The sequence below is a fragment of the Molossus molossus genome, unplaced genomic scaffold (assembly GCF_014108415.1).
Source record: "Molossus molossus isolate mMolMol1 unplaced genomic scaffold, mMolMol1.p scaffold_m16_p_19, whole genome shotgun sequence".
NCBI classification, from domain to species: Eukaryota; Metazoa; Chordata; class Mammalia; order Chiroptera; family Molossidae; genus Molossus; species Molossus molossus.
The window spans coordinates 42,151,516-42,202,068 of NW_023425354.1; the positions used below are offsets into that span (position 1 = coordinate 42,151,516).

Consider the following 50,553-nt stretch of genomic DNA (forward strand, 5'->3'; position numbering starts at 1 on the left):
AAGTGAATAATCTTCATTGTTTGAATATAGCTCATTTCTAAGTGATCCAGTCACCTCCCCTTCAGGGGAAAAGGAAAAGGGACATGGCCACAGGGAACCCAAACCCTTGAGACTGGGCTTTTAAAAGCATGTCATATGTTTCTGTAATGCAAGGACCTTCCTAAATGGGTTTTACTCTGACCAATATTAAAATGGACCTACAGCCCTGGCCGGTTTGGCTTAGCGGTTAGAGCGTCGGCCTGCGGTCCTGAGAGACCCGGGTTCGGTTCCCGCTAAGGGCACGTACCTCGGTTGCAGTTTGTCCCCGGCCCTGGTTGGTCGTGAGGGTGGCAGCCACTCGATGTGTTCCTTTCACATCGATGTTTCTCTCTCTCTCTCTCTGTTCCTCTCTCTCCCTCCCACTCTACCTGAACAAAAAATGGAAAAAATGTCCTCTGGTGAGGATAAAAAAAATAAAAAATAAAAAATAAATAAAATGGACCTACACATGCCCTGGCTGGGTAGCTCAGTTGGTTAGAGTTACCTCGATATGCCAAGGTTGCGGGTTTGAACTCCAGTCAGGGTAATTATGAGAATCAACCAATGAATGAATAAGTGAAACAACAAATCAATGTTTCTCTCTCTCTCTCTCTCTCTCTCTCTCTCTCTCTCTCTCTCTCTCAAATCAATCAATAAACCCTGGATGGTTCGGCTCAGTGGTTAGTTTCGACCGCAGACCAAAGAATCACTGGTTCGATTTTGGTCAAGGGCAGTTCGGTCCCGGCCCTGGTCGGGGTCATGCAGGAGGCAGCCAGTTGATGTGTCTCTCTCACATCAATGTTTCTCTCTCTCTCTTCCTCCCATTCTATCTGAAGATAAATGGAAAAATATCCTTGTGTGAGCCCGGCCGGTATGGCTCAGTGGTTGAGCATCGACCCATGTACCAAGAGGTCGCCGGTTTGATTCCTGGTCAGGGCACATGCCCAGGTTGTGGGCCAAATCCCCAGTGGGGGGCAGGAGGCGGTCAGTCAATGTTCTCTCTCATCAATGTTTCTGTCTCTCCCTCTCTCTCTAAAATCAATAAAGAAAAAAAAATTAAAATTTCCTTGTGTGAGAATTAGAAAAAAAAATCAATAGGAAAATATCCTCAAGTGAGGGTTAAAAAATAACAAGAAATAATATAATAATAAAATAAAATCAATCAATAAAATAAACCTACACTCTTTGAGCATACAGGACCAGGGATGTAGAACAGGGAGTGGAAGGGAGCAGCTGGGAGGTAACCAGCCAGGTCCCTATTCCCCAGCACTCAACGCGGCTGAGGAAAATATTGATTTAGCAAATATGTATTGTCTGCTGCGAGCCAGGTTCTGTGCTGGGCTCTGGAGAGGTAATGATGAGCAAAGCAGATGTGGCTCCTGTCCTGCTGGAGCTGATTTTATAGTCTGAGATGAAATGAAATCATCACAGAAACATGTAATTACACTCTGAGAGGAGTGCATGAAGGTGAATGATGTCATTAGAAACAGGACTTGGGGCTTCAAGAAAGGGACATTTAAACTGGAACCAAGAGGTAAGTAACAGCTAGGGGAAGGAGATGGCAGAGGAAGTTTCTTAGAATGGGGAAGGGCTTGCCATCTGAGCTGAAAGGAAAGCCTTCCAGGAGCACAGAGATCTAGACAGACTGAAGAAAGGTCATCACTGCTGGGTAGGCCATCCTCTGGAATGCAGATTGTGATCAAAAAGAAAACATCGGAAAGCTTTTTATGCAAGGGAGTTCCGTGATCAAGTTTACCTTGTGAGAAGATCCTCGCGGTTGCTCTGTAATGAGCAGATTGAGGAAAGTGACTATAACCAGGAAGGTTGTTGTAGTGGTCCAAGGAGACACGATGGCTACTTGGGTGGTGGTGGTGAAGGTCTACAAATGTGCAATAGGGAATATTTGGGAGGGGGAGCTGACAGGACTTAGTGATGAACTGGCTGTGGGGGGAGAGGGATCACTGTAAGTAGGCTGTCAACTTGCACATTTAGCAGAATAATCAAAGCTAATGTTTACTGAGTGCCAGGTATAGTTGTGACCAATTAGGGACATTCAGTTGAGGTGGCAAGAGGGGCTGTAATCCAAATCACACTGTGTCTGCATGTTTCAAGCTGTAAGCCTGGCAAGGGCTGGTCCACACAGAGGAAGGGGGTGCCTTTATCTTTTTCTTTTTCTTTTTATTGTTGAAAGGGTGCCTTTCTCTACTGGTTACTCACAAAAAGTTGCAATCTGATCACCAAGCTCTCTGTGTCTGGTGACCCTGACCAGAACAATTACTTTTAGAAAGCCACCAGAGGCCCCTGTAGGGGTTATGGATATGGTTTTTGTCCTCTGTTACTCCTAAAATGCAAATTTACAAGGGCAGAGTCTATTCCACAGGAGCTATTATACTTAGAACTACTGTAATCTGATCAAAATGTCTAGTCACTGAAGCACCCAGATAGCCAACAAAATATGGAGTCAAGCCCTGGCTGGTTTGGCTCAGCGGTTAGAGTGTCGGCCTGCGGTCCAGAGAGACCTGGGTTTGGTTCCCCACTAAAGGCATGTACCACGGTTGCAGTTTGTCCCCAGCCCTGATTGGTGGTGCAGGTGGCAGCCACTCGATGTGTCCCTTTCATGTCGATGTTTCTCTCTCTCTCTCTTCCTCTCTCCCCCTCCCGCTCTGTCTGAATAAAGAATGGAAAAAAAGGCCTCTGGTGACAAAAAAAAAAAAAAATGGAGTCAAACCTCCCTTTGGTGATAATGGATGAGTAGCTCCTTTTGGTGGCAGTAGGTATCATTGAGTCGTATGTTTTCTCAAATAACTATAAAATGAGGAATGAGATTAAGATTGGTATCACCCCATTATTGGTAATCTTTGGACAATGTGGCAACACCAGCCAAGGCAGCCAAGACATTGTTAGAACCCCCAGCTACAAAGGGCTCATGGGAACCCATAGTCAAGCCTAGGAGGGCAAGAAAGCATTGAGTGTGCATAGCAACCTGCACAAAACACATAGCAACCATAGGATGCTCAATCCTGCATTACACAAAACACTAGGCTAGCCCAGATGTAGCTAAGTGTTATACCCTTATATACTACCAAATTCATTTTCACTCTCAGAATATATACTTTCCCAGCATCAAGAAAAAAGGAGGAACCCGTCTGTGATCACACCTCAGTGCTCCACTTTCCTAGTTTCCTGCTGGTACTCAGAACCTTAGAGAAGCCCATGTACCCCACCAGCTTGAAATAAGGCTTAGAAACTCCATGATGTTTTAAAGGGAACAGAGGGAGGCTTTGAACTAGTCAACCTCCACATGTCGAATCAATCACCCCTCCCCACTCCCAGAAAGCTAAAATGTCCATCATCTTCACTTGAAGTGGGAAGACAGAAAAGGTCTGCCCAAGCTTGTTTACCTTTGAACATTCAGTCAGTATTTTAATGCCCACTTTGCTAGAATTCAACACAGGTCTAAAATTTAAGTAAATCAGGCCAACCAGACATACTGGAGGCACCCCCTTGACCAAAAGCAAACCTGGCAGCTCATTTATTTCTGCTTGCTTTCATTCGGTATCCCTAGGATTCTCAAACACTACTTTCTTTTTGAATTTCACTTAAAAAAAGATTTTTGCTCTGGCCAGTTTGGCTCAGCAGTTAGAGCACCAGCCCATGGACCAGAGGGTTGTGGGTTCAATTCCCAGTCACGGGCATGTTACCTGGGTTGCAGGTTTGATCCCCAGCCCTGGTCGGGGTTGTACTGGAAGCAACCAATCCGATGTGTCTGTTGTGTCTCTCTCTCCCCCTTCCACTCTATCTAAAAATTAATGGAGAAGTATCCTTGGGGATTAACAAAAAAAAAACAAAAAAATTGATTTTTAGAAAGAGAAAGGAAGGGAACTGGAGAGATAAATGTGAGAGTGCAATACTGATCGATCACCTGCCTCCTGCACACCCTCCACTGGGGAATTGAGCCTGTAACCTGGGCATGTGCCCTGACCAGGAATCAAACTGGCAAGCTTTAGGTGCATGGGACAATGTCCAATTCACTGAGCCACACTGTCCAGGGTTGAACCTCACTTCTTGATGACTAGTTCTTCTATGTCCCCCACCTTATTTCCCTATTTCTTTTTCTTCAGGAGATGCATGGCAGCAGAGCTCCAAACTCTTACCCTCCTCCTGCCAAATTTAGAACTATTTTGACGTTTTCTACTATGGAGGGGGCCTCTTCCCTCTTCGTATCTATAAGAGGAACAGAACCTAATCTGAAGATCGGGGTCACAAAATATAGGAGCTAGTATGAGCACTCCAGGCTATGTAAAGGAACCCAACACTCAACATGTTTTTTAAAACAAGATTTCGGCAGTTTATTTTTTGACAAAGTTGAAACATTCTTAAATCACTTTGCAGTTAAGCTTGTGTATGCCAAAGTTGACTCCCTTTAGAATAGGTTCCTTTATTTAACTCTGGGTCAACACTCTGCTGTCTATAACAGTAACTAGATGTGTTCTGGGTCAAAGGTGTAACACAGAATAAGTAACTGGCGAAGACTGTCCTTTTCATTTTAAAACTTCAGCACCCATACAACACAAAACTATAGAGTATTATGTCAATTTTAGGTTTATATATTCACACACTGTGTATGTGTCTATAATTATCTACCCTGAAAATATACTACTTAAATAAAAAAGGAGATATCTGGATATCTACACGAACATTCTAAAAACCTATTGTATAACATCCATACTTCTCATTTGCTTTACAAAGCCCCCTACCACATAATTTTTTTTACACCCACATATAACCATTTCTAGACAAGTTTGATGTTCTCTATCAATGTCACTCCAGATTTCCAATCATTATATAATCATTCTTCTTATAGTTCCCTCAAGTCAGTATTTCATTACTTCTGGAGACCCTTTAAAACATCACCAGTGATTAACCCCAGCGTTAATGAGTATTCACAGAGTGTGCACAATTGTTTCTCATTACATGATTGTAGGCTGAGTGCACATACCTCTTATTCCCTAAGCATACAGATTTAGCTCTTTTGTGAAAAATATTTAAACATTACTTTCTTCAAAAGATCACCAAGCCAAATATTTGGCCATATTTTTATTTACTACATATACTATAAACATATACAATACATGCTACAAAAAAAACATTTTTTCAAAATTTAACTGTCAAGAAAGTGTATAGTGTTATAATACAGTGGCACATGTTCATATTTTATTTCAAATTGGTTTGCTTATCATCCATTTCAAACCATTAATAGTGAAATGTTACTTAAGGATAATTAAAAATTACCTATTTGCATTATTAACAAACAATTCCAAGAAATTAATAAGAATTAACCATGTCAAATATTAGTATCCAAAAATTGGGCTTTTGCAGAAATGATTATATAAAATATAGCAGCCAATTTCAGTTTACTTTGTTCTGTGACAATGTACATATGTACTTGAATATGATTCTAGCATTTGTTTCTGAAAGATACTTTTAAGAAGTCCTTTGATTTCTTAAGGTCCAACAACTACCAGATCCAGCCAAATCCAACCCAACAATTCATATAATGGCTTTGGACAACCCATCATTGAGAAATTCTTATGATTTGGGTAGAGTTGCATGTTCCACTAATATTACATAAGATGAAGAGAGACATTACAAGCCAATATCATAATGTCAAAGGCAGAAGAAAATATGAACATTTAAATCAGTTGTGACAAGGTTTTTCTACAAATATTTTAGATGTCATACTTTCAGAAAAACAAGACTTAATGTGTATTTATTTGAACTTTATAGAATCTATACTTTAACTGAAATTTTAACAGAGTAGTCAGATGAAATTGAGTCTAGTATTGCAAATTTGTTCATTCAACATTGAGCACCCACTATGTGCATAGCACTGTGCTAACATTTAAAATGTTGAGTATTAATGTCTTTATCAAGCATCACCTTAGTGTGAGGTAAAAATACATTGAATTAGCGTCAACTCATTAGATTACTTGTGGTAATGTATGTAATCCTGTGCCAGTTGGCTTCCCTGTGCCATATAATGGGCTTCTGCACACCTCTCATTCACTCACACAAACATCTTGCACACCAACACTGCCAGGCATTGTGCTAGTCACTGGGATACCATGATTTGGTGTATGCCAAAGAATGCAATTACCCATGCAAAAGAATTAGAAATATATGTTTTCTTTTCTAAAACAAGGACCTAAGCAAAATATAAAATGTTTCTGTTGGCCATACCATACCATAGACCAGTTAGTGCCTTTCTTGACTGGAAATTAGCTTTGAAGTTTCATATTGTTGATCATTTTTGGTCTCAGAAGTTTATTCTTTGGAGCACCTGACCCCATATAAACCATTCCATACTTAAAAAAAAAAATTGTAAACTAAACTTTAACATAAAGAAAAAGAACCAAAAATGAAGGCAGTTTATAATGTAATGTACTTCATGCACTATTCTGGCAATGTGAAACAAATAATATGTAAGTAATTCATGATTGGTTCAGACGTTTTTCAAAGTGCTAACCCTATCCCCAAACTCATGTAATTTTAACTGGACTTTTATACAAGTTGCACATAAAGCAAAGGGCAGAATTTGGCCCCACAACCTTCTATGGAATATTCTAAGTGATTGGTCCTTCCACTCCAAGTAGAAGCTAAGAATTCCAAAGAATCCCCTAATAGGATACTGGCACGCAGGAGAAATGTCCCTCCTGGATCCCATTAGTCAGGAGTCTGTTTAGCCGCAGTAGCAGTGTGAACCTACTAAGACCCCTTGAGGGAAGGCAGAGAGCTGGGAGTTTGGCTGTCCATTCAATGAATCCAATACTGGCTTAAAGCTATGCACTGAATAAAGTGCTCTGCACATCCTGTTTGTCATCTGGAATGAAAATAAACACTTTTTTGGAGAACTAACCTATCTGTGAAAAAGAATGACAAGGGTTCAAAGAATCCCAAGAAAAGGTACGAAGCATTGACTAGGAAGGAAGACAAATGCCTCTAGTAGTGTCCTCAGAAACCTCAGGATTTGAACTGTCAGAATGAGTCATACATGGTCATGTTCTATAAATGAAAAAGCAATTCCACTGGGTACTATTCACATGGTACATGATTACTTCATGGGGGTAAAAGGGAACAGTCTATTGCCATTTGATAGGATGGTTTCAGAATGAAAACAAAGCCATTGGATAAATCAGGGTAGGTAGTGTGCAAAACTTCTCTCCTGTCCATCAGTTTTCCACAGGTTGACTTGCATTGCCTGAGAGAAAGGAGGCAAGATACCTACCCGTCTGATACATCAGGCATGGCAGCTACCACCTAAAATTTCCAATTCAGAAGTTAACACACAAGCCCTCCAGTTTTGTACCCTGAACGTGGTAAACGGGACTAGGGATGTAGTAGTTCAGTCTAAAAATGATCACAGGTAACAGAACACTTATATAAACTAGACTGTTTTGACATCTGTAAAAAAAATTGTATAGATGGCAATTGAAAAGAAAAAAAGATTGTTCCCATCTGTCAGCAAAACTGTTTGTTGAGCTATACTCAGCTGAAGTCCTCATCAGGATTCTGTTGATCCAGCAGACGAACATGTGTGAATGGGAAGTGACCTCGTTTGCCATTACACTCCCCTTCCCACTGACCACTGACATTAATCTTCGTAACCTTTACCAGCTCACCGACCTGCAGAAGGAGAATAAGGAGAGTACTTTATTCCCAGTTATGAATGAAAGCTGAAACACTCTAATCTCTGATTAGGCATACCTTGCCCACATGATTGCTCTAGGGCTGACATTACAGAAATGGCTATTTGCTACCTCCCAAGCCCCAGCCACGAGACTGATTACTTGTGGTTAATGCAGGCAGAAAGAAGTGATGTTAGCAGTGCAGAAAAACACAGAATACAGAAAACAGAAAGAATCCTAAAAAATACTTTTTGGAAATCTCAAGTGTCCTTTTTTTGTTGTTGTTAATCCTCACATGAGGATATTTTTCTATAGATTTTTAGAGAGAATGGAAAGGGTGGGAGAGAGGGAGGTAGAAAGAAAGAGAGAAAGACAGAGAAACATCCATGCTAGAGAAACATCTATTGGTTGCCTCCCACACGACCCCTACCAGGGCCAGGAAACGAACCTGCAAACCAGGGACATGCCCTTGACCGGGAACCAAACTCGAGACCCTTTGGCTGATACTCTAACCTCTGTGCCAAACCGGCCAGGGCTCAAGTGTCTTTGATGAGCAAGCCCAACTAGAGTGACCTACTATTCCTTTTCTTTATACCCACTACCGTTAGCTTCCTGCCTGCTCTATAAGCTCTGGCCTAGGAAAAGAAATCCATGTGTTCCTCCCTCTCCCCCAGCATACAGCAGCAGCAAAATCTCGCAACCCATTCTCATACACATAGCCTGGCCTGGTTCCAGAAAATGAAGGTTCTCACCACCTCTCTACCAAGGCAAGGAGGCTTTCCCTTTAGGCAGGCATAGGCTAAAATTCAAAATCCCATCATCTCCTTGCAAAGCCCCCACCTTCTTCAGCAACTCACCCCCATCCCACCGTGTACTGATAGACTTTGTTGCTTCCTCAATGACACTTGGCACCTATTCATTAATGAGGGGACATCATGATTACTCTGGTTATAAAAAGCTTCCTGTTGCAACATCAAATATAAAGTTTTGACAATCTAGGATATATATCTATTCTGCTATGAAACTAAGACAGGGTCAAAAAGAGAAAAAAGAAAAACAAACAAAAAAGATAATAAAATAGCCCTGGCCAGTTTGGCTCAGTGGGAACATCAGCCCACTTACCAAAGAGTCTTAGGATCAATTCCTGGTCAAGGACAAATACCTGGGTTGCAGGTTTGATCCCCAGCCCTGGTTAGGTCATGTGGGAGGAAGCCAATTGATGTATCTCTCTCATATCAATGTTTCTCTCTCTCTCTCCCTCCCTCCCTTTCACTCTAAAAAATCAGTTGAAAAATATCCTCGGGTGAGAATTAACAACAACAAAAAAGATTAAAAAAATAAAGAAAAAGAAAAAATAATAATAATATAAAAGACAAGGTCAGGCCTGGCTGGTGTGGCTCGGTGGATTGAGTAATGTCCCATGAACTGAGAGGTCCCAGTTTGATTCCCAGTCAGGGTATGTGCTCAGGTCATGGGCCAAATCCCCAGTTGGAGGGCATGCAGGAGGCATCCAGTCAATGTTCTTTTGTCATTGATGTTTCTCTCTCTCTCTTCCTCTCCCTTCCTCTCTCTCTAAGTATCAATAAAAGAAAAAAAAAAAGGTTAAAAAAAAAAAACTTCTGACTATCTTTTAATGATCAATATCTGAGTTCTGAGATACAAGTGGTTTCTAACCATAATTGTTCATTTGGTTTTAATAAGTTAGTAACTAGTACTTATTGAACTTTCATAAAGAACTGTAGAGAGTATTTTATATAAATTATTTTCTAGTCCAGCTGGTGTGGCTCAGTGACTAAGCATCAACCCATGCACCAGAGGTCACCAGTTCGATTCCCGGCCAGGACACGTGCCCAGGTTGTGGGCTCAATCCCCAGTAGGGGGGCATGCAGGAGGTGGCCAATCAATGTTCTCTCTCATAGATTTTTCTTTCTTTCTTTCTTTCTTTTTTTTCGTATGTGCCCCTAGCGGAAACCGAACCCGGGACACTCTGGTCCGCAGGGCAATGCTCCAACTGCTGAGCCAAACTGACCAGGGCTCTCTCATCGATTTTTCTCTCCCTCCCCCTCTCCCTTCCTCTCTCTCTAAATCAATAAAGGAAAAAATAATAATAATAAAATAATAATAAATTATTTTCTAATCATCATAATAACCCTGTAAGACAGGAACTGTTTTCATTTCACATGTGAAAAAACTGACATTTAGAAAAATTACACAACATACACCTGAGATCACACAGCCAGTGGCAGGGCTGGGATTTGAGCTCAGAAATATCTGGCGCCAAAGCCAATTTATATTCTTTTTACCATACCAGGAACTTTCAAATTATGCTACCAGGGCCCTAGGGGTTCCCTAAGAAAGGCTGTAGGGCCCTGGCCAGTTTTGCTCAGCAGTTAGAGCGTCAGCCCTCGGACCAGAGAGTACAGGGTTCGGTTCCAGCTAAGGGCATATACCTCAGTTTTGCCTATAACGCAGTTTGTCCCCATTCCTGGTTGGGGTTGTGTAGGTGGCAACCAGTTGATGTCTCTCTCTCTCACATCGATGTTTCTCTCTCTTTCCCCCTCTCTCCCTCCCACTCTATCTGAAGATAAATGCAAAAATGTCCTCGGGTGAGGATAAAAAAACAATGTCTGTAGGTAAACTACTGGCCAACTTAGGTCTAGGTCCAAGGCCTTCTCTAGAACCAGCTTGATATCACTTACAGAGGAAACAGCTTGCCCACTAGCCTGTCTGTAATTTTCCAAAGAACTATCTGAAAACCACAGAGGCCTAAAGTGATTGTGGGGGTCACAGGATGCTGAGTAAAGGAAACAGAAACCAGAGAATATAAGAGAGACAAGGAATAAGATAAAAGGCAAGAGTCCGGCTGGTGTGGCTCAGTGGTTGAGTGTTAACCCATGCACCAAGAGGTCACCGGTTCGATTCCCGGTCAGGGCACATGCCCAGGTGTGGGCCCAATCCCCAGTGGGGGACATGCAGGAGGTGGCCAATTGATGTTCTCTCTCTCTCTCCTTCTCCCTTCCTCTGTCTCTAAAATCAATAAAGAAAAAAAGAGATAAAAGGCAAGAAAAAGCAGCTCAGTCTGTCGATATTGTAGAGATTAAGGCTGATGGTGTAAGGGGAAGAAGGGGAACAATGATAATATACTGCATGCCCATCCTTGCAAACAGATCTGATCCCAACAGGCTGCCAGCACCAGGGTTCTGTTTATTCCCAGCAATCTTCCAATTCAAAGTTCCTGACACCTGTAAAACTTTTCATACAGTCTTTGGGGTGAGGAAGACCAGGACATCAAGTAAAAATTTCCTTACTAGTAAAATCAGTCTGGAAGATTTCTTCCTTTATCCCCAATTCTAGTTCTCAGACTTTATCTCATTTGTTCCCTTACTTTTAAACTCTTGCAGTGTTGCAAGAAGGTAGGCACAGCATCAGCTCCATAACATTTGACTGTTTCTTAGTGAATTTTCCTTGTCCTGACCTATTGAACTCCTCACCCTCCACACATACACACAGCATGTTACTAAAACTAATGCCCCTATGCTGCCAGCCCCTTGCTATGTTAAGGTCAATTATATCAAGTGCAGCACTTCTTTCCCCCATTTTTATTATTTATTTGTACTTTCAAAATACTCATGTCATACTAGATACTATTCTGGTAGCTGGACCCAGAATAATTAATATAAATTCCCCACTTAAAAAAAAAATATTTGAGATGTGTATGCTCATGCAAAACTCTAAATGGCCATTTATGTTAGGTTCACTTCCAGATGGGAACAAAGTGGCCAATTTTTTTTTTTAAGAAGCTGGTTTGATGACACCCCAGCTACTATCCCTAACAGGTGTCATATCTGAATTCACCATTTTATTTACTTATTAAAAAATTTTTTTTCTTCACTGATATTAAAGAGAGAGAAAGGGAGAGGGAGAGAAAGCTAGAAACATTGATGAGAGACAACATCGACTGGCCACCTCCTGTGTGCCCCCACTGGGAATTGAACCAGTGACCTCTTGGTGCATGGGTCGATGCTCAACCACTGAGCCACACCAGCCAGGCTGAATCCACTATTTTATTGATATTCTCACACACACACACACACACACACACACACACACACGGGACATTCTGGAGTGCTGGAAACGTTCTATACTTTCATCTCATTATCACATAGGTGTACATGCTTGTATACTGTGAGAGCTGTATACTTATGTTAGTACATTTTACCAACTGATTTCAAATCTAAATAAAAAGGTGTCCAAAAAAGAATGTCTGGCCTTGGCTGATTTGGCTCGACGGTTAGAGTGTTGGCCTGCGGTCCAGAGAGACCCGGGTTCGGTTCCCACTAAGGGAACTTGCAGTTTTGTCCCCAACCCTGGTTGGGTCGTGTGGGTGGCGGCCACTCGATGTGTCCCTTTCACATCTATGTTTCTCTCTCTCTCTCTCTCTGTTCCTCTCTCTCCCTCCCACTCTACCTGAACAAAAAATGGAAAAATGTCCTCGGGTGAGGATAAAAAAAAAAAAAAAAATTAAATTAAATTCTAAAAAAAAGAATGTCTGTTATATTTTATCCAGCTTTTCTAGGTGTTTTGCAGAAGATGGGTCTTCAGGCTATATCCTTAAGCCCACCATTCTACTTGATACCAAAATCTAGGTTTTATTTATTTATTTATTTTTTATCCTCACCTGAGGACACTTTTTGATATTTTGTTTAGATAGAGTGGGAAGGAGAGAGAGAGAGAGAGAAACATCGATGTGAAAGGGACACATCAAGTGGTTGCCACCGGGGACAAACTGCGACCGAGGCATGTGCCCTTAGCGGGAACCAAACCCGGGTCTCTCCAGACTGCAGGCCAACTCTCCAACCGCTGAGCCAACCGGCCAGGGCGATAGCAAAATCTAGGTTTTAACACCTCTCTCTTCTCTCAGTGTTACATTGTTTTTATTTTTAAGAATGAAAACTATGTCCTGGCCTGTTTGGCTCAGCAGTTGGAGCGTCGGCCTGAGGACCAGAGAGTCCCAGGTTCAGTTCCCGCTAGGGGCACTACCAAAAAAAAAAACAACAAGCTATGCCCTGGATGGTGTTTCTCAGTGGTTAGAGCATTGGCCCTCGGACCTAAGGGTTGCGGGTTCAATTCCTGATCAAGGGCACATATAGGGGCTGCAGGTTTGATTCCTGGCCTCAGTCGGAGCACTTGTAGGAGGCAACTAATCAATGTGCCTCTCTGACATCAATGTTTCTCTGTCTCTCTCTCTCTCCTGCATTTCCACTCTCTCTCTCTAAAAAAAAAACAAAAACCAATGGAAAAAATATCCTCAGGTAAGGATTAACAACAACAACAACAAAAGAATTCAAAATGGCATCTCAAATCACATCCCACAGAGCTCTAAGAAAAGGCAGGTTGAAATGTGGACCAGCCCAGCCCCTTGCTGTCAGTACCACAGAACCACACCAGCTTCTCCATAAGCAGGGCAAAATCTGCTGACATGTGCTCAGACCTTTCTTCTTTCAGAGTTCAAAGAGAGAAATAGTAGGGGTTCCAAGAGGCAAGGTATTTCCAGGGAGGAGGAATTATGTGCAAATTAGACCTTTGGACAACATTAGAGTCATCTCTAATGTACATAGGCTCAGGAAAACCATGCCATACTCTGAAATCCAAAATCTTTTAGGCTCTTGGCAGAGAAGCCCAAACATCAGGGAGTGAAAGGCTTTGCCATGACTAAAACTATTTTAATTTTTAAAAAATTCCTTACCTGAGGATACCTTTCTATTTATCATCAGATAGAGTGGGAGGGAGGGAGGGAGAGAAACATCGATGTTGACAGAGCCACACTGACTGGCTGCCTTTCGCACAATCCGACCAGGGCTGGGGACAAACTGCAACTGAAGTACATGCCCTTGACTGGAATCGAACCCGCGACTCATTGGTCCGCAGGCCAATGATCTAACTACTGAGCCAAACCAGCAAGGGTCAATTCTAATTTTTAAATGGATAAAAGAAAAAAGTCTTAAACAGTCAATGGGCTAATTAACCTGCCCAAAGTAGCCTCGAAGTACAAACAGTTTGAGGAAGAACTTATTATTTTTTTTTATTGATTTTATTTTTTATCCTCATCTGAGGACATTTTTCCATTCTTTGCTCAGATAGAGTGGGAGGGAGGGAGAGAGAGAGGGGGAGAGAGAGAGAGAGAGAGAGAAACATCGACGTGAAAGGGACACACTGAGTGGCCGCCACCCGCACAATCCAACCAGGGCCGGGGACAAACTGCAACCGAGATACGTGCCCTTAGCAGGAACCGAACCCGGGTCTCTCTGGACCGCAGGCCAACGCTCTAACAGCTGAGCCAAACCCGCCAGGGAGAGGAAAACCTTATTAAAATTAAGTAACCCTTTGTACCCTGAAACATTCAAAGCACATGGGAACTCCTGGAGTCAAAAAACAGACAAGTCCCAAAGGCAAAATGACTATCCTTAGAGATCACATGAGTCCCAAGTGCTTCAACAGTTTGGAAAAAAGGATGGTTGTCAGCCCTGGGGGATTATTAGGTGGAGGGAGTGTAGAAGGGGACAGGGCAGTCTACAAAAAATGGTGCTAGCCCTGGCCGATTTGGTTCAGCAATTACAGCATTGGCCCACAGATCAAAAGTCTTGGGTTTGATTCTGGTCCAGGGCATGTACCTCAGTTGCAGTTTGGTCCCCAGCCCCATCAGGGCCCTGCGGGAGGCAGCCAATCAATGTGTCTCTCTCACATTGATGTTTCCTTCTCTCTTTCCCTCCCTCCCTCCCACTGTATCTAGAAATCAATGGAAAAATATCCTTGATTTTTTCCATTGAGGATTAAAAAAATTAAATAAAAAAAAAATACAGTAAACTTAAAAAAAGCGCTAAACTTTTTTTTGCCTCTGTAACTTGTTTCCTGAGGCCATTTATTCTATAGCTCACTTCCTCTACCACTCTGACTTTCTAAATAAACTTTCTCTTATAGTTTGAAAATAAAAGAAAGAAAATGGTGCTATACTAAGTGCAGTTCTTTCACCAAGTCAGAAACATGACATGTTTCTGAATCCATGCTCCTCCTCCTGTTAGGCAACAACTCAACTGAAGCAGAATTCCCCAAGGCCAGACAAGGGAGGATGAGGGGGATGCATAAGAGTTTAAAGCTTGGTGTACTATATCAAAGACAAAGAAAGCAAAACTGAATACTTGCCCCAGATATGTTACAAACTTAAGATACAAAGTATGTACACACTAACCAGTACATGCAGTAATAACCTTAGTTCTAACACTACTGGTTTCAAAATTCAAGTTATAGATGGAAAAACAAACCTTAATCAGCATATCAACGAACAAGAAAGACTCACAAAGGATTTGAAGCCCTGCATGGCAGCTAACCTTTCCATTTAAGAGGCAGACCTCACCAACACCTTGTAAAGGAGAGACAGTGATGACTCCTTCACCACTGAGGTACTGCTTCAGTGTCCAGCCAGTTAATCCCTCAGCCTCCTCATGCTATACTACATCCTTAGGAGCGTGATCTATAAAGAGGACTGAATGTGGTAACTTGTTTCTTCACTCCCAGGGACCCTGATGAATACTGGTTTCTTCCCTAGCTCTGGGTAGTTCCCAAGGTAAATCACCATCTGGAACACATAGTCAAATCTACATTTGGTCAGGATAAAAGATTATCCAGTTTATCGTCACCAATGAGTTCCAGTGACAAGAAGAAAGAAACTGGAACCCAAATGGCATTCATTTTTTGTATTCCTTAAACAGGAGTCACCAGGGAACTGTGTGACCTTCGCTGGTGTAACCTAAGGTAAGTGCCTTTCTAGTTTCTGTCTCTGCCATCTAACAGGAAAGCCATCAACAGTTGCCAGCAATCCAGGCTTGCTTCAAGATTCCACACACATTCATATAAATAAAGCCAGGGGAAAGCAAGTACAGAGATGGAATACAGAAGCCTTCTCTTCAAACATTTTCTTTCTTTTTTTTTGGTACGTGCCCCTAGCGAGAACCAAACCCGGGACTCCCTGGTCCGCAGGCCAACACTCCAACCACTGAGCCAAACCGGCCAGGGCTTCAAACATTTTCAAACACACCAAGTACATATTTGGTAAATGTTTCAAGATTTGTTGAAGGAGAAAAAAAAGTTCATAAAACTACAACAATCTAGGATAGGTATCAGCAAACTATGGCCTATGAGCCAAATCCAGCTTACTGCCCGTTTGTTTTTTTTTAATCCTCACCGGAGAATACTTTTTCCATTTTTATCTTCAGGTGGGGGGTGGGGGGTGGAGAGAAACAGCGATGTGAGAGACAAATCGATTGGTTGCCTCCCGCGACCCCTACGAGGGCCAGGAACGAACCCGCTACCATGGTGCATGCCCTTGATCATAATCGAACCCAAGACTCTTTGGTCTGTGGACTGACCTAACCGCTGAGTCAATCTGTCCAGGGCATACTGCCTGTTTTTGTAACTAGTTTTACTGGAACATAGCAAGCTCATTTGTTGTTTTGTCTATGGCTGCTTTCTTGCTACAATGGCAGACATGAGTTGTTACAGAGACCATATGGACATTTATGAAAAAGTTTGCAGACCCCTGATCTAAGAAATAGGTAATGTTTAGGGCCCATCTACAGTCTTTCAGGTCAATGGAAACAAGTGAGGACAATTCAGCCTTAATGATTCACTTGCCTCAGAGATGAACTGAAATGGTCATGGATGGTACTGGTTGAAAGTTGCAGGTCTTTGCCCTGCTGCTGTTGCTCAGTGGATTGAGCATTATCTCATGGACTGAGAGGTTCTGGTTGATTCTCAGTCAGGGCACATGCCCAGGCTGCAGGCTCAATCTCTAGTAGGGGTTGTGCAGGAGGCAGCCAATTGATGTTTCTATCTCACATCGATGTTTCTCTCTCCTTTCTCTCTTAAAAAAAAAAAAAATCACTAAAAACAGACCCGGCCAGTTTTTCTCAGTGGTTAGAGCAACTGCCTGCAGACCGAAGAGTCACAGGTTTGATTCCTGGTCAAGGGCACATACCTCAGCTGCGGGTTCAATCCCTGGCTCTGGTTGGGGTCGTGCGGGAGGCAACTATTCGATGTGTCTCTCTCACATTAATGCTTCTCTTCCTCTCCCTCTCCCTCCCACTCTATCTGAAAAAAAAATAAAAATTAAAAAATAGCCTTGACCAGTTTGGTTCAGCAGTTGGAGCATTGGCCTGTGGACCAGAGTCCTGGGTTTGGTTCCCACTAAGGGCACATACCAAAAAAAAAAAAGTTGCAGGTCTTTGAGATTTAACTGTTAGGCTGCCAAGTGAAAAGAAAAGGCAGCCCACCAAATCCTTCAAGATAGGTCTTACCCTGGTTTTAGTCCATGTCAGAAAAGGTCTTCTCTAGCTCAACAACTGATAACACTTAAAACCAAGTTCCCTATCCCCTTGGTGAGAAGTAGAGAGGTGACCACACATAATCAGTACATTTTAGCTAAACATAAATATTTTTTTTCTTCTTATTGATTTTAGAAAGAGAGAGGAAGGGAGAGGGAGAGATAGAAACGTCAATGAGAGAGAATATCAACTGGCTGCCTCCAGCATGCCCCCTAATGGGGATTTGGCCCACAACTTGGGCATGTGCCCTGACTGGGAGTCGAACTGGTGATATCTCAGTGCATAAGTCAATGCTCAACCACTGAATTATACCAGCTGGGCAAACATAAATAATTTCCTAAAAACTAACTCAATGAACTAGACCTGAGGTTCTCAAACTACGCTGTGGCAGAGGCACTGCAGCAAACTCAGAGGGGTGGCACAAAACACTTTAAATTTTTTATGGAACCATAGCAATACTTGACATCTGTTATGCCATGGGAACTACTAGTACAAGGCAGTTGACAATTCTGACATTAGAATAATGTCTTGCCCTGGCTGGTTTGGCTCAACGGTTAGAGTGTTGGCCAAAGAGAGACCCGGGTTCGGTTCCCACTTAGGGTGCGTACCTCAGTTGCAGTTTGTCCCCAGCCCTGGTTGGTCGTGCAGGTGGCAGCCACTCGATGTGTCCCTTTCACGTCGATGTTTCTCTCTCTCTCTTCCTCTCTCTCCCTCCCACTCTATCTGAACAAAAAATGGAAAAACAAAACAATGTCTTTGCAAAGCTGGGTTTTGGCAGTTGCTGTGATAAAAAACAAGTTCCTCATGAAAATAACTGAGAAACAGGAAATGAGGGTAGTAGTATTCAATATAATCCCAAGGTTTTAGAACTTGAACTGTTCAGTATATAATAGGTGTACACATCTCATTAGTTAAGTAATTGCCGCTATTTAAAATTAAAATTAAAATGTTTTCTTTTGCCCTGACCGGTTTGGCTCAGTGGTTGGAGCATTGGCCTACAGACTGAATGAAGGGTTGAGAGTTTGATTCTAATCAAGGGCACATGCCTGGATTGCAGGTTCAATCTCCACCCCTGGTCAGGGTTGTGTGGGAGGCAACCAACTGATGCATCTCTCTCACATCAATGTTTCTCTCCCCCTCCCTCCCTTTCACTCTATCTAAAATCAATGGGGGGCCCTGGCCAGTTTGGCTCAGCAGTTAGAGCGTTGGCCTGCGGTCCGGAGAGACCCGGGTTCGGTTCCCGCTAAGGGCACGTACTTCGGTTGCAGTTTGTCCCCGGCCCTGGTTGGTCGTGCGGGTGGCAGCCACTCGATGTGTCCCTTCACGTTGATGTTTCTCTCTCTCTCTCCCTTCCTCTCTCTCCCTCCCAGTCTATCTGTACAAAAAATGGAAAAATATCCTCGGGTGAGGATAAAAAATAAATAAATAAAATCAATGGGGGAAAAATATCCTTGGGTCAGGATTACCAAACAAAAAACTAATTAATAATTTTAAAAATATAAATTATCTTTCAATTATGTTTTTCAAATGGGTACTAATCATTAGGATATAAATATTTAAGTTGTTTGAACCTACCTACTTAATAAATGGAACTGTTAGATAGTTCTTTTGGTTTGGGGCACTGTGAAATAGTGCTGAGATACAATGGGTGTATGAACCAAGAAAGATTGAAACCTCTGGACTATACTGTTGTGGTTGATAGCGAGTTCCCCAAAAGTGGAGATATTAAAATAGATGTTTAAAAATCACCTGAGAAGATACTAGAGAGCCTGCCTTCAATGTCTGAGAAGCTGGATTAGTTGCTTCCAAAATCTCTTCCCATTAAGATTCTATGATTTTCCCTGGCCAGTTTGGCTTAGCAGATGAGCGTCGGCTTTTGGACCAGAGAGTCCTGTGTTCAATTCCCGCTAGGGGCACGTACCACACACACAAAAAAAGATTCTATGATTTGAAATGAAGATGTCCAAACAGGATGGAAGGATGAGGGACAGTAGACACCTGTCTCAATGAATAATACAGAAATCTAGACCTACAATACCAGAAAAGGACAAAATGGATATAACAAGGACATGCCACTCATGTTCTTATACCTTACCATCTCATTTTTTTCCATTAACAAAGGGAAAATTGGGGTTTTCACTAATACTTTCCATAGGTCAAAAGGTTTTAACAACTTAGGTTTCACTGAGTTCCATGTGGGAAGATGTGGAGTTGATATACTCACTGTTACATATAATCAGAGACCCAAAGCACTTACAACTTCCCTATCTGTGCCCTGAAGAACAGGTCCAAGCCTAAGAACACCAGAGAAGCTCCTTGGTTACTCTGAAGTGTTATCAAAGGCAAAATGCCAGGCTGATTCAGAGAATGGAAGTTACATACTTAGTGCATTTAAAGATATTGTGATTGTTTTGGACAGTCTAACTAGAGGCATAAAGGAAACTTTAGCACCTGCAATTTACAAGGTAAGATTCATTACTATTTCAGCTTCCAAGAAGCTATGAAACAAAAATCTAAGGTTAAATTCTTAACTCAAATCTAAGATGAAAAAATGAAGGTGCTTCTACACTACTTTGCTGTTATTTCCAGCATTTCTTCTTCAAAACACTCAGCATATCTGCATTTGTTTAAAATCTATCTTAATCAGGAGCTCTAGGATGGAACAGAATCTGTCTGGTTCAGTTACATTCCTCCAAAACTATAATATGCAGTGGAATACACTTACTTTGGTTGTTAACTAGAATTAACCTCTTCTTTCCAGACTCTTCATCCCTACTAGAGAAATCCAGTGGGTGGGAAAAGAGGAAGTATCTAATAATTTATATTCTAGTGAGGAACTCTGGTCACAGCAAATATACCATGCAGGAAACATCCATCTGTAAGGTAAGAGGAAAAGACTATACTTTCAGAGATCATTTCTATAGTTTATAAGGTAAGGGAAGGTGGTTCCTGAGCACTGTTTTTTTTTTAGTTTATTGTTTTATAATACAGAAATCCTTTCTTAAAAAAAAAATCTCAGAGAGACCCTAATATATAACACAGTTAAAAACTTAAACCCTGGCTGGTTTGGCACACGGTTAGAGTGACTGCCTGCAGACCAATGAGTCGAGGGTTCGATTCCGGTCAAGGGCATGTACGTCGGTTGCAGTTTGTCCCCGGCCCTGGACCGGTCATGCGGGAGGCAACCAGTCAATTTGGCTCTATCATATCGATGTTTCTCTCTGTCTCTCCGTCTCTCCCTCCCTCCCTCCCTCCCACTCTATCTGAGGATAAATAGAAAAATATCTTCGGTGAGGAATAAAAAAAACAACAACATCAACAACAAACAGAGTTACTTTGGTTAAGAGAGGGAACTCAGAGCCTTGCATCCTCAGCTTCCCCTTCCCCCCAGGTAACTCCTGGGAACTCTTAGGACAGTGAGAAGCAGTCTGAAGACTGTTGGTCTAATAAATTATTTCTAAGGTCCCGCCCAGTTCTAAAATACATTGATTCTATTATATATCAACTATAATTTTATTTTTTTATTTTTTATTCCTCACCTGAGGATATTTTTCCATCTATTATCAGACAGAGTGGAAGGGAGGGAGAGAGAGACAAAGAGAAACATTGATGTGATAGAGCCACATCAACTGGTTGCCTCCCGCGCGACCTGACCAGGGCTGGGGACGAACCTCAACCGAGGTACGTGCTGGGGATGAACTGCAACCGAGGTAGGTGCCCGGAATTAAACCTGCGACTCACTGGTCCGTGGGTTAGCAACGCTCTAACCATTGAGCAAAACCAGCCAGGGCTCAACTATAATATTTTTTTAAGCAGTAGGGAGCAAGGAAGGAAGCGAGGGAAAAACATCAGTGAGAGAGAGACACATCGAGTGGTTGCCGCCCACAGAACCCCAGTCAGGGCCGGGGAACAAACTGCAACCGAGGTATATGACCTTAGCGGGAACCGAACCCAGGACTCTCTGGTCCGCAGGCCGACGTTCCAACCGCTGAGCCAAACCAGCCAGGGCTCAATTGTAATTTTTTTAAGAAAAAAAAGAAACCCTCCAGATACATACATACATACATAAAATGTAATAATTCTAATTAATCAATTTCAAGTTAAGGATAAAACTCCACTAAAATGCACCTAGCTGGTCTACAAATCTAGATTTATAATGGGTCGAATATAGCAGTAAATGTTTTTTGTTGTTGCCATTTTTTTTTAAACTAGAATTTGAAAGTCAGAAAGCCAGAGTTGCCCTGGTCAGTGTGGCATAGTGGTTAGTTAGAGTATCAGCCTGAGCACCATAAGGGTCTTGGGTTTGACTCCTGATCAAGGGCATGTAACCGAGTTGCTGGTTCAAACTCTGGCCTAGTCCAGGTATTTGCAGGAGGCAACCAATTAATGTGTCTCTCTTTCCCCTCCTCCCTTCCATTATCAATGGAAAAAAATACCCTCAGGTGAGGATTAACAAAAAGAAAAAGACTGACAAACCTCAGAATAGGGGGGTGTGGGGAAGTGGATGAGATGAACCAAAGAACTTACATGCATGTATGCATGACCAATGGACATAAACAATAATACTGGGGCTGGGGGGGGGGGGGGAATAGAGGGAAAAAAAGAGAAACATCTGTAACAAAAATAAATTTATTTAAAAATTGGAGGGGAAAAAAAGAAAAAGGAAAAAAAAGAAAGCCAGTCTCTTGATCTTATCTTCGAGCCTCATCTCAATAGGAACAAGGCTCCTATGAAAAACCACAAATGGGGCCTTGGCTTGGTGGTTAGAGCATAGGCCTGCAAACCAAAGAGGCCCAGGTTTGATTCCGGCCAGGGGCACGTACCTTGGTTGTGGTTCGTCCCTGGTTGGGGTTGTGTGGGAGGCAACCAATCAATGTGTCTCTCTAATATAGATGTTTCTCTCTGTCTCTCTTCCTTCCTCTCTCCCTCCCTACTGCTCTATCTGAAGGTAAATGGAAAAATATCCTCGGGTGAGGGTTAAAAAAAAGACAAGAAAAATCACAAATGGGAAAAGAGAACTGTGCCTCCCTGTATAGAGAGTACAACTGAAGATATTGTCAATGAACTCATGTAAAACCCTCACTGAGGAGGGCAGTAGCACTGTTATAAAACAAAAATCAATCACAGACTGAATTTAGGTATGGTAGAAAAGTCACAAAGGTAGACATGGGTTCATTGTATATCCACTTCCAAATAATTTGAACAATCCATTCAATTTATCTAAACATCAGTACTTTTCATATAATGAATAAGGATATCTAAGGTCCTTTCCAGCTATAGAATTCTATGCTGGTTAATTAATACCATGTTTTTAATCACATAAGGTGTTTGTTTGTTTTTTAATCTTCACCCGAGGACATTTTTCCATTTTTTGTTCAGATAGAGTGGGAGGGAGAGAGAGGAAAAGAGAGAGAAAGATCCACGTGAAAGGTACACATCGAGTGGCCGCCACCCGCACGACCCAACCAGGGCCGGGGACAAACTGCAACTGAGATATGTGCCCTTAGTGGGAACCGAACCACAGACCGACACTCCAACTGCTGAGCCAAACCTGCCAGGGCCACATAAGGTATTTTTTTATTATTATTTTCTTTACTGATTTTTTTTTTTTTAAAGAGAAAGGCGAAGAGAGAGGGAGAGATAGAAACATTGATGAGAGAGAACATCAACTGGCCATCTCCTGCATGCCCCCCACTGGGGATATGGCCCACAACCTGGGCATGTGCCCTGACTGGGAATCGAACCGAAGATCTGTTGGCACATGGGTCGATGCTCAACCACTGAGCCACACTGGCTGGGCACACATAAGGTGTTTCAAAGCTACTACTTGAGCCCTGGCCGGTTTGGCTCAGCAGTGAGAGCATCTGCCCATGGACCGGAGAGTCTCGGGTTCAGTTCCTGCTAGAGGCATGTACCTTGGTTGCAGTTTGTCCCCACCTCGGTTAGTTGGGGTAATGTGGGTGGCAACCAGTCGATGTGTCTCTCTCACTTGAAGTTTCTCTCTCTCTTCCTCCCTCCCTCCTTCCTGCTCTGTCTGAAGATAAATGCAAAAATGTCCTCAGGTGAGGATAAAAATAAGTAAATAAATAAAGCTACGACTTGGGGTATTTGTTCTACCTTAAGAGAAAGAGGCCATCTACAGCAATCAACATATGTGGCTCAACACCAATATTCAGCCCTGGCCGGTATGGATCTGTGGTTAGAGTGTCAGCTTGAGCACCATAGGGTTGTGGGTTTGATCCTGGCCTCAGTCGGGGATGTGCAGAAGGCAACTAACTGATGTGTCTCTCTCACATGGATGCTTCTCCCCCCCCCCCTTCCTCCCTCTCTCTCTTCCACACTCTCTGAAAATCAATGGAAAAAATATCCTCAGGTGAGGATTAACAACAACAAAAAAATCCAATATCCAACCAAAAAAAGAAAACTAGTTTTCTACTTAAAATTTTATTTCACAATATTTATGTAACACAGCAGGGAGAACAGCTCAACCATTCTTGAACACTAAAGCCTCTAATGAAGGCAGGTATCATTAAAAATCAATTCTCTTTCAGAAAGAAAATGCAGCCCTAACCAGTGTGGTTCAGTTGGTTGATTAGTGTCCTGTACACCAAAAGATCACCAGTTCAATTCCTGGTCAGGGCATATGCCCAGGTTGTGGGGTTTGGTCCCCAGACAGGGTACACACAGAAGGCAGCCGATCAATATTTCTTTCTCTCTAAAAAAATCAATAAAAACCTAATGGAAGGAAAATTAATGTGGTATCTATTCTCTCCTGCTGTTAGCTGGCTTGTTCCATGAATGCTATTTTCACACTGCAGCCCAGTGCTTACAAGGTCTACAATAACTGTCAAGAGTCACATCTGTCATATGTATAGCATCATGCTGGATGTTGTCATCATCAGAACTTAAATAAAAAATGAGGCTAGAAACTTGTGTTTTTTTTTTAATTTTGGTAGGTGCCCCTAGCCGGAACCGAACTCAGGACTCTCTGGTCCGCAGGCTGACGCTCCAACTGCTGAGCCACACCGGCCAGGGCAAAAACTTGTTTTCTTTATCCTTCAAACTCTAAGTGGGAAAAAGTGGTGTGGCCTAGACAACATACACTTCATTTCTGCTCAAAATAGGGACATGATATATATATATATATATATATATATATGTATATGTGTATATATATATATATTTATATTTTAAATCCTCACCCGAGGATATTTTTCCATTGGTTTTTAGACTGAGTGGAAGGGAGGGGGAAAAGGAGGGAGAGAGAAACACTAATGTGGAAGAAACACGTCAGCCTAGCTGGTGTGGCTCAGTAGACTAAGCATCACCCCATGGACTGAGAGGTCCCGGAATGATTCCCAGTCAGGGCATGCCCTGGTCGTGGGTTCGATCCCCAATAGGGGGCATGCAGGAGGCAGCCTACTGATGTTTCTCTTTCATTCACATCCATGTTTCTCCCTCTCTCTCTAAAAAAGATAATCAATAAAAACATATTTTTTAAATTTTTAAAAATTTTTTATCCTCACCCAAGGACATTTTTGCATTTATCTTCAGATAGAGCAGGAGGGAGGGGGGGGGAGAGAGAGAGAAGCATCGATATGAGAAAGACACATCAAGTAGTTGCCACCCACATGACCCCAACCAGGGCCGAGGACAAACTGCAACCAAGGTACATGCCCTTAGTGGAAACCGAACTCGGGACTCTAGTCTGTGGGCCAACGCTCTAATCACTGAGCAACCAGCCAGAGCAAAAAACAATATTTTTTAAAAGCCCTGGCCGGTTTGGCTCAGCAGTAGAGCATTGGCCCGCGGAACAAGTCACGGGTTCATTCTGATCAGGGTCATGTACCTCGGTTGTGGTTTAGTCCCCAGGCCTGGTCAGGGTTGTGCGGGAAGCAGCCAACCGATGCTCTTTCTCTCTCTCTCTTTCACTCGATCTGACAATAAAAATGAAAAAAGTATCCTTGGGTGAGGATTAAAAAAATAAAAAAGTAGTTCGGCTGGTGTGGCTCAGTGGTTGAGCGTCAGCCCATGCAACAAGAGGTCCCCGGTTCAATTCCCGGTCAGGAGATATGCCCAGGTTGTGGGCGTGATCCCCAGTGGGGGGCATGCAGGAGGCAACCAATCGATGTTCTCTCTTGTCAATGTTCCTATCTCTCCCTCCTTTTCACTCCCTCTCTCTCTCTAAAATCAATAAAGGCAAAAATTTTTTTTAAATAAATAAATAAGAAAGAGACACATTGACTGGCTGCCTCCTGCATGACCCCAACCAGGGCCAGGAATCAAACCTGCAACTGAAGTACATGTCCTTGACTGGGAATCGAACCCACAACTCTTCGGTCTCTGGCCCAATGCTCTAAACACTGAGCCAAACATATTTTCCAGTCAAACCTGTAAGACTCAACTAACCCTCCTATAAAACTCAACTTTCCAGAATGTAAAAGAAAAATATCAGAAACCAGTAATATCAGAGACTGGTTCAAATAAATTCTGCCCTGGCCAGTTTGGCTCAGTGGTTGGAGCGTTGGCCTGCAGTCCAGAGAGTCCCGGGTTCGGTTCCTGCTAGGGGCACATACCAAAAAACAAAACAAAAACAAACAATAAATACATTCTAGCTTATTCTGTGGGTTGACACTACCACTTAGACAGAAGGTAGCTCTTACTCCTCAGTGTATAAACATGACCAAAGAAAACAAAATTTAGATTTCAGTTTACAGGAATACGTTTGCCCTTTCTCAGCTGATCTGTGATCCCATCACTTCAGCCTGGGCTTATGAAAGCTGCTTCCTTACATTCAAATTATAATATCGGTAGACTCTGAAAGGTGGGATAGCATGCCACTTCTGTACAAACTTTCATGCTGAACCACTCGCTCTGCATAACTCAGGAGGGAAGAAGAAGAGAGGGAGGTAGGGTGAAAGGAAGGGAAAGGAAGGGAGGAAAGAGACAAAGCTGTGAGAGCTAAAAGAGGAATAAAGGAACAAACACAATGCAATGGTTGGCCAGAGATGGTGGGCTACCAAGGATAGCTATTTACCAGTAAAAAACAAATGAATCATTTATTCCTCAGGAGGAACTGGCTTTTTGCCTGCAAAATGCATTAAACAACAAAGACCAAGTAAACCTGCTGCTCCTTGGAATTAATACTTTTGGGAATGTATCTCTTCACACTTGTACTATGCTTTACTTTTCCTCTTGAATTCTTACTTGAACACAATCACTAACAGTAAGAAACCCCATGCCCCGAAAGTAAAAACATTTTTTCTGTGGAAAAATTCCATTTAAGTGCTTTGATAGGAACCACTTATTATATTCAAATCTTTGTGAGCCACCTTATTTCAAACAATGATAATCAGAAAAAAACAGATTAGAATGTAGATGAGAAAAAATATTTTAGGTTAATTTCTGTGAATTCAGGTGGTGTTATTAAAGTAGTCAAAGTATGAAAATAAAGTAGTCAAAGTATGTTTAGTAGATAAATCAGAATCAGTTATACAGTTTTAAGCTTATTCATTCTAAAATAGGTTTTCTGTAAAAAAGAGAAAACCCAACATTAAATGCCAAATTCAGTACTAAATGGTTCAACATCTACAACATCATCACAATGCTGGTGTTTGTATTCAGCATTCCTACAAAGCTCTAAGAGGTCTGAAAGGGAGACCCTGTAGCAGATCTCTTCTTTCTATATTTTGCACATTATGTACCTCCAAAGCCAAGGCTGTCTTGTCGTAGGCATTAGGGACTCGCTTCTGGATTACCCTGGCATAAATGGGCCCATTCTGGAGGTTAGGGAGCGGAGTGTTGACGCTGGGTTGGGCATAGGGCCCAGGCTCCGGCCCACCCAGTGGCTGTGGGTGGGAACCCTCCTGGTTACCTCCAATCACAGCTGATACTGAGGCGGAGGCAGGTCTATACTTCTCCACGTAAGGGACTGGAATCATCCCCCTCTTGCCGTCGATGTCCTCTGCATTCCACCACTGCTCTTCAGGCTTATCCCGGATTTTCAGGATGTCTCCTTTCTTAAAGGGAAGATCTTCTTCATCATTCCCATTAAAGTCAAAGAGGGCTCGCACATACTCTGCCTCCTCCTGCCTGAGAATCACTCCACTACCCTGCCTGGATCTGGAAACTGGTTCTATCAACGTTGTAGTGTCCAAATAGTGTATTTTGTAGAATTCCAGTAAAGCAGGCAATGAATCAAACTCTTGATCTCCTATTCGGAGTCTGGAGGGGCTCACCCCTGGAAAACAATAGAGCAGGGTATTATTTAAAGATGCATTACACTGGTGATAAAAACCACAAATTTTAAGCATTTCCCACATACATTAGTCAATATAAAGACTTTGTTCATTCTCCCAAAACATTCTGTTGCTATCCTATTTACATAGTAGCACAAGATTCAAGGTTTTGTTGCAATCCTCTTTCAACCTCAGGAAACATAGCAAGCTCTCTTTCATAGGTCCCAGCAGCTATTCCAGGAAGACGTGAGAACTTGGTATCTATTTACACTAGACTCATAGGTTCCTTCTCTTCACATTTAGAATGCACAATTTGAAAGAAAAAGTTTCAAGACTGATTGCTGATCTGGCCAGGTAGCTTAGTCGGTTAGAGTACTGGCCCAATACACCAAGGCTATAGGTTTGATTTCCAGTCAGGGCACAGATAAGAATCAACCAATGAGTGCATGGATAGGCAGAACAACAAATCAGTGTTTCTCTCCCTCTCCTTTTCTCTCTAAGATCAATTAATAGAATTTTAAAATATTTTTTAAGACTGAGCCTGGCTGGTATGGCTCAATGGATTGAGCATTATCCCATGGACTGACACGGGCTGTGGGATTGATCCCCAGTAGGGGGCATGCAGGAGGCAACCAACCCATGTTTCCCCCTCATATGGATATTTCTCTTGCTTCACCCCTCTTTGAAAAATTAAAACATTAAAAAAATGACTGCGGATATCAATTTCATTTATGACAGCCAAAAAAAGCTTAATTAGGCAAAACAAAACAAAAACCAAAAACGAGGAGCCTAAACAAAAACTAAGAAACTGCTTAAAAATCTATTCCTGCCCTGGCCGGTTTGGCTCAGCGGTTAGAGCATCGGCCTGCGGTCCAGAAAGACCCGGGTTCGGTTCCCGCTAAGGGCACGTACCTCGGTTGCAGTTTCTCCCCTGCCCTGGTTGGTTGTGCGGGTGGCGACCACTCGATGTGTCCCTTTCGCATCGATGTTTCTCTCTCTCTGTTCCTCTCTCTCCCTCCCACTCTATCTGAACAAAGAATGGAAAAATGTCCTCGGGTGAGGATGATAAAAAAAAAAAAAAAAAATCTATTCCTAAGGCCTTCACATAAATAAAACATGGAAACTGGATTGTTCCTTAGAAGCAAACAGGTCATAAAAAAAGGTAAACAAGGATGCTTAGGAAAAAAAATAAAGAGGCGTCAAAATCCTCAACCTCTGAGGATTCAAGACAAAAGATGTATTAGGAATGCTTAAAATTTGCATTATGCGAATGTGTGTGGCCCTAGACTGCCGCATACTTCAGAATGTATTCCCTCCCTATCCTGAGTTCTAAAAAATTGAAAAATAATAATGAACACCCATCAGTTCAAATAAAAAACCACGTGTTTGTTTTTTTAAATCCTCACTAGAGGATATATTTTCCATTGATTAGAGAGAGAGGAACAGAGAAACATCGATGTGCCTCCTGCATGATCCTAACCAGGGATCCAATCTGCTGCAACCTGGATGTGTGCCCTGGCTGGGAATTGAACCAGAGACCCTTCAGTGCACAGGACGATGCTCCAACCACTGAGCCAGGGCAAAACAGTTTTCTAATAAGAAATACAAGCCTTTAACTTGCACTCTGCTAAGCACCAAAATATCAAATCATCTTTATTAGATTTAAAATTGTTTTTATTGATTTTAGAGAGGGAAAGATAGAGAACCACTGATTTGTTGTTCCACTTATTTTTCTTTCTTGTAGTTTTCTTAGTGCAGTTTGGTGGATTTATTTTATTGTGGTGAAGCACATAACATTTACCATTTTAACCATCTTTTAAAAAATGCTTTGATTTTTTAGAGAGGAAAGGAGAGGAAGAGAAACATCAACATGAGAAACATGGATCTGTTGCCTCTCGTATGCACCCCAATTGGGGATTAAACCTGCAAACTGGGCGTGTGGCCTATTGAAACAGTGACCTTTCAGTGTGTGGGACAAGCTACACTGGCCAGGCCCCCTCCCTCCTCTTTTTGAGAGAGAGATATAGATTTATTGCTCCACTTACTTATATATCCACTGGTTGCTTATTATATGTGCCCTGACCAGAGAGAGAACCTGCAACCTTGACTTACTGGGATGATGCTCTAACCAACTGAGTTACCCAGCCGAGGCCTTTTATTGGATTTTTTCTTTTTATTCCTCACCTGAGCATATATATACACATATATATATTTTTTAATCTTCACTGAGGACATTTTTCCATATTTTGTTCAGATAGTGTGAGAGGGAGAGAGAGAGAGAGAGAAACATCGACGTGAAAGGGACACATCGAGTGGTCACCACCCGCACAACTCAACCAGGGCCGAGGACAAATCGCAACTAAGGCATGTGCCCTCAGCGAGAACTGAACTAGGGTTTCCCTGGACCACAGGCCGACGCTCTAACCGCTGAGCCAAACAGGCCAGGGCGATTTTTCTTATTATCAGATAGAGTGGGAAGAAGGGACAGAGAGAGAGACAAAGAGAAACAGTGACATGATAGAACCATATCGACTGGTTGCCTCCCGCATAACCCGACCAGGGCCGGGGACCAATGCAACCAAGGTATGTGCCCTTGACTGGAATCGAACCTGAGACTCACTGGTCCACGGACTGATGCTCTAACCGCTGAGCCAAATCAGCCAGGGCATATTGGATTTTTTACCTTTTTTTTTTTTATTCTCATTGGAGGATATTTTTCCATTTTTTGTTCAGATAGAGTGGGAGGAAAAGAGAGGAAGAGAGAGAGAGAGAGAGAAACATCGACGTGAAAGGAACACATCCAGTGGCTGCCTCCTGCACAACCCAACAGAGGCACATGCCCTCAGCGGGAACCAAACCAGGGTCTCCCTGGACCGCAGGCTGATACTCTAACCACTGAGCCAAACTGGCCAGGGCAGATTTTTTACTTTTTGGTTTCCTGATAAGTAACAGCTCTGCAGAAAATTGTTTTTTGATTTTTATAATTTCCCATTCAAGAAAATAATTTTTAAACAACTGATCTTGGAGATAGGAAGGGAGAGGGAGGGAGACAGAGAAACATCAATCTGTTGCCTCCTGCATACACCTCAACTGAAGATCGAATCCACAACCTGGGCATGTACCCTGACCGGGAACTGAACTGCTACTTGGTGTACAGGATGACGCTCCAAAGAACTGTGCCACACCCGCCAGGGCAAGAACATGACTTTTAACGGATACACAGTATTAACAACTTTTCACTAGTGCAAATGGTATGGTTATGAGCATTTTTGTTCTTATCTATTCATGAGTATTTTTTATTACTTCTTTAGAATAAACAACTTGAAATGCAACTATGGGATTAAATGGTAAGAACATTAAGGTTTATGTTGCCAAACTGCCCTCCAAAAAGTTTGCACAATTTTACACTCCCACCAGCGGGTTATGAGTTCCCACTTCCCCCATGACTTTGTCAAAACAGCATTTAAAAAAAAATCACTGCCAACTTAATAAGAAATGTTATCTTTTGAAATATTATCCTTAGTTGTTTGCTTTTCATGTTTATTGACTATTTGTACTTCTTTTGTGAAGGTTACTTGTTTTTAAGTCCTTTTCAAGAGAAAATAGCCAATCTATCCTCTCCAGTTGTATTAACACTGGCCCAATCATCTAAAAGTCACAGTGATTGCCTGGCCAGTGCGGCTCAGTGGTTGAGCATCAAACCCATGCACCAAGAGGTCGCCAGTTCAATTCCCAGTCAGGGCACATGCCCAGGCTGTGGGCCAAATCCCCAGTGGCGGGCATGCAGGAGGCAGACAATTGATGTTCTCTCTTGTCAATGTTTCTCTCTTTCCTTCTCCCTTTCTAAGATCAATAAAGGGGGGAGGGGGGGCATAGCGATTAATGCTGTGAAATAGGAAAATATGGTAGTCCAGGTGTCTAAATTAATTTGCCACTCTAAAAATGTGAGACTCGCCCTGGCTGGTTTGGCTCAGCAGTTAGAGCATCAGCCTGTGGACCAGAGGGTCCAGGGTTTGGTTCCCACTAAGGGCATGTCTGGATCTTGGTTGCAGTTTGTCCCCGCTCTGGCTAGGATCGTGTAGGTGGCAACCTGTTGATGTATCTCTCTCACATTAATGTTTCCCCCCCACACCCGCCCCACTTTATCTGAAGATAAATGCAAAAATGTCCTCGGGTGAGGATAAAAAAAAAATTAAAAATATGAGACCCAATTATTTTGTTCAATGTTAGAAAACATTTCTACCAGAAAAACTACATTTAAAATTCTCTACTGGGGAGGGTTGAAAATATAAGCTTTGGAAGTTAATCAAAAGTCTTCAATACAGAATGAACACTGATGAGTGCCTTCTCTTTTCACCCAGATGAATGACATAATTTAAAGGAGAGTTGCACATTTCTTACATTACAGAAGTCCATCTGTGGAATTCATGGCTGTAGGCTAAAACAAGTTAATAGCCCACACTCAGTAATGCTGGTTGTCTCTCCAACTCAAGATGAAACATATGGCCCAGACCCAGGGCTGTCCATCTATGATAAACCCAGGCACCAACAGAACATACTGCCAATAGTTCCAAAGACAAGACTGGAGACATGACTTTGGTTATGACCACACCAGAGCATGGTGGTGGTGCTATATTCTGGAGTTTCTCATCACTAAGTAGATCACTGATGAGAAACTATTGCCATTCAAGTCTGGTAGGCAAGGAGACGCAAGGCCACCTTGCTTATTACCCCTAGGTTAATTCAGCAATTCCTTTTTTTTAATCTTCACCCAAGGACATTTTTCCATTTTTTGTTCAGATAGAGTGAGGAGGGAGAGAGACAGAGAGAAACATCGACGTGAAAGGGACACATCGAGTGGTTGCTACCCACACAACCCAACCAGGGCTGGGGACAAACTGCAACCGTGGTACATGCCCTTAGCGGGAACTGAACCCAGGTCTCTCTGGACCACAGGCCGACGCTCTACCACTGAGCCAAACCGGCCAGGGCTAATTCAGCAACTCTTCAGGCCAGCTGAACTACATTAAGGACAGGATCAGTTGTGAGCTCCAAGGAGTCCTACTTAGCATTGCAGGATAAAAGAAAGCCTCTGGCACAGAATGGTGGGGAGAATCCTCACAACAGTGAAGATACCGTAGTTTAGAAAGTGGTCCTAATTAACACCTGGGGAGAAAAGCTCCCTTGCTGGAGCAACAGTCATCTTTTTGGCAGACAGTACATGCTCAGTGTTAGATATTATTATGATTTTTTTTTAATCCTCATCTGAGGATATACTTTTGATTTTTAGAGAGAGGAAGGGGGAGAGAAACACAACACCCTCCCCAATCTCCTGCACACAGCCCAACCAGGAATCAAACCCCCAACCTTTTTTTTTTTTAATCCTCACCACAGGACATTTTTCCATTTTTTGTTCAGATAGAGTGAGAGGGAAAGAGAAAGAAACATCGACGTGAAAGGGACATATCAAGTGGCTGCCATCCGCACAACCAACCAGGGCTGGGGACAAACTGCAACCGAGGTACGTGCCCTTAGCAGGAACCGAACCCAGGTTTTGCTGGACCGCAGGCCGAAGCTCTAACCGCTGAATCAACCCCGCAACCTTTTGATGTACGGGACGACGCTCCAACCAACTGAACTACCTGGTCAACGCAGTAAGTGTTAGATATTATTCTTAATGAACTTAACTCTAAAATGAGGAAAAGAAAATGAAGTTAAATGAAAACCTTTTCCAGCTTTGAGAAGTTCAGAGCATAGCCAGGGTTATAAAAACTTGGAATGTGGTTGGTGAGCAAGAGGCAAAGCAGCCTATCTTAGGAAGACACCATTTCCCCCCTATCCTCCTGGTTTCCACTCTCAACTGGAGATGTGTTCATACAAAAAAAAAAAAGTAGTAATCCCTAAACATTTGCAAGGTACCCTTTTAACTCTAAGAAGGAAGGCAACCACTCCCTGTAATCCATTGTTATGGCTCCATTATGGTACTGGTCCAAGTGAAAAAATTGGGGGGGGTGGGGGCAGGCAGGACTTTAAAAAAACAAATAAGACCACTAAGCCAAGTCCCTTACAAAGATCAGTGTGAGAATTATGAAAAGAAAAACTGGAAGCTCATTTGTCATAAAGGTAGGAAGTTGGTTCAATTAATTTATTGTTCAAACACTTCATGGTGTAAACTGGGTCCACTATAATCTTTTTTTCAGCTTGGCAATCCCAACAGTCACAGAAATACAAGTTAAACATCAAGGGAAAGCTTTGACATTACCTATAAACTCCTTATCTATTCTAATGACACAATAATAATTCCACAGAGAAATACCTGTTTTTGTGTACTGCTGGAACAGTTAGATACATGGGACAATCAAGCTTTGTTGATTCAAACTCCAAAAGAAGGGAAGGGAGGGGAACAGAATATACATAAGTCGCAGATAAGCTCAAACCTCACCACAATTATGTGTTCCAGCTCCTTTTCCCTAGTTCATCTCCTTCCAACCACAAACAGCCAAAGGCAGGAAATAGAAGGGCAAGAAAGGAAGGAGACATAGTCAGTCTAGAGAATAGAACCAACGACAGGGTTCTCATTGCTGAGACTTGAAAAATCTTACTGACTTGTTCTACATCAAACTTATGCTGGGTTCTGAACGTACAATTTAAACTAACACATTCAGAAATCAAAATCAACGCAGCAGCTATTGTTGTGGTTTTCGTATGTGCTCAACTTAATACTTTTATGCATTTTTAGCCCTCAGGTTACATCAGTTTTTACCATACCAGTCCCTGAAAGTTTTATGAACACCTAAGAGCTCTGTGGGCTAAAACAGGCAAGTCACTTCTGGCATGGATACCATCACAGGGGCTCCATCACCAGCCTCTTCTTGATCTCACAGCACCTCCTTTTACGCTTCTTCTTTCCTTAATTCCCACTCCCTCTGCTCCTTCTCCTTGGCCTATGGTACTTAAAAGAGGTTGCTTAGATAAACTCTCCCAACCACTCATCCAATACAAAGGGCTAAAAAGACCACTGACTTAGCCCACCCAACCAGTGTGGCTCAGTGGATTGAGCACCTTCCCATGGACTGAGAGGTCCGAGTTCAATTCCTGGTCAGGGCACATGCTCGGGTTTCAAGATTGATCCCCAGCAGGGGGATGCAGGAGGCAGATGAATGATGTTTCCTTCACATCGATGTTTCTATCTCTCCCTTCCTCACTCTATAAAAAAAAAAAAAAATCAATAAAAACACATTTTAAAAGAGAAAAAGACCACTGACTTAAATTTGTGATGGTATCTTAAAGAGTATCAAGATATATGGTCTCCTAAGCAAACAGAACTTTCTATAAACCGTGGATATTGGCATGGTACTTTGTAGATTCAAACTGATTAGGTTTGATGAATTCTATCTCTGTCATTTACTGGCTGTATGAGCTGTCTTTTAACATATCATTGGGCCATATACCTACCTAATAAAGTTTCTAAAAATAGCCAGAAGATTATAGGTGCCCCCCAAAAAAACAAAAACAAAAATGAAAACTCACACCCTGGTGAGGTAGCTCACTTGATCAGAGCATCATTCCAATACACCAAGGTTTCAGGCCTGATCTCAGGTCAGGGCACATACAAGAAGCAACCAATGAATGCACAACTAAGTAGAACAACAAATTAATGTTTCTTTCTCTTTCCCTTTCTCTAAAATCAATAAATAAATTTTAAAAAGGAAATTCAGTTTAACCTCTGAATTTCTTTTGAAATTTTCAATTTATCCCCAAATCCAAAGTCTGCTGACTGTTTCCCAGAGAAGATTGCACAGAATCTCAAGCTACTTCTCAAAAAGTTCTATGGTCAGATAAGTTTAGAAAAAAACAAATAGTATCCAATATCTGCCTCTCTTAGAGGGTTTTAATTTCACATGGGCATAATAAAGGCTTGGAGAAGTCCTGCAACAAATAAACCTACTTCCTTTTACCATGAAATCTTTTTTGAGGGTGTAAAATCTGTAAGTAACTCACTGAAGAATTTTTCCAGAACCAATGAATGGAGGGATACTCTGATATTGAGGGGTAAAACATGAGGACCGTGTATGAGAACTGAAAAGATGAGATGAACAAACGAAACAGAGATGCTGAAGGTACAAAGAGGTGGCAGTGGGCAATCAGCAGTCCCACAGGATCTCCAAAGTGGCGTCAGCAGCACAAACAATTACCACCCTAGCTTCTGCCCACCCCCCCAAATGAAGCAAGTTTTTATGCTCCCCTCACCCGCTAGGGTGATAGGTAGGCAGCTCTCAGCTGAGCAATAGCCAGGCGCCACTCTATTTCCATGGACTGGATCCAAGGTCCTTTCACACCTTGCATCACAACCCACCCCACCCCAGCCCATACTCCCTAAGACATGCTGTTTTAACAGTGCTCACCAACCCACACCATTCATTGAGACCCTCGCAAAGCTAAGAACAGTTTTCCATTTTGTTTCAACTCCTCCCTCCCAACTTCATAGTTATGTTCATAAAATTAATATATCTAATACTTAATTAGTACTTACTTTATGCCAGCCCCATTCCTAAGCATTTAATACACTAAAACTCACTTAATCCTCCCAACAACCCTATGACATATTACTATTTTCCCTCTTTCACGCATGAGAAACTGAGGCAGAGGAAAGTTAAATATGCCCAAAGTTCCATTAAGTAGTAAGTGTCAGCAAAGATTCAAACTCAGGCCCCAGAGCTCAAGCTTTTAACTCTCCCAACGCACACTTACTCATTTTTGTCAATTACCTACTGGTCAAAATCTAGAAATATCTTATTACTCCAAGAGAAAGTAACGAGTGAATCAATGATTGCAAAGCCTTCCCAAGAGGTATGCTCTGAAGCCCCACATGACAAGAGTATGACCCATAGATTTGACCAAGCCCTGCCCTATGGCACTGGAATACAGCCAGGACACTCCCAGGCTATAGGCACATCCAGAGCCTGCAGGAGTTAAACACCTAAGTTAAAAATAGGAAAAGGTTGAGAATTCCTGGCTTATTTTATTCCTAAGCCTCTAAAAATTACGTCTAAGCCATTCCACACAAATTCTACCTATGTATTATGTCCACAAGATACACTATATTATCCTAAGCAAAAAGCTTCTTTTCCATATTCAATTTGCCAAAAGGATTTTAAAAGCCTCTTGACCATTTCCTTTTAGATAGCAGATGTGTATTATCTGAACACTTAAGCCAATTTCTTTTTCTTTTTGTCAGTTTCTTCTTGTTATCCTTTCCCGTTGGTCTTTAAACAGAATCTGAGACCCCAGGAAAGAAACAAGTGTTGAGTCCTCTACGACAACAGCTGATATCTCAAAAGGAAACTGGCTTTGCCCTGGCTGGTTTGGCTCAGCGTTTAGAGCACTAGTTCTCAACCTGTGGGTCGTGACCCCTTTGGGGATCAAACGACCCTTTCACAGGAGTCACCTAAGACCATTGGAAAACACCTATTTCCAATGGCGATTCATAACAGTAGCAAAATTATAGTTATGAAGTAGCAACAAAAATATGGTTGGGGGTCACTACAATATGAGGAACTGTATTAAAGGGTCGCGGCATTAGGAAGGTTGAGAAGCACTGGTTTAGAGTGTCGGCCTGCGGACCAATGAGTCTCGAGTTCAATTCCAGTCAAGGGCAGTACCTCGGCTACAGTTTGTCCCTGACCCTGGTCATGGTAGTGTGGGAGGCAATCAATTGATGTGGCTCTGTAACATCAATGTTTCTCTTGATCTCGCTTTCTCTTCCTCCCTCCCACTCTATCTGATGATAAGTAGACAAACATCCTCAGGTGAGAAATAGAAATTTTTAAAAAAAGGAAAACTGGCTTTGACAGAAAGGAATACAGTGTAATAGTGTCAGCTCTCAGGTCAGAATTCCTAGGTCCAAATTCTGGCTCAGTATTTACAAGCTGTGTGACCTTACAAGTTATTGACTCTAATTCTCAGTTTCCTGATCTATAAAATGGAAAAAAAATTTTTTTATCCTCACCCGAGGATATTTTTTCATTTTTTGTTCAGATAGAGTGGGAGGGAAAGAGAGGAAGAGAGAGAGAAACATCGACGTGAAAGGGACACATCGAGTGGCTGCCACCCGCAAGACCCAACCAGGGCCGGGGACAAACTGCAACCAAGATACGTGCCTTTAGCGGGAACCAAACCCAGGTCTCTCTGGACGGCAGGCTGGCGCTCTAACCACTGTGCAAAACTGGCCAGGGCTAAAATGGAAATATTTTAATAAATGGAGATCACAGTACATTCCTCACTAGATTGTTATAGACAGTAAATGAAATGAGGCATATACAGTACTCAGCAAAGTACCTGGCAGCATAGAATATCCAATCAATAAATGTTAGCTGTTGCCCAGCCGGTGTGGCTCAGTGGTTGAGCACTGACCCATGCACCAGAAGGTCACGGGTTTAATTCCCAGTCAGGGCACATGCCCAGGTTGTGGGCCCAATCCCCAGTGGGGGGCATGCAGGACTCGGCCAGTCGATGTTCTCTCTCATCGATGCTTCTATCTCTCTCTCCCTTTCCCTTCCCCTCCTTCTCTAAAAAATCAATAATAAACGTTAGCTATTAATATTGTGTATGTCTTTATTTATCCTCACCCAAGGACATTTTTTCATTTTTTGTTCAGATAGAATGGGAGGGAGAGATGGGGGGGGGAGGGATAGAGGGAAAGAGAGAAAGAGAGAGAGACATTGACGTGAAAGGGACACATTGAGTGGTTGCCACCTCCTCGACCCAACCAGGGCTGGGGACAAACTGCAACCAAGGTACATGCCCTTAGCGGGAACCGAACCCAGGTCTCTCTGGACTGCAGGCCGACGCTCTAACTGCTGAGCCAAACCAGCCAGGGCTTGTGTATGTCTTTATAAAATACAGACATGTCTTTTGAAACCTCTGTGTGGTTTCACAAGAAAAAGAGCTTGATGGGGGAGGGTGAAAACAAAGATTAAATATTCTTTACAAAGACAACTGAATCAATTACCCTACATGGAAAATAGGGTATGTGACAGAAAGAATTACCACAATGACCATGAATTTTCTAAACCCCAACAAACTTTGGTAATCTTCACTTTCTCTTTTGGGCCAAGAATATGAACTCTTATGTGCTATGAAAAGGTGGAACTCAATATTAAGCTAAGTGCTGAGATACAAAGTCATAATGCCAAGGTGTGGAGAAAGCCCAAACTAAGAAACCTGCCTCTGTCATTTCCAAAATTTGCAACCGATAAAACACATAAAGAAAAGGTTGAGAATTGAGTTGCAGTGACAGTTTGCCATGTCACTGCACAGCAACAAAAAAGCCGTACACACTATGCAGGTGGTAAAAAGTAGAATATATCCGGTATAGGGCAAATATATGTCACATTAATAATCTCATTTCATGTTATAATGCTGTTAAATCAACCAAACTAAGAAAGACCTAGGATAATTGATAGACTTAAAGATCCCACACTCTTTGAAACTGGTGTGTATTAACAACAAAGAGACTGACAACCTGGTCTCCCATTTCTGGCCAGAGTAAATAAATCTAAATTTGGACTATTCAAAAAGGATAAGTCTGCAAAGGTTGGTTCAGGAGCTTTCTAATTCACTTGAGACTGGTCTGTATCTAGTCTCAGCTGCTCATGAAAAAAATGCTTCAACTTGGGAACAGTGAGAAGGCACTAGGACTCTTAGTGCTGTTCCACAGATAATGACCATCTTATAATTACTTTGTACCTCACAAATCTCAAGTACTAAGTGCAGAAATCTCCTTCATATTCCCCCAACTCCAATGGCATGGGTGAGACAGTCGTATCTCAATGATTCTTGACAAGGAAGACCCAGTGCAGATAACTCAAATTCTCAGCGAATCTGTTCCCAACATCTAGAAAGACTCAGGCCACAGCCCCAACTTACTGAGCAAGAAGAGGCCCTGGAGTTTAAGTCCCAGGAAAAAATGAAGTTCTTTCCATTCACTTTCAGAGAAGGGATTGTTTCTCCATTAGCTTATTTCTGGTTTGTTTCCTGAAAAAAAATCTTCCCTCCACTAAACACTCCGAAAACTAAAACCCCTCCCAATTGGGGAGAACACTTTTCAGGACACCAAGATCTCTTAGACACAGTCAGCCCGGCATCGACTTACTCTGTCCGGGCTGGCCACAAAGGGCCTTCCTTCTATCACCAAGGCACTGAGCTCACCTCTGCCTAGGAAGAGGGCAGTAAAAGTATTTTGGAAAAATGCCCAAGAAAGGAAAAAGCTGACCGGTTTCCTGAAGGGTGTCTCCATCCCTCCCGGCCTGTATATGGTGACTTCCTACCAAAGGCCACCAGTGGAGCACAGCCAAACCCGGCTCTCCAACATTGCAGAAAATGTTTGAAGCCTAAAAAGCCACTCGTAGGATTATCGGATTCATTCTGGGCACTGCTGCCAAATGATGCCCCCGCAGTGCCAACATCCCCCTCAGCTCTTTGTCCCCACGTTGCCCGGCCCTGCCCTTGTGCCTGGCCCGGGCGCTAGCCCCACCCTGGGGCCAAAGCAGTTCCCCTTCCCCTGGGCTGTCCTCCCAAGTCACACCCAGACGCCTGGGTCAGCGGCTCCTCCTCCCCCACGCACTCCCGCAGGTCAGTGGGAACCAGCCCCGACAGCAAGCCGCCCCCTGCCACGATCACTCCAGCCCTTTACCCACGCCCCTCGTGGGGGTCAGCTCGCGAGGAGCAGCTGGCCAGGCTGGAGAGTTCCACGGCCCTCTCCCCCGCCCGGGGCCTCCCGTCCTGTCCGTCCCTCACCGGGCGGAGGCTGGGCGGGCGACGGTGGCACCGGTGGGCGCGGGCCGCTGCTGTTGATGATGTAGTGGGAGACGCGTGAGTTCTCGGAAACGCTGAGCACATAGTCCCCGGGGCTGGTGCTCGAGTCCCGCACCAGGAACACCCCGTGCCGCTGGCCCTGCAACAGCGTCACCGCCTCCTGCCGGCTCAACCGCCCCCAGTACCAGCTACTCCTCTCCTCTGAGTCGAAGTTGCCCGCCATGGCCGCCTCGGTGCCTACACGCTGGGCCGCCGCCGCCGCGCGCGCCCCTCCAGCCCCGCCGCCCGCCGCCCAGCGGACCAGCTCGGATCTCAGGCTAGCAGCAGCGCCCGAAATGGCGGCGGCGGCCGCGGGCCTTCCCGACCGGAAATGACGCGCTCTCTGCCCCCAGGAGGATGCCGGGAAAGGGACCACCGCCCGCCATTGGGAGAAGGGCATAGGACAGCTCGCGCATGTACTGCGCATGCGGCCTCATGGGCGTCGCCGCCTGGCGGGAACCGGGACTGCAGAAGATGGAGAGGCGGGGTCTAGGGCCCTGGGGCAGGGCCTCAGCCAGCAGTCGGCGGAGGTTTGCATCTGCGCTGCCGACCACGCGGTTCTTCGCTCCACCAGGCTTCAAGTTTCTGAACGGCCCAGGACTTCAAGGTAGCGACTCCTAGACAATTGAAATAGAAAAGATGATATAGCTCCAAGACCTGAGCTACCTGAGAAGGTCTTTTTATGACGATTCCTCCAGTGTCTCCCTCCCCAGGCCACCTAAAGCTCTTGTTTTCAATGATTCATTCAGCAGTTATTGACACATTTGCCCTGTGGATGCAAAGGTGATCGCGGCTGAGTTCTTTCCTCACCGAATTCCCAGATTAGAGGGAGGAACCAGGAAACAGTCCAGAGGAATGTAAAATGCTAACGAATAGGGAACAGACATGGGCCCTAGGAACACAGAGCAGCACTCCCTAATCCAGTCTGTAAAGAGATGCAGGAGGGCTTCCCAGAGGAGGTGGCATGTACTGCAAGGATGTTGAATGACAAATGGGGAGGAAGGCCCTGGTCGGTTTGGCTCAGCGGTTAGAGCGTCAGCCTGCGGTCCAGAGAGTCCTGGGTTCGGTTCCCTCTAAGGGCATGTACCTCGCTTGCAGTTTGTCCCCCGCCCTGGTTGGGGTTATGTGGGTGGCAGCCACTCGATGTATCTCTTTCACGTGGATGCTTCTCTCTCTCTCTCTCTCCCTCCTACTCTATCTGAATAAAATATGCAAAAATGTCCTCAGGTGAGGATTAAAAAAAAAAAAAAAAAAGACAAAGGAAACAGAATGTGCCAAGCCAGGTAGAAGTATGGAGTTCTCTGTATTGAAGCTCATCTAGCCCTGGCCGGTTTGGCTCAGCGGTTAGAGCGTCGGCCTGCGGTCCGGAGAGACCCGGGTTCGGTTCCCGCTAAGGGCACGTACTTCGGTTGCAGTTTGTCCCCGGCCCTGGTTGGTTGTGCGGGTGGCAGCCACTCGATGTGTCCCTTTCACATCGATGTTTCTCTCTCTCTCTCTCTCTTCCTCTCTCTCCCTCCCACTCTATCTGTACAAAAAATGGAGAAATGTCCTCGGGTGAGGATTAAAAAAAAAAAAAAAAAAAAAAAATGAAGCTCATCTGCCCAGATTCTTCTAAACCCTACTTGTGGCCATAGGTATCCTCTACTCTCCCTACCTTCATGATCATCTCTATCTCTGTATTCCACATCTGTATCTGTGTTTTTGTGAACAGACTGTTCAGTGGTACTCTATTGTCTTGTTGCCCCTAATTGCATTGTACACATCTGTCATTGTGCTGTTTCTAAATTACAACCCTGAAACTGTTGCTACCCTGTGTAAAACTTTTAACAATTTCCAGGTGTTAAAACTTCCAGTTCAGCTCACAGCATAAAACTGGACCACATGCCCAGCCAGTGTGGCTCAGTGGTTGAGCGTCAACCCATGCACCAAGAGGTCACATGCCCAGATTGTGGGACCAATCCCCAGTGGGGGGCATGCAGGAGGCGACTATTTGATGTTCTCTGTCATTGATGTTTCTATCTCTCTCTCCTTCTCCCTTCCTCTCTAAAATTAATAAAGGGGAAAAACAAAAACAAAACTGGACCACAGTCTCATCTTAACTACTGCTACATAAACCTTGTGTTTCTTCTTTCTGGAATGCCCTTCTACTCCTTTTTGGATCTCAAACTCAAATGCCTCCCCTCTCCAGACCACCACATCACATCGTCTCTGCATGGACAGCACTATGTTCCTATTATCTCCATTACAATTCTTCCCAGTGTACTGTAACCTTTCATTTACAGGTCTGTCTCTGTCCCACACTAAAGGCCAACCATCTTGTGTAGGAGGCACTCCATAAATGTTTCTTAATAACAACTAACATTTTGTTATTTTTTTATCCTCACCCGAGGACATTTTTGCATTTATCTTCAGATAGAGCAGGAGAGAGAGAGGGAAGAAGAGAGAGAAACATCGAAATGAGAGAGACACATCGAGTGGCTGCCACCCACACGACCCCAACTGAGGCCAGGGACAAACTGCAACCCAGGTACGTGCCCTAAGGTACGTGCCCTTAGCGGGAGCTGAACCCAGGACTCTCCAGTCCGCAAACCAACACTCTAACCGCTGAGCCAAACCGGCCAGGGCACAGCTAACATTTACTCAGGGACTACTACCTTTCAGGAATAGTGCTGCTTTTATGTGGATCATCTTATTTATGAGTTGGTGTTTTACAACTATCCCCATTTACAGATGAAGCTCAGAGAGCTTAAGTAACTTGTCCAAAGACACAAAGTTGCTGAGATTCAAATCCTGGAAGGAGCCCTGGCCGATTTGGTTCAGCGGCTGGAGCGTCGGCCTGCAGACCAGAGAGTCTGGGGTTCAGTTCCCACTAGGGGCACATACCAAAAATAAATAAATAAACAAACAAACAAACAAATCCTGGAAGAAGAAGAGAGCTATGATCACTCTACTATATTCTCAGACACCTGGGATAGGAATGGTGGAGGTGGCAGGTAGGGAGAGGATAGCAGAAATAGACCAAAAAAAAAAAAATCAGTCAGGAGCTTGGTGCTCTGGTACAGAACACAGGGAAAGGGTCATGGGGACAAAGCAGGTGGTGGGACACAGCCTTGTTGCTGTTAGCCTGATCATCTTCACCTACTACACTGCCAGGGTGATTCAGCCAGCGTGTCATCCACAGCATGTTTCCTGACCTGAGCTGATGCCACTGGCATCCCACTAGCTGCTGGCCTCCTGCTGCTTCTGTTTGCGGGAGTGTTTATTACCTATGTGATGCTGAAGAACCAGAAGGTGATCATAAAGGCCAGGTGAGCCCGGCTGGAGTGGCTCAGTTGGTTGACTATCATCCCAGTCACATGCACCAAAAGGTTGCTGGTTCTGTTCTGGGTCAGGGTATATGCCAGGGTTCTGGGCTTAATCCCCAGTAGGGGATGTACAGGAGGCAGTTTATCTCTCTTTCTCCCTCTCCCTTCCTCTCTCTCTAGAAATCAATAAAAATACTAAAAGCAAACAAAGCAACAAAACACACACACACACACACACACACAAACCCAGCAGGGATGAGGCTGCCAAAACCTTCTCTGCCTCCCCTCCAGGGCATACCAAGGGTGGGACCCAGGGGACCTGTCCAGGCACTGCAGCCCCCTCAAGCACAGCTGCTCTGCAGACACCCTTGGGGATGGAGCTGTTCAGGACTCACCCCTCACTGACCAGAACCCCTACTCCTCCCCTGCTGCCTCTTCCAGAGCCAGGAGGAAGTACCTGGAAGTCTCCCCCTCTTCCCCTTCTGGCTCAGGGCCTGAAAGATGCTGGTCTTCCCTATCTTGCCTTCAGAACTCCTGTCACTTTTTCTTCTGGGTTCCACCCTCTTGCCTCCTGTCACGTGCTGATGTTGGAACGGTAGGTTCTGAGATATTACGAGCCTCTCCCCACATGTCCTTTTCCTCCACAAATGCAGCTTTCCCAGGCTCTGACGTAGCCTGGGACCCCGCAGGACTTCTGGAAAGCCTAGGGGGATGACTGACAGGCCTTAGGACCACCAGCAGGCCTCAGGGCACATTAAGAGGGTCACACCAGCCCTGGCCGGTTTGGTTCAGCAGTTAGAGCGTTGGCCCGCAGACCAGAGAGTCCCAGGTTCGGTTCCCGCTAAGGGCACGTACCTCGGTTGCAGTTTGTCCCTGGCCCTAGTTGGGGTCGTGTGGGTGGCAACCAATTGATGTGTCTCTCTCCGTCTCTTTTGCGTGATGTTTCTCTCTCTTCTTCCTTCTCTCCCTCCTGCTCTGTCTGAAGATACGTGCAAAAATGTCCTCTGGGTCCCGCCCGTGTAGCTCAGTGGTTGAGCATCGACACATGCACCAAGAGGTTGCCAGTTCAATTCCTGGTCAGGACACATGCCCAGATTGTGGGCCCAATCCCCAGTGGGGGGCATACAGTAAGCGGCCAGTCAATGTTCTCTCTCATCGATGTTTCTATTTTTCTCTCCCTCTCACCTCTTCCCTCTCTCTAAAATCAATAAAGGAAAAAAAAAATTTAAAAAAAATGGTCAGCCCTGGCCGATCTGGCTCAGTGATTGGAGCGTCGGCCTGCAGTCCGGAGAGACCTGGGTTCGGTTCCTGCTAGGGGCGTGTACCTCGGTTGCGGTTTGTCCCTGGCCCTGGTTGGTCGTGTGGGTGGCGGCCACTCAATGTGTCCCTTTCACATCGATGTTTCACTCTCTCTCTCTTCCTTTCTCTCCCTCCCACTCTATCTGAACAAAAAAAATGGAAAAATGTCCTCCAGGGAGGATAAAAAAAAAAAAGATGGTCACATGGGGATGGTTACACATTAAGATGGCCCCCAGACCTACTTCTCATTTAGGCTCAGCCCCTCAGCCCTAGCACTGGCCTACTGGGGAAAGCTGAACAATAAACATTGATAGTTGTGAAAAAAACATAAATAAATAAGTCAGCCTCGGGTTATGGTCTTACAGGAATAACACACCTTCCAGACCTACTTCACATACCCCTGGGCCTTCTCTGGGAAGGGGAGGGGAGCAAGGGCAACTTCCCTGCTGTGGATGACTCATCGAGGTGACCCTGGCTTAGTCACAGCATGTCACCACAAGCCAGCAGCAGAAGCCACCTCAGTGTTAATTCTTCCCTCTGGAAAGCGAAGACCCTGCCCCTCATTTCCCCCCAAGATGGCCCAGCTTTGAGTCAGGACCTTACCCTAAAACTGCCTGTGGGGTTCTGAAGCTGGGCCTTTAAGCCCTGTCCCTAGGGCACATGGGCGTACAGGAGGAGGGAATACTTTAAAAGAAGAAAAAGAAGGAAAGAAACAGAGAGAACGAACGAGGAAGGAAAGAAGAAAGGAAGGGAGAGAGAGAGAGAACAAATCATAACTGAGCTGGAAAATAAGCAAGAATATTGGCAAGGAGGGGAGGCCCAGCCCCAAACGCTACTCAGGTGTGCTCCCCCTTGGAGCACAGAGAATCTACTAATTCAGAGGACAACAAAGTCGGAACAGAAGTGGCCTTGGGACAAGAAGAAGGCAAGCCCACCCTTCTTTCTCTTTTCTTCCTCCTCCTTTCCCCTTCATATGTCAGGATTTGCAGCCATAATGGTGGCTTTTGCTCCACCCAACCCAACTTCCCAGATAAGCCTGAGACCTGCCCCACAAAGAATGTGACCTGCCCTAGCTGGGTGCGCAGTCCGAGCGCAGTCCTGAAATACCAAGGTTTCCGGTTCCATCCCCCGCCGGGGCACATGCAAGGAGCAACCAATGAATACATAAACAAATGGAGCAACAAATTGATCTCTCTCTCTTTCAGATCAATCAATAAAAAATAAAATAGAATAAAAAAGAATGTGACCTTCCTCCTTAGGAAGGGCTCCTGGTATTGGGGGTGGAGACAGGGAAGGTACCTGAAGGAGCAGAGGTGAAAGAGGGTAAAAAAGGGAAGGCTGCCCTGTTCAAGAGAAAAGCACACCGAAGTTCTTTACTCCGATCCTGAGGAAAGAAAGACGTTCCTTATTTTAGCAGTGGAGGAGGAGCAGGGAGGTCAATGACCTGCCTGCCTGCTCTGCACCACCTAACAGCACAGAGCTTCTGCATTCAGCTGTGCGGGCTGTGCCCTACACAACTCCCAGGTTCTTCATGAATGGAACCCTCTGGAACTGGGCTACTCACACCTGCTTTTCCTTTTCCTTTTTTTTTTTAAATTTGCTTTTCTTTCTTTGTTGACTTTTAGAGAGGGAGGAAGGGAGAGGGAGAGAGAGAGACAGAAACATCGATGAGAGAGAACATCGAGTGACAGCCTCCTCCATGCCCCCCACTGGGAATCAGCTCACCACCTGGGCATGTGTCCTGACTGGGAATCAAACTGGCGACCTCTTGGTGCATGGATCGACACTCAACCTCTGAGCCACGCTAGCCAGACATCACTTTTCCTTTTCCATAAACAAAACAAAACAAAAAACCCCAGCAGCCCTGGCTGGTGTTGCTCAGTGGTTAGAGTGTTGGCCTGCTCACTGAAAGGTCGCAGGTTCAATTCCCAGTCAAGGGCACATACATGGGTTATAGGTTCAATCCCTGGCCCTGGTTGGGGACTGTGCAGGAGGCAGCCAATCGAAGTGTCTCTTTCACATTGATGTATCTCTCCCCCCCCCCCCACCCGCCCCTCCCTTCCACTCTCTCTAAAAATCTTGGAAAAGGCAAACAGAAAGATGATTTGTATCACGATGACAAAAATTTTCATTTAGATAGAAAACTGACAGTAGCACCTTCTGAAGCGTGTGATAAAGAGAGAAAAGGTGGGTGAGTGTGTGTAGGCACAGTTTGCATTTGTGGAAAACACGTCTGCCCTGTTCTCATTCACACATGGAAATGGAGAAAGGGAGAAAGACAGAAATTTCCAAGTTTCTGCTGGAGCTTCTGGGCTGTGAAAAAGAGAGGTGCCCCACCTCCAGTGGGTAGCCCTTCATTTTGCAGAGACAAGGACCAGTCTTAAAATGTGCAAAGATAGGATCTGGAAGCAGACACCAGGGGAAGGCTCTGGGGAGAAATGTGAGAGGCCTCCGTGGAGGGTCGAGGGGAGGAGAGTGTGCTGGGAACCCAGGCAGGAGGCCAGACCTTCCTGGAAAGGTCAGAGATGTTCCCAGCAGCGACATGCTGTAGGACTGTTGAGAACGAGTTGCCTGCTTTGCTTCAAAGTGAACCCCTCGTTGCCCTCATGCTTTAGGGGAGCTGCTCACACAGATGCTTTTGTGGGGAAGGAGCAGGTACCAGCTTTCAAGACTCCACCCTCAAGGAGCTGAGGAAAGCAAGAGCATCTGCAGGAGGTGAGATGTAAATCCTCCTGTCTTCTCTCCCTCTCCTCCCCTGCTCTCTCCTCTCCAGCCCGCTGACCTTCCTCTTTCTCTGACTAGCCTCCATGCTCCGCGCTGGCTGTTCCTTCTGCTGGATGTCCAGTCACTGCCTCACCCCTGCTGTCCAGTGTTGCCCCCCTCCCAGGGAGGCCTTCCCTCACAGTCCATCTGAAACTTCAAAGTGCAGGCCCAACTCTCCCTCTCCCCCTTCTCTGCTTTGTTGTTGTTGTTATTATTATTATTATTGATTTTAGAGAGAGGAAAGGAGAGAAAGAAATATGGATCAGTTGCCTCCCAAATGTGCTCTGACTCAGGATCCAACTAACTGAGCCACACCAGCCAGAGCATTTTTTTTTTCCATTCTTTATTCAGATAGAGTGGGAGGGATAGAGAGGAAGAGAGAGAGAGAGAGAGAAACATCAACATGAAAGGGACACATCGAGTGGCTGCCACCCGCACGACCAACCAGGGCCGGGGACAAACTGCAACCGAGGTATATGCCCTTAGCGGGAACCAAACCCGGGTCTCTCTGGACCGCAGGCCGACGCTCTAACCGCTGAGCCAAACCAGCCAGGGCCAGAGTATTTTGTCGTTGTTGTTAATCCTCACCCGAGGATATTTTTTCCATTGATTTTTAGAGAGAGTGGAAGGGAGGGAGGGGGAGAGAGACAGACAGAGAGAGAGAAGCATTGATGTGAGAGAGACACATCAGTCGGTTGCTTCCCGCATGCACCCTGACTGGGGCTGGGATCAAATCTACAACCCAGGTATGTGCCCTTGACCAGGAAGCGAACCTTTGACCCTTAGGTACATGGGCTGACACTCCAACCAGTGAGCCACACCAGCCAAGGGTTTCTTTCTTTCTTTTTTATTTTTCCGATAAGAGAGCTTTTATTTAGAAAGCCACATTCTATTAGTAGAATAAAGGGGCTCAGGAGGTGGCGGTGGGGTGAAGAGGGGGAGAGAGAGGGGAAAGGCTCTGGTGTACTCCTGGGAGGGGGAGCACGCAGCTTTATTTTTCTAGCACTTATCTCCTTTATTTAAGTTTTTTTTTTTTAATTCTTACCCGAGGATATTATTCTCTTTATCTTCAGATAGAGTGGGAGGGAAGGAGAGGGAGTGAGAGAGAAACATCCATGTGAAAGAGACACGTGTGCACCATCCCGACCAGGGCCGGGAAGAATCGCAACCGAGGTACATGCCCTTGACTGGAATTGATTCCGAGACTCATTGGTCCAAGGGCTGATGCTCTAAATGCTGAACCAAACCGACCAGGGCTCCTTTATTTATTTTACATATTAGTTTGGTGTATTGTCCTCTCTTCCCCTCTAGAATATAAGCTCCATAAAAGCAAGGATTTGCATCTTTTTTAAAAAACATTTTTTCTTTATTGTTTTCAGAGAGATAGAAAGGGAGAGGGAAAGAGATAGAAACAGTGATGAGAGAACATTGATTGGCCGCCTCCTGTATGCCCCCCACTGGGGATTTGGCCCACAACCTGGGCATGTGCCCTGACTGGGAATCGAACTGGTGACCTCTTGGTGCATGGGTCAATGCTCAACTGCTAAGCCACACCAGCTGGGCAGGATTTGGGTCTTTTTGTTCCTGTTATATTCCAGGTTATCAAAGCGATCCAAGAGAGCCTGGCACATTAAGTAAATGTTGGTCGAATGAATGAATGTAGAGTTGGGTGACTACTCCTGTCCAGAGCCAAAAGTAGCTTCCTACCATTGACAGATATCTCCTGGAGGGCACTGCACTTCCTGCAGGATGTGAGCTGGGGGCACAAACCATTCTTGGTTACCTCTCAAAAGGACAGGGTCCCTCAGTGGCATCTGGTTGTCTGTGACATCACTCCCCATGGGGACTAATTGGCAAAGAAAAGGAAAGTTGCCACAGTTGTAAACCTGGTAATTGCACCTAACAATGTTTATCTTATCTGTTGGCTTCTTGGAGCCACTGTTACTACTGATAGAGCAGACAAATAATTGTGGCGCTTCCATTTTTATTTAAATTAATTTGCTGGGCGGTGTCAAAACCTAGGTGTGCTCCCAGGATTGTGTCCAGCTCAAGAGTCATACCACGCGTGGTATCTCATTCATTGAGAACCGCTCCCCTAGGTGATGAGTCTAAACTCAGCAGATAGCCTGACTCTAAAGTGTAAGGCCTCAGCTAAAACTTTCCTTGCCTTTAAGTCCTGCCATTCCCTCTGCTCACCCTGCCCCTCCCACTTGGCAACGCTCAGCCATCTGCTGAGTTCTGTGGCTGCAGCTTGCGACACTCACACCCTTTCTTCTCAAGGCAACACTGGATTTCATTTGGAAAGTCATCTACCCCACTCTTGGTCCTCGTGGTCAGGTGGGGTCCATGCCACTTCTGTTTTAGGGAGCTAGACACAGGACCCAGGCCTGGCAGCACAGCAGAATATGCTGTTCTCCCTAATGACACGATTACGACGACTGGGTCAGGGAAGAGCACCTCATCCGAGCTGTCCACTGACAATGGGCTGAGACTTCTGAATTACTCAGAAAGAGGCACTTTTTCTCCCCGCCTCTGTGCCAGCCTCATGGAATGAGAGTCTGGAGCTGTTGGTGGCTGCTGCTGCCACCACATCACCAGGGGAAGGCTGAGCCAAGAGATGGTTCCAGACACTTCTATGTGCACCTGGGAGCAGCCCAACCCTGGGGCTATTAGATTTCAAATGCTAATAAATGTCCTCTGCTTCCCAAGCCAGTTTGGATTGGGTCAGTGACTTGTAACCCAATCCAAATTTGGAGACTATCCTTTGAGACCTACCTCAAATGTCATCTCTGTGAAGTGTCTGCAAGCCTCCACCCCCACCCCCAGTCACCTGTGGGTCTGCCCCTTGGCACCTGCACTTCTCATACTGGGGTGCATTTCTGTGCACCAGCTCCCCAGCCCATGGCATTGGGCCAGGCTGAGCAGCCCTTTTTTTTTTTTAATCCTCACCAGAAGACGTTTTTCCATATTTTGTTCAGATAGAGTGGGAGGGAGGGAGAGAGAGAAACATTGA

The 50,553-nt window shown here is 44.3% G+C and overlaps 2 protein-coding genes across 2 annotated transcripts; one reads left to right on the forward strand and one right to left on the reverse strand.

The window, feature by feature from the left end:
* Positions 1-5,345: 5,345 nt before the first annotated feature.
* CRK (CRK proto-oncogene, adaptor protein) lies at positions 5,346-40,383 on the reverse strand. The gene is made up of 3 exons (XM_036268177.1): positions 40,117-40,383; positions 26,785-27,320; positions 5,346-7,701 (listed from the first exon to the last, which is right to left on the reverse strand). The coding sequence occupies exons 1-3, from the start codon at positions 40,355-40,357 to the stop codon at positions 7,564-7,566; spliced, it is 915 nt and encodes a 304-aa protein (XP_036124070.1). The 5' UTR covers positions 40,358-40,383; the 3' UTR covers positions 5,346-7,563.
* Positions 40,384-43,252: 2,869 nt separating this feature from the next.
* LOC118634873 (dolichol phosphate-mannose biosynthesis regulatory protein-like) lies at positions 43,253-43,485 on the forward strand. Its single transcript, XM_036269697.1, is given in 2 exon segments — positions 43,253-43,355; positions 43,358-43,485. Coding segments are annotated over 2 exon segments (231 nt in total).
* Positions 43,486-50,553: the final 7,068 nt, after the last annotated feature.

Coding starts and splice junctions, on each gene's coding strand:
- CRK (XM_036268177.1), bottom strand. CDS start 40,357: ATGGCGGGCAACTTCGACTCAGAGGAGAGGAGTAGCTGGTACTGGGGG. Junction 27,321..40,116: donor GCCCGCCCAGCCTCCGCCCG/GTGAGGGACGGA, acceptor ATTGTTTTCCAG/GGGTGAGCCCCTCCAGACTC. Junction 7,702..26,784: donor AGACAGCCTTGGCTTTGGAG/GTACATAATGTG, acceptor CTCCTTCTGCAG/GTCGGTGAGCTGGTAAAGGT.